Source organism: Camellia sinensis, chromosome 9, assembly GCF_055761805.1.
Source record: "Camellia sinensis isolate YWXY chromosome 9, ASM5576180v1, whole genome shotgun sequence".
Lineage (NCBI taxonomy): Eukaryota > Viridiplantae > Streptophyta > Magnoliopsida > Ericales > Theaceae > Camellia > Camellia sinensis.
Genome location: NC_138969.1, coordinates 43,649,451 through 43,721,539, shown reverse-complemented (window position 1 = coordinate 43,721,539; position 72,089 = coordinate 43,649,451). Strand labels below are relative to the sequence as shown.

General features: G+C 32.8%; 3 protein-coding genes, 1 long non-coding RNA gene and 2 pseudogenes across 45 annotated transcripts; 1 reads left to right on the top strand and 5 right to left on the bottom strand.

Moving 5' to 3' along the window:
- Positions 1-121: 121 nt before the first annotated feature.
- LOC114257080 (uncharacterized protein At4g28440) lies at positions 122-5,671 on the top strand. Its single transcript, XM_028196796.2, has 2 exons — positions 122-629; positions 5,175-5,671. Exons 1-2 carry the CDS (start codon positions 335-337, stop codon positions 5,363-5,365), a joined length of 486 nt encoding a protein of 161 aa, XP_028052597.2. The 5' UTR covers positions 122-334; the 3' UTR covers positions 5,366-5,671.
- Positions 5,672-6,359: 688 nt separating this feature from the next.
- On the bottom strand, positions 6,360-13,403 carry LOC114257081 (protein NUCLEAR FUSION DEFECTIVE 6, mitochondrial). Of its 6 annotated transcripts, none has more exons than XR_014339619.1 (4): positions 13,131-13,383; positions 12,863-12,987; positions 8,576-8,722; positions 6,360-6,789 (listed from the first exon to the last, which is right to left on the bottom strand). XR_014339619.1 is itself a non-coding variant. In XM_028196798.2 (3 exons), the coding sequence occupies exons 1-3, from the start codon at positions 13,274-13,276 to the stop codon at positions 6,782-6,784; spliced, it is 279 nt and encodes a 92-aa protein (XP_028052599.2). In that variant the 5' UTR covers positions 13,277-13,403; the 3' UTR covers positions 6,360-6,781. The 6 variants fall into 6 exon arrangements, 3 of the variants coding, with proteins under 3 accessions (XP_028052599.2, XP_082742862.1, XP_082742863.1); XR_014339621.1 differs by having other exon boundaries at positions 8,621-8,722; XR_014339622.1 differs by having other exon boundaries at positions 8,639-8,722.
- A 20,129-nt stretch (positions 13,404-33,532) lies between these two features.
- Positions 33,533-35,110, bottom strand: LOC114257057 (berberine bridge enzyme-like 4 pseudogene; annotated as a pseudogene).
- An 8,885-nt stretch (positions 35,111-43,995) lies between these two features.
- On the bottom strand, positions 43,996-50,369 carry LOC114303663 (polyadenylate-binding protein 4-like). Of its 36 annotated transcripts, none has more exons than XM_082886709.1 (9): positions 50,021-50,369; positions 49,832-49,909; positions 49,640-49,729; positions 47,029-47,124; positions 45,422-45,497; positions 45,296-45,319; positions 45,123-45,200; positions 44,549-44,620; positions 43,996-44,468 (listed from the first exon to the last, which is right to left on the bottom strand). In XM_082886709.1, the coding sequence occupies exons 2-6, from the start codon at positions 49,904-49,906 to the stop codon at positions 45,312-45,314; spliced, it is 345 nt and encodes a 114-aa protein (XP_082742835.1). In that variant the 5' UTR covers positions 49,907-49,909; positions 50,021-50,369; the 3' UTR covers positions 43,996-44,468; positions 44,549-44,620; positions 45,123-45,200; positions 45,296-45,311. The 36 variants fall into 36 exon arrangements, 25 of the variants coding, with proteins under 25 accessions (XP_082742835.1, XP_082742839.1, XP_082742833.1 ...); XM_082886713.1 differs by having other exon boundaries at positions 43,998-44,468; positions 45,417-45,497; XM_082886706.1 differs by having other exon boundaries at positions 44,001-44,468; positions 44,987-45,200.
- A 1,094-nt stretch (positions 50,370-51,463) lies between these two features.
- LOC114299155 (berberine bridge enzyme-like 4 pseudogene) lies at positions 51,464-53,029 on the bottom strand (annotated as a pseudogene).
- Positions 53,030-55,414: 2,385 nt separating this feature from the next.
- On the bottom strand, positions 55,415-58,023 carry LOC114299153 (uncharacterized). 2 transcript variants are annotated; one of them, XR_003642231.2, is made up of 3 exons: positions 57,724-58,023; positions 56,650-56,853; positions 55,415-55,836 (listed from the first exon to the last, which is right to left on the bottom strand). It is a non-coding gene; the product is annotated as an uncharacterized LOC114299153 (long non-coding RNA). The 2 variants fall into 2 exon arrangements; XR_003642232.2 differs by having other exon boundaries at positions 56,650-56,808; positions 57,724-58,004.
- Positions 58,024-72,089: the final 14,066 nt, after the last annotated feature.

Sequence of the window (72,089 nt, the reverse complement as noted above, 5' to 3'; positions counted from 1 at the left end):
AATCCTTAACTTTTTAATATAAATTATTAATTTTTTAATTATTTTAATAAGTTTTTGATTTTTTAACTAACATCACCACTTGCCAAATGAGAATTAAATCAAATAATTATTCAATAATTTTATTTAAACACTTTTTTTTTTCCTTTTTTCTTTCTTTCTCAGCGAGTACTAATGCATCGTCGTAGGTGTAGTGTCGTTCCTTTTTAAATTCCAAGAAATCCCCAAAATTTGTCTCAGTGAACTAGGGTTAGGGTTTTAGTTTTGAGAGAAAAGCATCCCTCTTTCTCTCTCTCTCTCTCTCTCTCTCTCTCTCTCTTTCTTCAGTTCCATTTCCATGGCGTCGACGGCACCAACACCACCACAGCAGCAGCAACAAGCAAGCGGCGGCGGCGGTTCGGTTGCGAAGCCAGGAATGAGGAAGCCGGTGTTCGTGAGGGTGGATCAGCTGAAACCAGGAACCAACGGTCACACTCTCATCGTGAAGGTAGTCACTGCTAACACCGTCTTGCAGAAGAAAGGCCGCAACTCTCAGCTCCTCAGCCGCGGCTCCGCCGGCCAAACTCGTATCTCTGAGTGCCTCGTTGGTGACGATACCGGCTCCATTCTCTTCACTGCCCGTAACGATCAAGGTCCTCTCTCTCTCTCTCTCTCTCTGTATTCTGTTTGTTTGATCACCGAGCAGACACTGAGAATTCATAAAAATTTGTTTTTTTTTTTTTTGTATGAAAATTAATCGGTTATTTTTTATGGTAAACTACCAATAGGTTTGTATTGAAAATAAAACTTAATAAAATTGTCGCTAAAAATAATTTTTTGTGATGATTTTTTACCTGTCCTTAAAAATTGACAAGGACAATTAGTGACTTTTTGTTTAACGTTTTTTTTTTTTTTGTGTAAATTATCGCTAAAACTTACAATTAGTTTTCTGTTGTCAATTTTTCAAACTGTCTCTGAAAGTAGAAAATTAGTGACTTTTTTTGTAACGATTTTTTAAACTGTTGTTAAAACTTGTAATTAGTGACATTTTTTTGTAACATTTTTCAAACGGTGTTGAAAGTTAACAATTAGTGTCTTTTGTGATAGAAAAATGCCATTAATTCTCACACGACCTATAGAATAATAAGGCCATCTATGAGGACCTATACCTAGTCCCCTATTTTTGACCCCAAAAAATGTAGATGAAGAGAAGAAAATGTAAGAATTTATAAAAAATTGAAATGTGAAATAAAAAAAGTGAGGCATTTGCAAGGGAATTTGGGAATGAAAAAGCAAGGAAGCTTCAGTGTTGTAGGCTTTATATAATATACTTGAATGAAAGACAGTTGTAACCATCATTTGATATATATAGAGGCTGAATGTAAATGGAAAGAAAATAGCTGAAAAAGAAAATTTTGAAATTGCATTTATATATGTAAGGGTAATTTGGGCATACAAAGTGCGTGACGTAGCTTTGTTAATTGAGTTGTGTCTTTATTAGATATTAGAATACTAGATATGGTGGTGCATATGATCGTTTTCTTTCATAGAAATAAGATTGTGAAGTGTATCATTGAATTCAAGATCTAAAAATTAAAACATTTTATGAATCTAAAATGACCAAAAATTGAGAGATTTGAAAAATAGAAGGAAAAAAAGAAGAAGGAAAAACCTGAATTTAGGGCATAATTATCCACATTATTGCTGTTGGGGTATTTTTGGAAAAACCCAAAAATTGGGACATCAATAGCGACTCAAGAGTTTGGCTTTATATAATACTATAGATAGTATAGCTAGTATATATATATATATATATGTATGTATTTGAATTGGGTAATTACAAAAGAAGGAAGAAGGGTAGTTTAGTAATTAAAAAAGAATATGACATTCATACCGACTCAAGTGTTTGTATTATATAATAGAACTAGCGTATGCTCGTGCCTGAAGGCATGGTATAAATAATATAAAGATTATAATATAATTATAATCCCAACACTATTTAAATTTATTTTTTAATTAGATAAAATTATAAATTTATTATAAAATTTTGGAGTTCTCACAAAACTACTCACGAAAACTCGCTTTTGCTTACATAATATATAGCTAGATAGATAGATGTGCCTAGCATACATACAATTTCTACGAGCATACATACAATACTACTTTTACTTATATAATTATATGAAAATTGTATGTATGTCTGCAATGCCCTAGTATATTACGGGCATACATACATTGTATGAAAATATGTGAAAAATATATTGAACAAAAATGAGAAAAAAAATAGAGAGAAAAATAAAAACGGGAGAAAATAAAAAAATAAAAAGAAAAGAGAGAGGAAGGCGGGATTATGGGAGGGGTGTGAGAAAAGAAAAAAGTAAGAGAGAAAGAGAAACAGGAAAGTATACATTTGTAGAACATTTTTTGGAAAATATATCTCAGCTATTGTTGTATAATTTGAATAGATCTGAGCCGTCCAAATGTTCTAGTAGGACAAATATGTGTAGGACAAATTCAAAAATCATCTTGCTTTATTATATAGATGTTGAAGATTTATATGAAGTCTAAATTTACGAAGTCTATCAGGTATTCAATATATTTAAAAATAATAATTAATTGTTCAAATTCATTTAATTTGTGGACTAAAAAATTCATTAATATAATCTCCACTACACATGGTAAAATCTGGCTTCTAATTCTGAGATCGCAGACTTTTCTATATAATATGAATAAAAATAAGTGAACAAAAAGGAGAAAATAAAAAAAAAAAAAATAGAGAGAAAAAAAAAATAGGAGAAAATAAAAAAATAAAAAGAAAAGGGTGAGGAAGGCGGGATCATGGGATCATAGAAGGATGGATGAGAAAAGGAAAAAGTAAGAGAGAAGCGGGAAAATAGAAAATGTACATGTAAGATATTTTTTGAAAAATATATCTCAGCCGTTGTTTTATAATTTGAATAGATCTGAGCCGTCCAAATGTCCTAGTAGGACAAATGTGTGTAGGACAAATTCAAAAATCATCCTGCTTTATTTTATAGATAGGTGGATAAATGGTGTTTTATTGACCAACAACATAGCGTAATCGTGGTTATGTCTTTGATCCATAGTTTACATCCACATTTCGATATTGATTGATTTTTAGGTACAAATTGAAGTTATCAAGAAAAAGTGATTTTGAATAATGTTGTGTTCAGTTTTGTTTTGGAGGTTCAATGTGTCCGGTAATGTAAATTGTGGTGGCGACATAACCCTTTGATGAAGTTGAAAATTTACTATACTAATATTTAGTTACCAAAATGAGCACTACGTGTTTAAATGCAATTTGCATATACGGTGCTCAATCGATCATCACATTTGATTTGCTTTTGCGTGTAATTATGACTTATCAATGTTTTTGCAGCATTGACAACAATGTTAACAGCCCTTTTGTTCTTGAAATAACTAAACCAAACCAAAACAAACTAAAACTCTTCTCTCAATCAAGTAGAGTCGGTTACATGAAATATTTTTTGCCTTTCTATTCTGTCGAGGGCTACATGAATGCTTTAATCGAGTAAAACCATTTCTGTTATTTCCTCATTTCTACTAGCAATTGATATGGATTTTGTAAATCATAGGCTTGTGCTAATCATAGATTTCGTAAATCATTTTGTCATTTCGTAAACTCGTGTCCAATCAAGTAGGCTTTCCTCAACTGTAAATCATGATTTTGTAAACCATTTCCGTGCTTTGCTATCGATGCTCTTGACCATGCTAGAACCAACATTACAATAGTTTCATCAGTGCACGACCTACAACTCTCTCTCTCTCTCTCTCGCTCTCGATAAATTCACTAAGTGCTTCTGTCGTCACCCTCTTCAATTACCCCACCTTTTTTTTTTTCCCCCTCTCTCTTTAATCTTCTATCTACACCCTTAATTTTAACTCCCCATCAGCCCAATTGGTCTGCATTTTCTCATAGTTGAACCTCAAATTTGGGAGCAGTTAACTTTTTGATCAAATCAACCGCTCTTTGCCTTCAAAGAGACGTATGTATATTGCAATATATATACAATGGTTATAGGAGTCTCAGTAATTGTGTAGAATTCAGAGGTGGGAGGTGGGTTTGGGCAGTGGGCCTAAGTTGTAAGTTGGTTGTGATGATTGGTGGTCATGCTGCAATAGTGGTTTAAAGGGATTGGAAGCAGATTTGGTCCACAGTCGCTAAGGTTCTCGATTTGACAATGTCCGTTTATCTGGTTTGTGTGCTTCTGCAGATGATGAGGTGGTGGTGAAGGGAAGTTTTGGTAATTGTTATCTATGGGGTGAGTTAAGAGTGCGTTGACTCAATAACCTAATGGTTGGGATTGATTGAGGATAAGACATATGAATTGTCACGTCCATTAACCAATGTCCCTGACAGGGGGAAGTGTTATTTTGTAAATTGAGGGGGTGTTTTGGTAATTGTTGGAAACTTGAGGATGTCAATATAATTTTCCCCTGCACAAAGATGGTAGGCAAATATGCATAGTGTGCTGCAGTGTGTGAGTGGCAATGTGAGATTCTTGTTGTTCAACCCTTTGATATGTTTTATTCTTTGTGATTGAGCTTGTCATCATTAATTCAATTCGTGATAATTGTGTTGAAAACATTTGTAAGTTCCGTTATGTTTAACTACTTAGATTTGATGCCCCATGAACTAAAATTGGCTCCCAAATTCTTTTTGGAGCTTCTGTTATGAGTAGTATTCTGTGGTTATAAATTTTTGTTTTACATTATTCTCCCAAAAATTTCCTTTGGAAGTTCTGTTATCTGTAGCATTCTGTGGTTGGTTGTGAACAACTTTTGCATCGTTCGTAGCATTTTGAACCACATCTTATGTCAAATTTGCATATTGATCTTTGGTTTTCTTAGTTTGCTACGAGCCTTCTACACCAGAATTATCCAATGATTCTTGTTTTTTTGGTTGCATGTGATATATATATATTTGTCACAAGTGCGTGAGTAGTGTGGAAATATTGTCTGACACATAAGTTCTCTATTGATTGGGATGTTTGCATAGTTTCCGGCATTTCTCTTACATGTTTGCTGAATATCTAGTTTCCTTTTCAAGAAAAATTGGAAAAGCCTCCATTGGAAGTCATTTGCTTTTTACTATTTTGTTGTATGGTGATGATGGGCTCTTCCTCCCCTTGACATTGGCTTTGTCTTCTTTGCAGTCGACCTGATGAAACCAGGCGCCACCGTCATTCTTCGCAATGCAAAGATTGACATGTTTAAAGGATCTATGAGGCTAGCTGTTGACAAATGGGGCCGCATTGAGGTTACTGAGCCAGCAAAGTTTGTGGTTAAAGAGGATAATAACCTGTCTCTAGTTGAGTATGAATTGGTCAATGTTGTTGAAGAATGATTCTTGGAAGTTGGTGTTTTTGGTATCTAAGTATTTTATGAAGTTTGGCCATTGTTTTTACAGTCTTCCATCACCATGGGATGCAACTTAGGTACATTTTTCTTTTTTCTGACAGATGGTTTTGGTATACAGATATCTGTAGAATCATAGTTGCTCTGCCTTTTGTGTGACGATCTTAGCATGTAGTAGGAACCAATGTCGGTTTCTGTAGTTGGTGTGCAAAAAGGATTGTGCATTTTGCTAAAAAAAACCTGTCTTTATGTGCTATGAATCGTTAAAATATATGTTAAAGCTTTTGGGTCTAAATGTTTGCAAATGATGGTATGTGCTATCTTTTATTTTGGCCTTATTTTTTTCTTTTTTTTTTTTTTCAATATGCAATTTGCCTTAAAATTTGAGTAGAGTGGATGATGGCTCTTTTTGTTTCACTGGTATCCAAATTCAAAATTTCACTAGTATCCAAATTCAAATGTACTGAAATTTTCTTTGGTGGCAACCAAAGTGACCGGGATGACCATTGACCATTTTATAGCCAATTTATTGAGCTGGTGGTGCTTTTGAGTTTGGGTCTTGTTAACATGTAAGAAACTAATAAATGATGTTTAATTTCCTCCACTTGTATAAAAAATATAAATGTAGAAGAGAAATTAATTATGATGTTTTTGAAGAGTTATTTATTTATTTATTTTCATATGGACACAAGTATCCCTATTTTTACAAGATAAAATTTCTTTAACTATTATTGCATATGATAAATTTTTTTTTAAAAAAATATCCTATATATTTTTTTTTACACGGTCCTAACATGGTGAGAATTCCACCAACATTTATGAAGATAGTCTTGAAAAATTTTTAGTTTTAAAATATTTTTGTGCATTCCAATAATGGAATGTTCACTGCATTAAACAAAGTAATGCACAAGGACACAAAGCCATCTGTGCGTGTTCCTTCACAAACAACACTGAAAGCCAGGAAAAACAATCAAGAGCGACAATTTTAACCAAACTTGGACTATTAACTAGAACCAAAACCTCCCTTGCACTATCTACCCTTGTTCGGGTTACAAACTCATCCAACCAACCTAACCCTGCTTAAAGCATGCATGGCAGCACAACCAGAACCAATTTTAGGGAGTGGGAAAGAAATATTGCAAAGCTAAACAAGAGTTCCATGAAGCAAAACTACGAATACTTGATTTTTAGAGAAGAGAGAGAGAGAGAGAGAGAGAGAGAGAGAGAGAGAGAGAGAGAGAGAAATATTATCCTTCTACATTATGGCACTACTTTCAGTTGATCAGAGCTTAAACCTTTGGATTTCAAATGAATCAAGCAGAATAACGCCTGGAGCAGAGCCTTGCAATGCCCATTGATATCCATGAAAACTACGATCAAATGCAGCATCCCAACAAACTAACATTCATCCATCTACAATACAAGAACAAAAGAATATATACTTATGGAGGCTTTTAGAAATGAACAACTAAATAACACACAGCCACAATTAGAAGTCAGAAAGCGGTGTGATAAAAATAAGAAATAAATTCCATTGTACGATGCTATATGTGTCATTAACATTTAAAAATAAATAAACTTCTACTGCAAAGTAATCAATAACGGAAGCAAGATGAAATTAGAATCCCCAACCCAAAGTCAGGCAACTAGTGATTTGATTGACCAACAAAGAAAAACTCATTTAGCCTAATTTTAATGAGACCTAACAATCTTGTATCATGTCCCCAACCCAAACTCAATGAGACGTAACAGATCTTATGTAGATGACTTGATCTACCTTACTTATCAATTCTTGGTGTACCCTACCTTTCTATTAGAACCTCATCTTAGAATGACAAAATGCTAATCCTATGACATAAGCGTTCCACGTCAACCTTAGTTACAACAGCGTAATTTTCTACAGTAGACTAATCCTATAATCTTAGGATGGACAAATACGGCCATTTTATTATTTTCTTTTCCTTCAAGCGATTGGGTGGGCATTTAACCATTCTCTTTTCCTTTTCAGGCAATTGCGTCAAAGGACATTTGACTTTATCACCCAGCATTCTATACAAAATAGTGTAATTAGCCCATAAAACACAGCCACAGATTTAAATTTCACATCCAGGAGGAAGAACTACAGAGTTTCACATTCTCAATACTGTAATACCACGATTGTAACTAAGTATAGCCTCTTCTTACAGAAAATTATATTACGAAGCACACCAAATTGCAGAAAGTAGAAGCAAGATGGTTACAACTGTCAGACCCTATCATACATCCCAGTTCCACCATCAGTCAGAACATCTTAAGAGGTAACGGTGAATTTCAGTAAATGACACAAGCAGGATACAATTGACTTAAGGCTAGATTTGATGTCTCCAATTATATGGCATTCACAAGTTAAGAGCTCAAAGTTTGGAGTTCCCACACAAACCATAGCCTACATTGTAAATTGGTTATCAGGGTTATGCTTGGGTTTTAGTTTCTCTCTGGTTGCCAAAGAGATCATCGTTATTTGTTCCATAATTGGATATATTAGTATTATATAATTTTCCTGCTGCCTCCACTTTAGTTCATGGTGTTACATTAGTTATCCACCAGAGTTCCATTTAAATAAACATCATTATGGGCATAATGCCATTACATTGTCCAAACAACCTACGCAATAAATGGCCATAAACAAAATTCATTCTCTATTGCTGCAAGAAAGACAATAAATCATAACAAAACTAGAAATAAGTGAAACCAGAACAATCAAAATACATATGCGCTTTAATAAAGGGTAGGCATATTTAGAGAGTAGCAGCTATTTGATGAGGGAAGATCATGATTATCATATTTGATGGAAAATATATATATATATATATATATTAATAATAACTTCCATTATCTTACTATCTGAAAGAAGAAGATCAAGTCAATTATGGCACAAAACAAGACATTGAATGTTCATACGAGGGTACTTGTTTTACAGTTTATATATGTGCCACAGAGATATAGGATTTTCATTGCAACGATTATGCCTTTTGGAAAAGGATAGCACTTTGAACTATGATGATTAGCAGAACATCAGACAGTTTTAATTGCAATAACTGTTAAACAGTAATATAATCATAGAAATGACATAAGTAATACCACATAATGAAGTCCACATCATGAAGTTTTGAACATCAAACTCATCAAGCTGAATCGATCTCAGCATTTGCTAATTTACCTAAGTTAAAAAGTTCAAAAAACAAATATGGCAAAGGAATATTGCTTTTCTGAAGCTCATTACTCATAATCAGGCATTCTCTTAGAGCGCATGCACACAAAACTTTGCCCGAACCCTCCAACATCCATCATACATCATCTTTGCAATCTGATTAAGTACATCGTATCAGTATGATCCTTGTATGGTTATATTAACATGAATGTCAACAGAAAAAGAAAAAGGAAATTCTTGTTCATCTAGTCATTGTCCGTCAAGCGAACTAATTTTCATATCGTATGCCTTTCTAATGAATGTAAACCCATCAAGATTTAATAACCGCAGGATTCACACAGATATGCAAGTTATATGTTAGTAACGCAGGCAGAAATACTAACATCCATGCATCACACCCCGCTCCATAGTGGTGCAAACAAAAAAACAAAAAAAGTATCAACTGGGATTTTGATAATTTCCCAATTTTAAATTATTAATTGTATATAGAATACATGGTGCAATATTTCGAGTTACTTCTGTGATGATCACCCACTCAGAGAAATAGTATTCAAATTAAATCAAACAATAGAGAACCATTTAACAGAAACTGCCATGTATCTCATTTCTAGACAAGAATAAAAGAGATACATGTAGGGGTGGGCGTCAATGTCATGTTGGTTTGTATTCATGTCATGTCTTTTCGGTAACCCAACCCATTTATTATTTCATGTTATCATGTCATGCCAAGTCCGTGTCCGGTTCTGGTTCGTCTTGTGTTAATGTGTCATGTCAAAAAATTTCACCATTGGTTAAAAATATCAACTATATAAAAGAATTAAATTTTTCTCCTCAAGTTAAATTTAATGAAACTAATCTCTATTGAATAAAATTATTTATAAAAATATTTGAATTTAACTCAATTTTATTTTCCTAATTTAAAAAATCTATATCCTATTATTATATTTTTTTTACTAGATTAATTCAAATAGTATACAAAAAATACATTATCTTCAATTGCCCTTAAAATCCTATTTTACATACTTTTTAATAAATTAGATGGAATTACTTAAGAGATTTGAGTAGAAATAATATTAAAAGGTGCACCTAATTCTTTATTAAACGGGTTATCCATGTCAACTTCACGTTGTGTAGGTTTGACACTAAACTAACTTATTTAATATTCATGTTATCGAGTCGTGTCATATACGTGTTCAAGTCGGAAAATAGTCAACCCTAACCCGCTAACTTTGCATATGGTTCGAGTTGTGTTATTGTGTCGTGTCAAAAATTCCCACGCTTAGATACATGATTCAAAATAACAAGGCATAGAAACAATTTGAAGGTAAGTGAATACAAAGGTTCAACATTTGCAAGGTGGTCAATGATAGGCAGATTGAAAAGTCATGGTAACTAGTTTTTCTTATTCATGTATATATATATCTGCAATCACATACAAGTACCTATGCATTGAAAGAGAAAATATCATGTTCATTGGCACATGCTATCGCAATGATAAAAGATTAAACCCTTCGGAAATAAGTACACATTAGTTCCCGTTAAGCCTTATGCCTAGAACTATTATGGTTAGGATCACTCACATAAATCTAGAAAAAGCTATTTTTCTATGCCACACCATAGTGGAAAACTATGTTACAATGAGTTACTTGATAGTATGAACTCCATAAATTTTAAATATATATATATATATATATATATTGGGGGAAGGGAATTACACAAGTATGATGCTTAGCAAGTATCTTTGACAAAAGTAATGTGAAGGCCTTCATGCTTTCTAGATCTCAAAGAAAAGGAACAGGGTAATTAAAATGCTATACCCTCTTAGCAACACTCTTATGAGTTACACATGCATCATGCATCTTTGCACTTGCACACAAGGAAACAATTAAACAAAGAGAACATGATACATAATTTACAAATATATAAAGAAGAAGAAAAGAAGACGTCCATCTAGAAATTACAATGGATAAAAAGTCTGCTCCAAGTGGCGTATATATATATATATATATATATTTTAAAAAACTAATCCCAAATCAAGCAGCTAATGCATGTCATAACCAGCATATCTTCTCATAGTCTCCATCAATTGTTTGAACATGCAAAGAAAAGAAGAATGAAGAGCAAGACGACACCATAATTTGAGTAGACAGAGGGGATTAAAAAAAACCAGCAGGTAATAAATTATTGTTTTAACAAGTATGAGGTTCAAAGCCCAATGAATGATATAAAGGGAATGAGCCTAATGGGTCTTTCATGGTAAATGGTTTGAGTCCAAACGCTATGTTGAATGTGCAACCCACCCTGCACTTCATAGGTATCTATGCAAGTGAGGCGTTGATCGGTCCTAGAAGCAGTGGTGTGAGGAGTTAACGACCAGATGTGTTGCAACCTAGGGATCACCAGGTAATGCTATGTTGGTTTGCTTGGATGACTGATCCTGCCATAATGTGACCTATAGCACCGGTAACCAAAGTCGAGCATACATATGACAATCTCTGTGCTTGAATAGCCAGGACGAAAGAAGCAGAAGTAGATGATAATGAGAGCGGGCGCTGCCACATCTGGACGTGCAAGCAGCATGGATGAGCGAAAGGTTCTATTCCATGCCATGAAGTGGGGAGTATTCTGAGTCTACTGTAAGAAAACTAAATGGACTTCGAGGTTCCCCCCCAAGAACTGAATGGTGTAGTTTCTGGCCGTTACAAGTAACACAACACCTCCAGGCTCCAACTAATACACAAGCATTTTAAAATCCAAACAATTAATATCATCTAGCACTAATATTAGGGAACACTAACAGATGTTACCAATAGAACTTTATTTATTTATTTTTAAAATAATGCAAGTACTACATGAAATAACATTGGGGGATTGTTTGATAAGTATACCATAAAATTTTACTGTCCATCATCAACATCATGAAATTATTTAAGAGTCTTGTTCCTCATCTGTTCTACAAACACAGTTTTCTCACTTAATCTAAGGCAGTGAACATTCACCAATACTCTCTCCATATTTGGTTGCATCAACTTCATCTAGTCTTGTCTTGCCCTACAAGTAGAAAAAGAATGCATAAGAATATGCATCCTTTATATATATATATATAGAGAGAGAGAGAGAGAGAGAGAGACACGGAGGGAGATGGGACACCTAGGAAAGAATACACATAGTGGGACTGGAGAAAATAAAAATTACGGGATATTAGCTTCAGAACCAACATTTCAGACCAGGGAATATGACAACCCCCACCCCTAAAAATAATCAAACAAATAGAGAGAACGAAAAAAAATAACGGCCAAAAAATGACATAAGCTACTAGCCTTAATTTCTTACTGACAGTCTGTATTTTTTTTGATCAGCTTACTGACAGTCTGCATGATTAAACAAGTTGGAGAACATTAAGAAAAAAATGCCAATTTTTTTGAAGAGTTGAAATACTTAAATTGGTAGTAAGATTCACTTTGTGTCTAATAGCATAGAAAGATTCACCACCAACCTATCCCATCCAAGGTGGGTTTTCCTCGACTCCATGCTATTTCCTTGAATAACCAACCTTATGAAGTGTGTATTTTTTTAACCAGTAAGAAGCTAGGACCATTCATGTTTTGTGCCTTAAAATGCTTAAATTAAACAAGCTAAATGGAGGAACTGAAGCGCAATGACACACTAGACAAGGAGTCATATGTTCAAGTTGAAAGCACTCTAAAGATAATAAAAAGTTGGGATGGAATCTAAGGTGAGGCATAAGAAAACTACACAAGGCCCAAGATTTGACAAGAGATGAGTTTTGTTGTATTCAGTTAATTACAATAACACGTCCATTCTAGAAATTTCATGTCAATACCAAATATATATTATGTCCTCATAAATTAGTCTTCAAATTTCTACATGTATTAGGCTATCCAAATATGAAAGTAAATGAAGCTATGATAGGATTAAACAAAATCTTTGTACTTGGGTATACATGCCTCTTAAACTTCTTCAAATGTGTTCTCTGGAGAATCTCAATTTCATAAAACTGCTATAAACTGCTCAATTTCATAGAACCTTTCCACCTAATCTACCAATCTATCAGATACCAATTAATTCATAAAAATAAAATTAAAAAAAAAAGAAAAGAAAAAAAGCAAGATCACCGTAGTTCGTATACAAACCAAACCCAATCAGATAAAAATTCTAATAATTAAAATAAATCACGAAAACTTCATCGGCAAAATCATTGAATATTGTGCAATGCAATCAAAGCTAATACACCTAAACACATACATACATACATAAACAAGGTGAAAAAAATACCTTCAGGAGTCCAACCGTAGCAGCGAGGAGTGGCGGAGAGCATTGAAGTGAGCAATGCAGAGGCAGTGGCGGTGTGAAACGGAAGCAACGAATCGACGCAGACGAACCTCATCTCTACAGGAGACCTATTCAATAAATACAACATTTGATCGATTCAATTCAACAATTAATTTTTTTTTTTCAATTATCATATATATATATAGATAGACAGACAGACAGATAGACAGATATAGTATATGCAAGATTTGAAATTGATAAATAGAGAAACCTGAAAATGCGAGAAGAGAGTGGTTTCTGCGTCGGGATGCGAATGGGGGACCTCGCCGCCTTGGGCTTAGCTCCGCCGGCAAGTCTCGCCACCGCGTTTCTGGTGGCGGAGGTGGAGCGGAAGACGGACCTGGCGGCGGCGGACATTGGTGGTTGTGGGTCTTTGAGAGCTGGGGGGGCGGGGTTTTGGAAGAGTTTGGGGACTTTGGGTGGGTATAATAAATTGAGACCCACCCACAAACCCACCCACAAGATCTCCACAAGGTTCTCGTAAATTTGGATTATTTAGACGTGGACTCTGCGGGTCTATTTGGTAGCACTTATACTTTCAGTTTATATTTATAAAGATTTTATAAATTGATTTTTGTTTAATTTTTGTTTATTTTAAAAAAAATATAAACTACAAACGCGTTTGGTAATTGATAAAATGTTTAAAAAAATTTAAAAATATAAAAAGAATGAGAAATGGCAAGTGATGGTAAGTGGCGGCGGAAGACGGTGGTAGAAAGTGGTGATGGTGGGTGATGGGTAGTGGGTGGTGGTGAGTGGGTGGGTGGGTGACGGTGGTGGGTGGTGGGTGGTAGCGAGTGGGTGGTGGTGGTGGAGGTAGCGGGTGGGTGGTGGTGGTGGCAGGTGGGTGGCGGGTGGTGGCGGGTGGGTGGTGGTGGCAGGTAGGTGGCGGGTGGTGGTGGTAGTGGTGGGTGGGTGGGTGACGGTGGCGAGTGGTAGCGGGTGGTGGCGGCAGGTGGATGGCGGATGGCGGGTGAGTGGGTGACGGTGGCAGGTGGTGGGTGATAGCGAGTGGGTGGTGGTGGTGTGGCGGTGGCAGGTGGTGGGTGGTGGTGGTAGGTGAGTGGCGGATGACAGGTTGTGGTGGGTGGTGGCGAGTGGTAGTGGTGGGTGGTAGCGAGTGGGTGGTGGTGGCGGGTGGGTGGCAGGTGGGTGGTGGGTAGTGGTGGTGGTGGTGGGTGGTGGCGGGTGGTGGTGGCGGGTGGGTAGCAGGTCGGTGGTGGTGGTGGGTGGTGCGTGGTAGTAGCGGGTAGATGACGGGTGGTGGTGGCGGGCGGTGGATGGTAGTGGCGGGTGGATGGCAGGTGGGTGGTGGGTAGTGGTGGCGGCCGGTGGATGGTAGTGGTGGGTGGATGACAGGTGGGTGGTGGGTGGTGGTGGTGGTGGTGGTGGTGACATCGACGATGGGTAAGTGGTGGTGGCGAGTGTGTGGCGGGTGGTGGTGGCGGGTGGTGGTGGCAGGTGGTGGTGGTGGCGGCGAAAGACGGTGGTGGAAAATGATGGCTGGTGGTGGCTAGTGTTGGGTGGTAAAAAAAAAAAAATTCAAAACTCAAAACGGAAACACATTTTTTGAGTTTACATTTTTTGACCAAATTTATAAACTGAGACCACTGATTTATAAATCAAAAATTTACCAAACAAGTTTTTATTTGAGTTTTTAAATTTTTTGTAAATATAAACAGAAAACTAAAAACGTAAGTGTTACCAAACGGCACCTACACATATATAAATGGTCAGGATCACTTTGAATGTATAGGGTTCATCCTTAAATGGGGTCTTAAATATTTTTCAAAATAAATACTGATTTTTAATACTATTTTAATTCAATTTCCCAACAGACTCTGACAGAAATCCAACCTCCACCATCTCACTGATGTGGCAACTATTCCTGGGCATGTGAGTAAGAATTGTAGTGGAAGAAGGTGTGATACACGTACTTGTGAAAAAGAAAAAGAAAAAGAAAAAGAAAAAAACCAAAAATATAGCGGAAACCCAAATCCAAAATCCCATCTATCCCTCTTCTCTCATCCGTCTTCCCTTGTCGCCGCCATAGCTCTCCTCCGTTGATGGCCATAGCTTTTCGATAACTCTATCCATAGCTCTTCTCCGTCTCTGTCTCTCGGTCTCCTCAATCTTCGGTTACTTCTCTTTCTCACGCGTGCTCTCAATCGTAGTTTCTCAGATAAACTTTTTCCCCCAAACTCTCTATTCATATCAGTTAGGGATTTATCAGTATAATCCATTACAAGTAAATCAAAATCTAGGCAATGACACTTGTATATATGATGATTTGGGCTTTTTGATGCTTTTGAAATTAATTTTAAAAAGATTTTGATGCTTTTGAATAAATTTTTGATGTGTTTGGGCATTGTGTTATAGCTTGTATATATGATGTGCTTTGTTTTTTGACTTTATAGAATATGCCATGAAAAATCAAAGTCCTATCTCTTGGATTGAATTTGGATGAATCTAAGAGTCCTATCTCTTGAGTTTTGCAGTTAAAATTCTACTTGGTTTGTTGGGCTACATATTATTATTTTTTTATTTGTTTCCAGTTTGCATTTACTTGTTTCTAGTTTGACACATTGTACATTGGTTTATAGTTTTTGAGTTTTCTGTTTAAAATTCTACTTGGTTTCCAATTAAAATTCTATTTGACATATTATTTGTTTTCCAATTAATAGTTGCTCATCATGGTTTTATTCCATCCTCCAACATTTTGAAATCAAGTAGTATATAATAATCATTCTGAAATCATTCTATTTTAATTTCAATATTGAAAGTGGAAGAATGGAGGTTGATTCAAATGGTAGTGACAATCCTTCAGTAAATTAAGGTGAAGAAGTTGAAGAACCTAATAAGGGTATATGTTTTAGCTTAAGGAAAGAACTGTACATTTTATGGCAAATATGCTAAGCATGTTGGATTTTCTATAGCTTATAGAGCATAACATTTTGGAGATGATGGGTAAGTAAAATACTTTGCAATTGAATGTTCTTGAGTGTGGGAGAGAAAAAAGAAAAAAGAAGTCAACCCTCTAAAGCAATCTTTGTCCACAAAAATTGGTTGTAAAGCAAGGGTACGACCTAGTTTACAAAAGGATGTGAGATATATGTTAACTACAGTTAACCTTGAGCATAATCATGATTTGATTCCCACCGGCTCACGTTATTTTGCAATGAATGAGAAAATTCTTACTCCTGTGAAGAAAAGATTAGACATTAATGATCAAGCAGGGATTAGGGTGTCTAGGAACTATCATTCAATGGTTGTTAAAGCGGGGGATACAAGTCATTGGCATTTGATGAGCAAGATGCAATGAATTACATTGAGAGAGCTAGAATATTGAGGCTTCAATACCGAATCACTTCAAAGTTATTTTATGAGGATGCAAGCACATAGTGAGAGATTCTTTTATATGATTGATGTTGATGGGGAGTTTCACATTAGAAACTTGTTTTGGGCTGATGCAAGGAGTCGGGCAACTTATGAAACATTTGGAGATGTTGTTTCATTTGACACAACTTATCTCACAAACAAAATGGCATGCCATTTGCTTTATTTGTAGGAGTTAATCACCATGAACAGTCCATTTTGCTTGGTTGTGAATTGTTATCTAGTGAAGACACTAACACATTTGTTTGGCTATTCAAGTCGTGGTTAAGTTGCATGCTAGATCATCTCTAAAAACTATCATAACTGATCAGTGCAGAGCTATGCAAAATGCTATAGAAATTTTCTTTCCACAGGCTTGACATCGATGATGCTTATGGCATATAATGAATAAAATTTCGGAGAAGTTGAAAGGATATTCTCAATATGAACCCATAAAGTTGGCTATGCAAATACAGTTTATGACTGTTTGACAATAGATGAATTTGAGAATAAATGGGAAGAGATGCTTGCAAAATTCAATCTTCATGATAATGACTGGTTGGGGGTGCTATATGATAAGCAACATCGATGTGTTCTTGTCTATGTTAAAGATATTTTTTGGGTTGGCATGTCAGTTACACAACGAAGTGAAATCATAAATGCATTTTTTGATGGATATGTCAACCCAAAAATTTCATTAAAGCAATTTGTTGAACAATATGACAATACCTTGAGAAGTAAGGTAGAGAAAGAGAAGAAAGTAGACTTCAAGTCTTGACACAAAGTGTTTAATTGCCTAACTGTATATGGTTTTGAGAAACAATTTCAGCAAACCTATACCAATGCAAAATTCAAAGAAGTTCGAAGAGAGTTGGAGAGATTAGTTTAATGTCAAGCCTTGATTGTCAAAGAGGAGGGATCAATTTGTACATATAATGTCCAAGAAGCAATGGTAGTTTCTGAGAAGATGAAGCATGTGGACTTTGTTGCCTATTTTAATTCAATTGAATGTGAAGTTAAATATATGTGTCAATCGTTTGAGTTTAGAGGCATTATGTGTGCTCACTCACTCGCTGTGCTTGTAAGAATGTGCATAAACGAGGTTCCAAATAAATACATTCTGTCACGATGGAGAAAAGATTTGGATAGAGAGTACATATGCATCAAAACAACATACGTTGGCTTTGGGGATGATTTCAATGCAAGTTGCTATGAGAGGATGAACAAGAAATTGATTGGCATTGTACAAGTTACTGACAACTCTGAAGGCAAAATTAAAATTATAGACCTTGGCTTGGATGCAATCAAGGATAGAGTCATGAAAGATGAATCGGGTGATAAGAGTAATTTACCAATTTCTACTAATCATATACCATCTTCCCCAATTGCTTGTTCGATTGCCACCGATTCTACAAAAGGAGCTAGTACTAGAAAAGTGATTAGTCCTTTGGTTGCTCGACGAAGAGGCCGTCTATAGCTATCAAACGAAATATTGCCAAAGTAGATCAAACAGTGAATCAGTTCAAGGCAATAACAAAAAAAAAAAAAAAAAAAAAAATACAAAAGCAAAGGTAAATTGTCTATTCAGCTTCTTTTTTTTTTTTAACAAACACTATTCAACTATATTAAAGTAATTCATAAATTTCAATCATTGATCATTCTTGATTATTATAGGTTGCTAAGGTGCTTCGATTTGAAGCTCAAGCTAGTGCATATATACCGTATTATCCTTATATGGTTGGCATGCAAAATAGTTTGTATGTGCCAGTACATGTTCATAAGATGACTTTATATCAATTACTTGTTTTCATTTAGAAATAATTTTTTTTAACATGTACTTTTAATTGAAGTATCACAGGTGGTAAATACTATTGGAGGCACATCTCTTACCCCATTGGACTTTATATGAGGCACACCAGGAAGTTTGATGAGTGCTCCAACTCAAACTTTTGATCTGGATCTCTAACCCCATTGGGTTCTAACGCATGCACATCGGGAGTGATGGACATTATGGACCTAATGTCCTAGTTAATTGAACTTTTACAGTTTGTGTTTGAGATTGGAACTTATTATGAAGAAACTTTTACGTTATGTCCTAGATTGGAACTTTTACTAATTATGTAATGAAGTTATGTTATTATTGGTTTTTTATATATATTATTATTCTATGGTGATTGTGGAAATTAAATCTTGACTATTAAGAGTTTCAAAACTTGTAACAGTAATGATTGGTTTATTAGAAAATGGCATCTTCAGACCACGTCTTGAGATGGTGGCATTACTAGCTGTTTTGAGCTGCTAGTTGCCTTGTGGCTCTTTCTCTTATATTTGAGTTGTGGTTGACTGAAGTGAGATCCCAGGTGTTCCTAAGGTGGCTGATCTGCTTGCTGTCCAGATTTTGCATAGAATGGATTGAAATGTTGGGTACATGGGTTGCTTGCTGCTGTTGCTGCTAGGTACCAATTGATACTCATGGAGACGTTTGTTTTACTTCTTATTTCTTTGTTTTGGATACTGCTGAGAGGTGCCGGTGTTGTTTGGCAGCTGGTGGTTGCTGTTTGGTGGTTGAAGCTAAGTTGTTGCTAGAACAATGTTGTTGTCCCTGGTGGCTGTTGCCTGCTGTTGTTATAAGTTTGTGGCAATTTCTAGGTTGCAACTGGGTTTGCTAGTTGTTTATTTTATTTTATTTTTTGATTTCTCCTCTGTGGATTGGTTAGGGATTGCTTCTCTACAGTTTTGTTGTAGTTATGTTCAATGATTGGGTTCTGTTTGTTTGGTTGTTGTTTGTTGGTGATGTAAGGCCTAGTCTGGTTAGAAGCCCAAAGAACGCAGGATCAACTATTGTAGACAACAGTTTAGAGGAACTAATATTCTTATTAACAAAGTATGCAAAAGTTTATGTCATTAATGCACTTAAAAAGGGACTCCACAGCAATTTCCATGTATGTTATAGACAAGTATGAGTCCTATTCATGGGAGTCTTGAGATAAATATTTTGTTTGAACAGCAGTTACAATGTGTATGCAAATATTAAACAAATTCTACAAGTTTAAACAAGTCATGTTTCATTCCAGTCACAACAAAACATGTACAATAATTGGGTTTCAATACACAACAAAACATGGGTTGCTCTCAAACATCACAGTACCATACAAGAGTATTCAATCAATTTTTACTTCTACTTCTAACTTACATGTATATATTATTACATTTTCATAAGTGATAAGGCACCAATTATAAGCAACACGAACAACACATATTCCATTTTTTGCATTTTTGTGCTTTGAATTCGAAGTTAATCCCTCATAGATCTTTGTTGTTCGATCATAGATCGAAATTGTTCACCGATAGTTGGTATTTCTCCTTCTACTTGTCTTGGAATTTCATCATCTTTACATTGTGAATTCGTAGGCAAGCATCATCCAATAAAATCACCACAATCATTATAAGAGTAAAATAATTTGTTTTTGTTTTGATTGGTCTCAAAAATCCGAATAGTGGCCTTTTTATTACATCTAAGGCAATTTTTGTTGAAGTATGTCAACCAATCTGAGCTAATGCCATTCACACTTGAAGTTGACATCTACAAAAATATAAACCCAAAAAGTGTAATGATTATATTTTCATAAAGTCCAATGTGAGTTTTTAAAATTATTATATAATACAAATCCTCATTAAACTGTGAATGCACCTATATTCAAGTTAGATTAACGGATGGTAATAGGACTACTATGTTTTGGGCTCACCTGGCCTTTTATTCATATAATTCACACACATAACACATTTATTAAGACCAAGAATCAAAAGAATCCTAAATCCATCACATAAAATATACATGTGCATACAATACATAAGATATATATATATATATATAATGTGTCTATACATAAATACATGAAGAGAGAGCATAAAAACAGAGACAACCAAAGCAGGCAAAGCAGAGTTATATATAGTACAGAGGCAAATTTTGTTTGTTTGTTTGTTTGTATGAAACAGAATAGAACAATATAATGAGAACCCATATGGATTCTTAATTCAATGTAAATGTTCAAGAAGCTTAAGATGCAATATTAAGAACCAAACTCATAAAAGACTGACATTTTATGAAAAAATTTCAATTTTCTCAATTTTCTGTAGTCTCGGTAATTCACAACCAGCAGCATATCTCCTAGGGGTGAGCAGCGGATATATCGATCCGCCAAAACCGACCAAACCGATCCGCCGCATTTTGGATGGATGCGTGATGATGAACGGACAGTTGCAGATTGATTTTCTCCAATTTGCCAATCTGGCAGGCGGATGACGGATTTGAGATTCCTTTGGCCGCAACCGAACCGCCGAGCACCTCTAGTAATTTATAAGACTTTGTGTTTTCAGTTTGTTTAAATATTTCTGTTTATGTTTTCAATTAAAAAAGAGTTTAAATATTCTGTTGAAATTTTTTTTTCAACTTGAGTATCTTTTTTGAATTGAAAAAAATAAACGTATTATTTATCTATGTTTTTTGGTTTTTAAATCTATCTCCAAAAATAATAAATAGAAAATATGATATATGCTGGTTGGTTTTTGTTTTCAAAAACAAATATAGATGTAACAATACAGAGATATACAATCTCTACTACTGCTATGTTCATGGTTTTGGTGGTTTGAATTGCTTTTATATTTTAAGAATTACATATTGTAATACTTTATGTAGATGATGCATGCAGTGATTGCAGTATTTAGATGAGACATGCAGTGATTGTGATATTCTAAAGTTTCAAACTTTCTTGCTTTGGATGAGGCATGCAGTGATTGTAATATTTTTTTTAAGTCATTGACTGTAATATATATATATTTTTTTAGGAAGTACACAAGTTGAATTATGTTGAAAATTTATAAAATTTTAAACTGTCAAACCGATTCACATCTATTCGCCAAACCACCAATCCGCTCAATCTACATCCACCGGATTGGCGGACGGATGTGGATTGATTTTCTCTAATCTACCAATCTGGCGGACAGATGACGGATTGGAGGTTTCGTGGCCGCAATCGATCCGTGCCCACCCCTAATATCTCCTTGTACAATACAGGTCCAACACAAGGCCAAAAAAAAAAAAAAACCTATAAGTTATAAAAAATAATTATAGTCGGGATCAATGATCAAAATGTGGGAGAAAAAGAGATTTGCAGAAACACTTGGGTTAGGTTTGGAAGATTTGGTTGATGAATTTTGTTAATCATATTATTTAATTTTGATGATGTCTAAAATATTATTTGTATTATTTACTTTTGATGATGTCTAAAATATTATTTGTAACAATTTGGATTTTTTTTAATGTACATATTTATTTGACACAAAATATTATCTTTTTAAAATATATATATTTGTTAAATATTAGTTAAATAAAAATATTTTTGAAAACTTTACTATTCACTTTTTGAAAATTTAGGCTGATCACTATTTATTTTTTGATTGATTAATTATATTATTTTGACAAAAATGATTGATTGGTTGTATTATCTTGACAAATATGATATTAATGAGTTGTCTTCTTTTGACAAAAGTGATATATCCAAATGTAGTGGTATGATATATTTAGTTTAAAATCTCTATATCATATACAATATTTTAAAGAGGACATATATTTTCAGATCCATCATAAATATTATTAAAGAGATTTTTTCTATGTATGCAAATATTTGATTAGAACTTTATATATATAACATTATATATACAATGCATATAATGGCATACATCACGGAAGCAATCATATATATTAGTGTGTGGAAACATTAATTATGAGCATGTGAAAAATCATACATGATATAATATACAAAGAAATGGTTGCAAAATTGCAGCATATTGAATTTTAATTCACATGTTGAAGTTTAAATTTAAATGTTAAAGTTATATCTTTATAATGTGGAATTTGCAGGATTTTTTTTTTCCATATATATATATATTTATACTATATTTATTAATCAAAACCCACATGTTTGTGAGTTTTGTTCAAATTCGGCCACTATGTTTAACGAAAAGAAAAGATGCCTCATGATGAAAAGTTGAAACAAAGGATGCCTCATAATGAAAAGTTGAAACAAATAGATGTCATCCATGACGTCAGCAAAGAGCGTCCAACGGGTATATTTTTGTGTATAAATAGAAGTGTTGTGTGTGGAGAAAAATCAAGAGCTTGAAGAGAAAATTTTCTGTGAGCTCCAAATTGTATTCTGCTCTTTCACTTTCAGATCTAAGTCTAGCTTTTGTTCTTACACTTTTATATCTACTCTTTGTGAGAGAATTATTGTAAAAGTGGGTTCAAGTATCACTTATTCTTATTTCTTATTTTTGTGAGAAATTCTGTAAGGGTAAGGCATTTATTGTTGAGTGAGGCTCAATAGATAAGAGTAAGTCTTGTGCCAAATCCACAAGCTTGGTGGTGTATTTATTCAATTGATAGTAAAGAAATTCTCAAGGAGGTTCCTTGGGGAGTGGACGTAGGCCTGGCGTGCCGAACCACTATAAATCGCAGTGTTTGATTTTCTCTCTCTATCTCTTCTACTTTTATATTGATAATTATTATTCTATTTTTTTATTTATTAAAATTCTAAATATTGTGTTATTTTTAATATTGTGAAATTTTTAATAACCCAATTCACCCCCTCTCTTGGGTTGCCTATCTGGGATAACAATTGGTATCAGAGCCTAAACTCTAGTTTGTGTGACCTAACCGTTTTAGAGTAGATCATGGCAACCCCTAGTTATGCTTTACTCGAGGGACAAGCACCCAATAGGCCACCACTATTTAGCGGTACAAATTTTAGTTATTGGAAAACTAGGATGACCATACATGTTCAATCTAATGATTATGAATGCTGGAAAATTATTTGCAATGATCCAAAAATTCCTACCAAAATCATAGATGGACTTAGGGTACCAAAACCTGAAGATGAGTGGGATGAATCAGATACTAGAATGGCCCAAATTAATGTCAAAGCCACAAACATGTTGTACTGTGCCTTAGATGCCAATGAGTTCAACAGAATTTTCACATGTAAAATCGCAAAAGAAATTTGGGACAAGCTTATAGTGACTCATGAGGGAACCGAACAAGTTAAAGAATCTAGAGTTAGTTTGCTAGTCCATAATTATGAATTCTTTAAAATGAAGCCTGATGAGACTATTCCTCAAATGTTTACTCGCTTTACTGATATTATTAATGGTTTAACTTCTCTTGGAAAAACATATACTAATACTGAAATTGTAAGAAAAGTGCTTAGGTCATTGCCAAAAAGTTGGGAGACAAAAGTCATTGCCATTACCGAGGCCAAGGATTTATCAAAGTTAAGTCTAGATGAGTTAATGGGATCTCTCTTAACTCATGAGCTCATAATGCAAGAAGGAAAGGAAGAGGAGGACAACAACAAGAAAAAAGGAATAACCTTCAAATCCACCTTGAAATATCAAGAGGATAAGGAAGATGATTCAGATGAGGATGAGGAAATGGCATTCATCATTAGAAAGTTCCAAAGGTTTGTGAGAAAGAAACAAGGCGTACGAAATTTTTTCAAAAAAGACTTCAACAACAGGGATTTTCAAAGAGGAGAAAATTACAAAAAATCTGAAGTAACTTGCTACGAATGCAACAAGCCTGGACATTACAAATCAGAATGTCCAGAACTTAAGAAAAAATTCAAGAAGGATAAGAAGAAAGCTATGATTGCAGCATGGGGAGAAGATAGTGATGAAAGCGACACAGAAACCGAAGTTTGCAAAAATGAGGTTGCTAACCTATGCTTAATGGCACTTGGAAATGAAAATGAGGTAAATGACGGATCCTTTACATTTGATGAATTACAATTAGCTTTTGATGAATACATGCTGAATTTAAGAAACTTTGTTTGAAAAGTAATTGTCAAAAGAAAGCAATTTCAAGTTTATTAAAAGAAAATGAATCATTGACTTCCAAGATAAATGTTCTAGAAAATGAAGCCATGAAAATGAAAAATGAAAAAGGAAAATGAGATTTTAACTCGAAAAGAGTCTTCAATTTCTGAAAAATATTTAGTTGTATTGCAAAAAGAAAATGAGTCTTTAAAAAAGGAGCAAATTATTTTGAAAGAAAATATTGAAGACTTGAAAAATACTCTTTCAAAATTCACTCAAGGTAGAGAAACTTTAGATAAAATTCTTAAAAATCAAAATCGTACTTTTGGTAGGGCCGGAATTGGATATAAACTTTTTTCCAAAGTAAAAACTGTCAAAAATGGCTTTGTGTATGCATCTTCTAATCACTCTCATCTCACATGTCATTTTTGTGGTACAAAAGGTCATATTTCACCTTCATGTCCCGTTAAAAGAAATTCTTTTGCTAAAATAAAAAAGATGTGGGTCCCTAAGGACAGTTCAAGTGTATCAAATTCTAACTTTTATGGACCCAAGAAAAAATGGGTACCAATAGAAAAATCAAATTTTTGTAGATATGTTTCAAGACAAAATCCAGTAACGATAGATGGTAACTCGACAGTGCATGTTCGAGGCACATGACTAGAAATAAAGCTATGTTCGCCACACTTCAACCAAAGGATGGCGGATATGTGACTTTTGGCGACAATAGCAAGGGAAAATCATTGGTGTAGGAAGTATTGGTAAAAATCTCTTTCCTATTATTGAAAATGTTTTATTTGTTGAAAGTTTAAAACATAACTTGCTTAGTATTAGTCAATTATGTGATAAAGGTTATAGAGTTATTTTTGAGAAAACTCATTGCACTATTGAAAATTCCCTAGAAAACAAAACTTTATTTGTAGGTTATAGACATGAGAATGTATATGTGTTTGATTTACATGATTTATCTTCTCATTTTAACATTAAATGTTTATCTCCTATAAATGATAATGGTTGGCTTTGGCATAGAAGATTAGGACATGCTCATTTTGATTTAATTTTCAAACTTTCAAAAAATGAGTTAGTCATAGGTTTACCAAAAATTATTTTTGAAAAAGATAAACTTTGTGATGCATGTCAATTTGGAAAACAAACTAAAATTTCTTTTAAATCAAAAAATATCGTTTCAACTACTAGACCGCTTCAACTCTTGCATATTGATCTATTCGGACCATCTAGAACATTAAGTTTAGGAGGAAAATCTTATGCCCTTGTTTATGTTGATGATGATACTAAATATACATGGGTATTATTTTTAGCACACAAAAATGAAGCTTTTTATAATTTCTCAAAACTTTGTAAAAGAATTCAAAATGAGAAAAATCTTAATATTTGTAGTATTAGAAGTGACCATGGTAGAGAATTTGAAAATGATGATTTTATTAAGTTTTGTGATGACTTAGGAATAGATCATAATTTTTCAGCCCCTAGGACTCCTCAACAAAACGGTGTGGTTGAAAGAAAAAATAGAACTCTTGAAGAAATGGCTCGTATTATACTTTGTGAAAATAATTTGCCTAAATATTTTTGGGCGGAAGCTGTAAACACTGCATGCTATGTTATAAATCGTGCCATGATTAGACTTATTCTTAAGAAAACTCCTTACGAACTTTGGAAAGGTAGAAACCCTAATATTAGTCACTTGCGTGCTTTTGGTTGTAAATGCTTTGTATTAAATAACAATAAAGATAACTTAGGAAAATTTGATACTAAATCGGATGAAGCTATATTTCTTGGTTATTCTATGTCTAGTAAAGCTTATAGAGTATTCAATAAAAGAACTCTACTTGTTGAAGAATCTGTGCATGTTGTTTTTGATGAATCTAACGATATTATTTTCAAGAATCTTGTAAGTAATGATATTGTAGAAAATCAACCAAGCATGGAGAGCATTTGCAAAAAGGAAAATGAAGAAAATCCATTACGCGAACATGACGAAGAAATGACAATAGAGAAACTTCAAGAAATATATGCTCTTCTAGAAAAAGACTCAAATCTACCAAAAGAATGGAAGTATGCTCATGGCCACCCCAAAGACCTCATCATAGGTGATGATGTGGAAGGTATAAAAACTTGTTCATCTGTTAGAAATATTTGTGGTAACTTAGCATTTGTTTCACAAATTGAACCAAAATCATTTTTAGAAGCTGAAAATGATGAAAACTGAATTTTAGCAATGCAAGAAGAATTAAATCAATTTGAAAGAAATGAAGTTTGGTTTTTGACCCCCGACCTAAGGATCATCTCGTTATTGGTACAAAATGGGTTTTTCGAAATAAAATAGACGAATCTGGAGTTGTTACTAGAAATAAAGCTAGATTAGTAGCTCAAGGCTATAATCAAGAAGAGGAAATTGATTTTGATGAAACTTTTGCACCAGTTGCTAGACTTGAAGTTATTAGAATGTTACTTGATTTTGCGTGTTTTAAAGATTTTAAATTATATCAAATGGATGTTAAAAGTGCTTTTTTGAATGTGTATATTTTAGAGGAAGTCTATGTTGAACAACTTCCTGGTTTTGAAAATCATAAATACCCGGATCATGTTTTCAAACTTTCAAAAGCTTTATACGGCTTGAAACAAGCTCCTAGAGCATGGTATGAAAGATTGAGCAATTTTCTACTTGATAAAGGTTTTTGTAGAGGAAAAATTGATACAACACTTTTTATAGAAATCAAAAAAGAAGATATGCTAATTGTTCAAATTTATGTTGATAATATCATTTTTGGTGCTACTAATGAAAATTTGTGCAAAGAGTTTGCTAAAGATATGCAGGGTGAGTTTGAAATGAGTATGATGGGGGAATTAAATTTCTTGGTCTACAAATTAAACAAACTAATGATGGAATTCATTTAAATCAAACGAAATATATCAAAGATCTAGTCAAAAGGTTTGAAATGGAATCTTCAAAGCCTGCAGCAACTCCAATGAGCACATCGATAAAAGTCGACAAAGATGAGCAAGGTAAACCTGTAGATGAAAAGAAATATCGAGGTATAATTGGTTCTTTACTCTATCTTGCTGCAAGTAGGCCCGACATAATGTTTAGTGTTTGTATGTGCGCACGTTTTCAATCTGCACTGAAAGAGTTACACATCACCGCAGTCAAACGCATTTTTAGATATTTTGTTGGCACTCCAAATTTGGGATTATAGTATCCTAAGGGAACTATCTTTGAACTTTTTGGTTACTCAGATGCCGACTTTGCGGGATGTAGACTTGACCGAAAAAGCACTAGTGGCACTTGTCATTTTCTTGGACACTCACTCACTTCTTGGTTTTGCAAAAAACAAAACTCAGTGGCTCTGTCAACTGCTGAAGCAGAATACATTGCCGCCGCTGGGTGTTGTGCACAATTGCTTTGGATGAAACAACAACTTCAAGATTTTGGACTTCACTATGATCATATTCCTATAAAATGTGACAACACAAGTGCCATTAATCTTTCAAAAAATCCTATTCAGTACTCACGCACTAAACACATTGAGATAAGGCATCATTTTCTAAGAGATCATGTACTCAAAGGTGACATTGAACTCAAATTTGTGCTTACAAATTGTCAATTAGCTGACATATTTACCAAGCCTCTAAATGAAGAACAATTTTGTTATATTAGAACAGAACTTGATATAATGAATACTCTAATATAATGTTTATATTAAAAAATGTTTTTTTTTAAATAATTAAATAAAATAAATATTGTAATAATAATTATTATTATAGAAAATAATAACAATAATAATAATATACATATATTTATATATATAATTTTTTTCTCTCTCTCTCTCGTTCCGTCTCTATCTCTCACTCACTCTCTCCCTTACTCTCTCATTTTCTCTTTCTCTTGGTCTCTCGCTTTCCCTTTCTTCCTCACATCCTCAGCTGACTCCATCTCCATTTTCACCATCGTCTACAACCATCGTCACCATCCACAAAATCATTCATCACATTCATCTCTACCATCATCCACCCAAATCCCTCACCAATCCACCGAACTCCATTACTTCTCCACCCGAAATCTGCATCACCATCTTTACCGATTCATCAAGTTCCATCACCGATCCATCAAGATCCGTGACTGATCCATCAAGATCCATTGACGATCTACACAAATTCGTCACCGATCTACCCAATCTTCTCCATTTCTTCAGATTATCAAGGTCATCACCGATCAACATGTTGAAATTCTTGTTGCACTGTGTTATATTTTTTTACTTGTTGTATGTGCTCCAAATTCTCTTGGATTTAATAATGGTTGCTTCTACTTTGTTTGAAGAAATTGTTTTTATTTTTATATTCTCCTTTTATGCTAGTGCACTTGGTGTAATTGTTTATGGTCGGATCTTAATGGCCCTTGGTATTATAGATTGGTAATTTGTTTCTTCAAATTTATGTAATTTTTTGTGTATTAATTCAGGGGGAGACTCATATATTTTGAGATTAACAATCATTATAATATATATATATATATATATATATATATATATATATATATAAAAGGGGGCATGTGTATATTCTGTGCATAATTTTAGGGGGAGCATCAATACATTTTTTTTCTTATCTGCCATACTCCTTATCTGCACCAGCAAACAATTTTTTTTTGTGTAACGACAAAATTAAAATAATAATAATAATAATAATAAATAAATAAATAAATAAATAAAATAACATAAATAAATAAATAAAGGAAGAAATGCTTGCAATTTTATTTCAGAAAAAGAAAATATTACTTGATTACATGTAAATTTTCAGAAGGCTTCACAGATTTTTTCTTTTTCACTTCTCTCAACAATTTTTCATGAGCCTCTTTTACATGCCTCTCTCTATTTTCGATTTCTATGAGTCTTGGTATTATCATCGTTGCATAATAATGCACTGCATTTTCCAATTGTGCATTTTTCCTTTTTAACTCTTTCTTCTCTTTACACATATTAACTACTTGTTGTTTTAACAAGCACACCTCATCTCTCCATTGCTGATTTTCTTGTACTCTTGCTTGTAATCGTCGCGCCATATTGGAAATTGCAGTCATGGCCTGTGTACTAAGAGCCATGGTGTTATTAATAGTATCGAAATCATTTCGATTACCAATAACACTAGAACCCTCATTTACAGGCATAGCATGTGCCTACGTCACTGGTACTCTCTCATTTGCCTGCATTACAGGCACCTCATGCAGATCCGACTCATTGATAGACAAGGTAAGGAATGACATGATTACACAAGAAGCTGAAACAAATTTTTCTCTCCCACACTTGATGATTTCGTATCTTTGCCTATGATCTGTATCACTTTTTATATACTCCATCGATCCATTACTCGATGCATATCTGCTCAAATCATTTGTTTGTCAATATTTTCTGCGCTCGAGATGCTCCAAAATCTCCACAATGATTCCGACAAGACAGAAGGCCAATTATTTTATTTTTGGCCGCTTAGATTATTTTATCAAATGTGTTTATTTCATCTCTTCATATTTTATTTTGATGATGTTAAAGGGGGAGATGATAAAAAAAAAATATGATTTTTGCTTTGCAGGGTTTTGTCAATTTTATTGTGTCAAATCCATACAAATATTGCCATCATCAAAAAGGGGGAGATTGTTAATCATATTATTTAATTTTGATGATGTCTAAAATATTATTTGTATTATTTACTTTTGATGATGTCTAAAATATTATTTGTAACAATTTGAATTTTTTTTAATGTACATATTTATTTGACACAAAATATTATCTTTTTAAAAAATATATATTTGTTAAATATTAGTTAAATAAAAATATTTTTGAAAACTTTACTATTCACTTTTTGAAAATTTAGGCTGATCACTATTCATTTTTTGACAAAATTAAAAATTGATTAATTATATTATTTTGACAAAAATAATTGATTGGTCGTATTATCTTGACAAATATGATATTAATGAGTTGTCTTCTTTTGACAAAAGTGATATATCCAAATGTAGTGGTAGGATATATTTAGTTTAAAATCTCTATATCATATACAATATTTTAAAAAGGGTATATATTTTCAGATCCATCATAAATATTATTAAAGAGATTTTTTCTATGTATGCAAATATTTGATTAGAACTTTATATATATAACATTATATATACAATGCATATAATAGCATACATCACGGAAGCAATCATATATATTAGTGTGTGGAAACATTAATTATGAGCATGTGAAAAATCATACACAAAGAAATGGTTGCAAAATTGCAGCATATTGAATTTTAATTCACATGTTGAAGTTTGAATTTAAATGTTAAAGTTATATCTTTATAATGTGGACTTTGTAGGATTTTTTTTTTCATATATATATATATATATATATTTATACTATATATATTAATCAAAACCCACATGTTTGTGAGTTTTGTTTAAATTCGGCCACTATGTTTGACAAAAAGAAAAGATGCCTCATGATGAAAAGTTGAAACAAATAGATGTCATCCATGACGTCAGCAAGGAGCGTCCAACGGGTATATTGTTGTGTATAAATAGAAGTGTTGTGTGTGGAGAAAAATCAAGAGCTTGAAGAGAAAATTTTCTGTGAGCTCCAAATTGTATTCTGCTCTTTCACTTTCAGATCTAAGTCTAACTTTTGTTCTTATACTTTCATATCTATTCTTTGTGAGAGAATTATTGTAAAAGTGGGTTCAAGTACCACTTATTCTTATTCCTTATTTTTGTGAGAAATTTTGTAAGGGTAAGGCATTTATTGTTGAGTGAGGCTCAATAGATAAGAATAAGTCCTGTGCCAAATCCACAAGCTTTGTGGTGTATTTATTCAATTGATAGTAAAGAAATTCTCAAGGAGGTTCCTTGGAGAGTGAACGTAGGTTTGGCGTGCCGAACCACTATAAATCGCAGTGTTTGATTTTCTTTCTCTATCTCTCCTATTTTTATATTGATAATTATTATTCTGTTTTTTTTTTATTTATTAAAATTCTGAATATTGTGTTATTTTTAATATTGTGAAATTTTTAATAATCCAATTCACCCCCTCTTGGGTTGCCTATCTAGGATAACAAATTTCATTGAGCAGGTAGTAGGTAAGGTAAAGATTACTCAATTCCCAAATCAAAAGGCCAAAATCCAAACATTTAAATTGTTCATCAGATTGTGAAATTCCCTAAATCCAAACATTGAAATTAATTATCAAATTGTCAAAAGCCCTAAATCTAAACATTCAACACAAGTGTTTATCCCAAGCCCTAATACATATACAAGATACATATATACTCAATACACACACACACACACACACACATATACGCAGATAGAGATATAAGTCGAAGTCGGAGTTACCTCTTTGTCATTCTTCATCGGGTCTTTATCGGAGAGAGTCGGGAGATGGGCGCCGGAGTCAAGGGAAGGAGGGAGACGGGTGTCGAAGACAAGGAAAGGAGCTTGTCAGGCTCTTTCTTGTTGGAGTCAAGGTAAAGAGGTAGAGGGAGCCATAGATATGAGAGATCTGTATTGTAGGGAGATTTTGATCTGTATTGCAGTGGGAGAATTTGAATTCTGAATGAGGGGAAAGAAAGAAAAGGTGCGTGGGCTGTGATACACGTGAAAGATCACATGAGTCATCCACATCAGTTGAGGGTCGTGGGGGTTAGCATTTTTGGGGGTTGGAAGCATTTTTTATTTGAATTTAAGTATTAAAAAGAAGTATATATATATACTTTTTTTATTTTTTATATTTTTTTTTAGTTTATTTTACTATTAAAATAATATAAAATTTTTATTAATATTTTATAAATGGGTAGGCTGAGCCGAGTTAGGCTGGATTAGAACTATTTATCCAAAATCCAGCCCGACCTTACGAACAAAATAATTTTTTCAAAATCTAAAAATGTCAGGCTAAGCTGGGTGGATCAACAAGCCAATAGTCCCTTCTAATTCTATCTCAAGAAAGAAACCTCCCTAGGACTATGCGGGGCTTATATTTTATTTAAAAAAATTATATATATAATATTAATATAGTAAAATTATTTAGTTATAATTATTTATTTATTATAAATAATTTGTAACAAAAAAGAACGTTTAAACTATTAAAATAGAATTCGTAGAAAAAGGAGAATTAGAAGGAAGTCAAGTTCATTTTTGAAATTTGGATACCAAATTTAATCCCCATAGTATATTTTGGCTGTGGCTAGAATTTAAATCACAATTTAGAAATATTAAATTTAAGTTCATTATGTTGAAATGTGCATTTAAAAAAATATTAAAAATTATGATGTGATTAAGTGTATGTAAATTTATTCCTTTTATTTATTATTTATTTTAGATTTAGACATTATTTGACATCCCTTATATTAGTATACTTTTTTACCTTTTTATCTTTTTTGAGTTACATCATCTCTTTATTTTTTTATACATCTTTTTGTAAAAGATTCAAAATTATACTTATTTAGATCATTCCAAATACGTTCTTAGTAGTTAGGTGCTTTTAGAGATGGCAATGCGAATCCGAACCCGTCAATCCATCCATACCTGTCCATAATTTTTGAGTTTAAACTCCCTTATTTACTTAATGGGTTATAAGCAGGTAATAGTATTAAGCCCACCTCATTACATGGGTGAATGCAAAAAAATACTAACAAAACATGCCATGCTCAAGTTTCGTACTCAATCGACTTTCTTAGACAAGCAACCACCGACCATTTAATGATCAATTACTCATCAACAAATTGTACATATATGTATTTTTTATGAGTCTTATTCATCACAACTCTAAGAGTTATTAATAGGAATCACGTAAAGTCAATATTTATTGTCTCAATACACATTTTATATATCTCAAAATACTTCTATATATTTTAATTCAATTTTTACATATTTCAATATATTTTATTCACATTTCTCAATCTTAAGGAGAAGATTGTTGTTAGCAATTTATTTATTTATTTATAATAATAGTACAACAATAGAAAAAGTATTGAACTGAATTAAAATATTATGCACTATCAATATATATATATATATATTATGACATTGATACTAATATTTTAGTATATTTAATATTTGTTATAAATATTAAACACAAATGTTTTCACCTTTTATATCTCTCTCTCTCTCTCAAACTTGAATTTTTGAAGAAAAAAATTAAAGAAAATTTGAATCTATTAAAAAATGAATTCATTAAAGTACATGAATTGGGTTGTCCAACCCGTACCCAAATTAACCCAACCCACAGTTTAGTAAATGGAAGGGTTTTAATTAAGTTATTTAACACCAAACCCGTTTAGACCCGTTCGTTGGCCACCTTTAGGTAGTATGTATGCGATGTTCCTCTATTTTGGAAGAGGCGGAATGCTTTGCTCATTTCTGAAGAAATTATCAGGATCAACTTTTGTCTTCACACGCACCAATCTTTCAAAATTGCCCTTGAAATATTTAGCTCTAAAAATGCTTGAATTCGCACCATTTTGATTAGTGCCAATGTCAAGATCTCTATAGTTGAGGAAAGCCTCGCGTGGCGATTGTGAGACATGTGGTGCCAAGAAATCATAGAGTTTTCGCAATGACTCTACCTTACTGTCATCTTGAGTGCAGTACCAGTACTGGATTAGAAATTTGTATCCTGATCTATGAGGAAATGGGGTTTCGGATTCAGAAATCTGATTCATTCTTCCTCCGTATGGGTTCCACTGCATTATCATTCCCATACCCATTTTGATCATCTGCTTCCACAATTCTTCCAAAACTGCCTTTGGAATAGGTGTTATCACATAGTCCGATTTCACCTTAAAGGGGAATGATTCATTTAACATCCTATAGAGTAGGCTATCCAAGGAAATTCCCTTTGGTTTATTATCCCAGTAAAGAGTGGTTTCAATCCAACTTGACTTGATACAATCCTTTTGTTGCAAACCCAATTCGGGAAATTGCTGATTCATTGTTGAAAGAAGTGTATGTGATTGCCCTAGGTATTGACCAAAGAATTGAAATTGAATGCTCTCATTCTTCTCAACACTCATTTCAAGTCTTATGAAAATGTCTTCTGGTAGTGTGTCTGCAACTTGTTGCCACCGATAGACAAGGTCTGTTATACTTCTTGTTGCACCTTGCTTTATGAGCTTTTTCACCAGAAAAAAAGTAACAATTTCAGGAACTGACACCAATTTAATTTTCCAAGAAAGAATGACTCCAAAGCTAGCTCCACCACCTCTAATAGCCCAGAAATGATCTTCTCCCATGGATTTTCTATTGAGGATTTTTCCATTAACATCAACTAGTTGTGCATCAATAATGTTATCCACAGATAAGCCATACTTTCTCATCAAGTTTCCATACCCAGCCCCGATGAAATGCCCACCAACTCCAACAGAAGGGCAGACACCGCCTGGAAAAGCATGAGTCTTACTTTTTTGGGAAATGTTGAGATATAGTTCACCGAGACTAGCCCCTGACTGTACCCATGCAGTTTCTGTTGCGACATCAATGTTGATGGATCGAAAATCGGACATGTCAAGGAGAACAAATGGTTCATTTGATATGTAAGAAAGGCCTTCATAGTCATGACCTCCACTTCGGATTCTAAGATGATAGTTATGATTCTTGGTACAAATGACAGCTGCTTGGACATGGGATTCATGAATGGCTGCTACGATGGCCACCGGATATCGGGTTTTGGTTGTATTTAGTCTCTTATTTCTAAAATATGCATAGAAAATATTCGAGAATTTAGAGTTTTCAGGGATGTAAATGGCTTCCGAGATTGGTTTTATAGACTTACCAACTTGTTTTTTGAGGCATTGAACAAATGCGTCCGTAGCCAAGTCTGAAGTTGCATATGGAATTGAGAACAAAAGGGTTGAAACTAGCACTAATAACATTGCAATGCTTGAAAGCTTCATTTTCTATAACTTATTTTCCTATCTAAATTCTCAATTTTTTAAGCTTTTGTTAATTTCATAGTGTATTTATACTCTTATAGAGACAACATAATAAGCTTAATTTGTAATATAATATTATATTTTTGGCATTTTATTGTTCAAAGTCAACAAAATCTTTCCAGAGACAACTGTACAATAAGAAACTTTTTCATCCATTGAAAAAGTTTAAAATCTTACATAAAACAACTGTGCAATGCCAACCTTTTTTTATGAATGTACAAAATTTATTAGATTATTGTACAAACATAAGGTTTCAATTTCCCATAAAAAAATCAAGGACAACCTCATTCTAATACACCACAAAACCTTTTTCATTTTATGATTGAGTGAAAATGTATTTGTTTTGCACCTCTCTCTCTCTCTCTCTCTCCATAGCTTGGCAAATATTCATTTTTTTATGAATATACAAAATTTATTAGATTATTTAACAAACATAAGCTTTCAATTTCCCTTAAAAAATCACGGACAACCTCATTCTAATACACCACAAAACCTTTTTCATTTTAAAATCATTGATTGACTGAAAGTGTATTTATCTTGCTCTTCTCTCTTTTATTTTTATTTTTATATATATGCTTGGCGAACATCAATATTCAATTTTGTTGTGTGTTGGGTCCTGGAAAAAGTCAACTACACCAAAATAGCTAAAGGTTTTCCAAAAGAAAACAACATTAAAGCATATCAACGGAAATCTTCTCGGCATCCTAGAAGCCATGATCATGATGATACCTTTCCATCACCACGAAAACAGAGGAAGTGGATTTTACGTTAAATAGTTGATTACCAAAACATAATAAAAAAAACAGGCTAATGTTGTTAACAAGAAGTCAAATCAAGTTTTAAGAAATTTAAGTTGTGCTCAAGTCAAGCTTAAAAAATTGTGTCTTAAGCTCAACTAGTATTTGAGAAGCTTGAACTTAACTCAAGTCTCAACTCTATTATATATATGAGATGAGCTCGACTTTGAAAAATATTTGATAAATCGAACTTAATTTAACATATTAAGAGGAAAAAAAGAAGAAGAAGAAAGATTATGAGCAAAACATGAATAATGATCATATTTTTGATAAGTTTCGTCAATCAAATATTAATTTATATTATCCTTACGTTCATGAAGAATCTATTCAAAGAGAGCTTTGGTCTACTTGAGCTTGGTTTGATTACTAAACAAGACTCAAAACCTGACTTGAACACATTCATTTAACAAACAAATGAGTTAAGCTTAAACAAATTTTAAACTAGTTGAGCTGAAACTGTTCATAAAAAATTCGGTTCGTTTACAGCTCTAACTTAACCAGAGGTTTGCTTTAACTCTATATTGTCATCTAGACTTCCTTTAGTCTCCTTGTTTAGATGCAAAAGAGGTTTATATGTTCTTATTTTTGTCACAGGCTGGAATAGCAAAGGCAAAAAGGTGTGTTTATTTATATCTATTGTTATGCAACCCGTGCACTATATAGTTGTTTATTCATAGCTAAACTTTAGTTCAGCTGGCTTCTGTTCAGACATTGCTTTCATTCCTCATAAAATAAAATGGAAATGAAAATGAAAATTAAAAATTGAAGTATTGAGTTGATTCTATTGGATAGAATAGTACATCGAGTCATGTTTCTCTCACAGTCTAAGATTGTGTTTGAATTATGAATTTGGATAGAAATTTGAAATAGAAAATGAAAATGTGAATAAAATATAACTATGTTTTATTCACATTTCACTTAAATATTTTTTTTTTCTTCAAATACCTATCCAAATTCATGATCCAACACAACCTAAGGCTAGTTTAATATTTTTCTCATATTTGTAACTTGTAATATACGCCTGGTGCAATGGTAGAAGCACTTAACCTTTGGTCAAGCCACGCTGATCAACTCGAGATTGAGTCCCAGTAACTCCTTCCTCCATCTCTCCTCCTTTCCAAAAAAAAAATGAGAGACGTATACCTATATTTAATAGGTAGATTTATTATTCAATAGGTCTTACGATAATTAATTACATTTTTTATCAAACATTATTAAAAAAAGTCACAAATTGTTAATTTTCAACGACAGTTTGAAAATTATCACAAAAAATGTCGCTAATTATAAGTTTTAGCGATAGTTTAAAATAATTGTCATAAAAAGTCATTAATTGTTAACTTTCAGTGACAGTTTGAAAATTATCACATTGTAAGTTTTAGTGATAGTTTATAAAAATCGTGACAAAAAAATCACTAATTGTTAATTTTTAGCGACATGCAAAAAATCGTCACAAAAAATTATTTTTAATGACGATTTTACTAGGACTTATTTTTATAATAAGACTTTATGGGAATTAAATTCAACTATTAGGATCCATTGGTAATTTACCAAAAAAAAAAAAAAACCAAAAAAACAAAAGAAAAAACTTGTTTTGATGAAACCCCCAAGTCTGGTGTTTTTGTTTGAGTACTCTTTGATTCCTTTTTTTTTTTTTTCCTTCTACATTTCCGTATCTGCCAGATCCGGTGTTAAGGTTTCACAATTCCTAACATATTCAACAATTGAAGATGATGAGTTAGAGAAGTAGATTAACAACTTACCTTTTGACTTGTCATTTTGGATCAATTTTTTTAATGTAAAAATCCATAAAAACTAACAACAATTGAAACATTCATTTAAAACACAAGTATGCAACAGAACTGATACATGATACAACAGTCAATTCTTTTGGTAAAAAATGAACAAACATGTAATTTTCCGAGTTGTTGAGTTCACCGCCTTGAGTTGCTTCTACTTCGGCTCATCTTCACCAAGATGGTAACCAATAGCGGAACACAAATTCCCTGACACATTTCTTCTCCATGTTCCCTGGGGACATCCAAGCACGATCTTCTCTCTGATAGACTCTCGTGTTGTTCAAACCGGCTTGCATTTGGGAAGTACACGGATCCTCTTTCCCTTGACCTAATTCCAATTAGCCGGCCCAGTGACACGCTATGGTCTTGGAAGAAAGATGCTGTAGACTGGTCGATCTCACACAGAACAAACTATTACTAGTGAGTGTCAAGGTGTCTAAGCCTGCAGCCAGGGCCACATTTCAAAGCAAATTCAAGGATGAAATGGATTTTAAATTTTCACCGCCATTGTAATGTTTTCTCCATGGTTTATTGCCAATAATTTATAGACTAGAGGTCGTGGCACGCACTTTGCGCGTGAGTGAAATACATCAAAATGTAACTGAAGTAGTTACAGCATAAATGGGTGAATTTACAATAGAACTTCCACTTCTATATTATCTATATAGAACTTCCACTAATTGCAATAATGTCCATCAACACATTACAATTAAACCCCTAAAAGTAGAGAATTACAAGTGAGGCCCTTTCTTACCATTAATCACAAATTTCCTTCCACCAAACTATATTCCACATGAGCTATTAGGTATGGACAAATTTATCACTATCAAAAGCCCTAACTCATGTAACCGAATTCTAAATTTTTCCTTCTTCTAATTGGACCCTAAAAGCATTTTCCAAAAATAGTATTTTTACAATTATATATGTATAAAATATTTTTATGAAAAAGTAACCGGCCGGTTTTCTTTTGGGTCCAACATTAATAGGAAAAATTGCTTGAATATACTTTCTCACTTTGAGAATGGTGGATTCCATGTTAAGCACCTATATAAATCAATTACTACTCACATAACCCAACATGTCCGTGTATAGCCTTTGGTTCGGCGTCACCGATTGACAATGTCAAAGTTAAATGAATAGTTAATTAATTTATACAAGCCTCTCAAGTCAAAGGAAAATAAGTGTATTGTAATAGAACTACCTTTTAAACTGACAGTGATCATTCCATAGGTGTTCTTAAAACCGATCCTGTTCAGTGTATGTACTTATTGCATAACACCCACCTATTTGCTTAAGGTCACTACCTCAATGATGGAGTTAATCATTCTATCATATAGCAGCAAAACAGGTGCAGGCCATAGTAGTGCGACGCCCAATCAACACCCATAGCCTAGAACATTAATTGGGTCTACAAGGCACCGAAAAATCATAACTCCCAAGTTTTGGTTCATTAACCATTAGCATGTTTTTCTACAATGTTACCCAAGGGACCTTATGTTCACATCATATGTAACATTAAATATAACATTACCCATAATAATAATATACAAAGTGCAAAATAAAATGCCAAGCAATTTATTTAATCAGTCGATAAAGTCAACAAATTGGTTTTTGAGGGCACAAATGCTAACATTCTCCCACTTGCACTCAAAACCAATTACACATGTATTTAATACCCATTATCTCTAAGTGCTTTTCAAAAACCTTCTGAGTTAAGGCTTTTGTGAAAGGATCTGCAACATTTTCAGCTGATGCAATCTTTGCTATTGACATATCTCCTCTATGAATGATATCACGTATCAGGTGAAATCTACGCTCAATGTGCTTTATCCTCCGATGAGCCCTAGGCTCAATAGCATGTGCAATAGCGCCGAAATTGTCACAATGAACAATTATAGGAGATTCAATTGTTGGGACAACACCTAGTTCTTGAATGAACTTGCGAATCCAAACAGCTTCCTTTGCAGCTTCACTTGCAGCTACATACTCTGCTTCAGTTGTAGAATCTGCAGTAGTATCTTGCTTGCAACTTCTCCAACTTATTGCTCCTTTTCCAAGAGTGAAAACAAAACCAGAAGTTGATTTTCTATCATCGATATCAGATTGAAAATCTGAATCGGTGTAACCTTCAACAACCAAATTTTCACTACCAAACACTAGAAAATAGTGTTTAGTCCTTTTCAAATATTTCAAAATGTGTTTCACTGCTGTCCAATGCTCTGGACCTGGATTGGATTGGTATCTACTCACAACGCTTACTGCGTAACAAATGTCAGGCCTAGTACAAAGCATTGCATACATGAGGCTTCCCACTGCCGAAGCATAAGGAATATTTCTCATTTTCTCTCTCTCCTCTTGTGTTTTTGGTGCCATTCCCTTAGAGAGATGAATTCCATGCCTAAAGGGTAGGAACCCTTTCTTGGAATCTTGCATGCTAAATCTTGCTAGGACTTTGTCAATATAATTGACTTGTGAGAGTCCAAGTAATTTTTTCTTTCGGTCTCTAAACAATTTGATCCTGAGTATATAACTAGCTTCACCAAGGTCTTTCATTGCGAAGTGATTAGATAACCATACTTTGACTGATGACATTACTCCTACATCATTCCCAATGAGTAGTATGTCATCAACATAGAGAACCAAAAATACTTTGGCACTCCCACTGACCTTCTTGTAAACACAAGGTTCATCCATATTTTGCGAGAAACCAAACGATTTGATTGCCTCGTCAAAACGAATATTCCAACTCTGAGATGCTTGCTTGAGACCATAAATGGACCTCATTAATTTGCACACTTTATTTTCTGCACCATGAGATATAAAACCTTCTGGTTGGTGCATATAAATTTCTTCTTGAATATAACCATTCAAAAATGCGGTTTTAACATCCATTTGCCAAATTTCAAAATCATAGTGTGCAGCAATTGACAAAAGAATCCTTATGGACTTTAGCATGGCTATTGGCGAAAAAGTTTCTTCATAATCGATACCAGCCTTTTGGTTATACCCTTTCGCCACTAGTCTTGTTTTGTAGGTCTCTACCTTTCCATTGGGTCCTAATTTTCTTTTATATACCCATTTGCAACCTATGGGTTTAATACCCTCAGGTTATTTACTAAGGTCCAAACCTTATTAGAATACATTGAGTCCATTTCAGATTCCATGGCTTTTTGCCAATGCCTAGCATCTTTGTCATTAATTGCCTCTTCGTATGTAAATGGATCATCATCAGACAATTCTGATTCCATCTGATAAATCTCATTTAACAGTGATAACTTAACTGGAGGTCTAATGATCCTTTTACCACGCCGAGGTTCTTGTGCAACAATTGGTTCAGTGGGCTTACTTATTTGTCTTTCACTTTGACTACTTGCCCTATCCATTGAAATGTCAGTTACTTCTTCAAGAACAATTCTTGTTCTATTTTCATTGAAAATATAATCCTCTTCTAAAAAAATAGCATTTCTGCTAACAATAATTTTTTGTTCTTTAGGATTATAAAAATAGTAACCAAATGCCGTCTTAGGATATCCAAGGAAAATGCATCTATCAGTTCTCAATTCCAATTTATCAACATTTTGCTTTTTTACATGTGCTGGACAGCCCCATATCCTAATATGCTTTAGACTAGGCTTTTTTCCAGTCCATAATTCATATGGAGTTTTAGGAATTGATTTAGTAGGAAATCTATTCAACAAATAAATAGCAATTTCTAATGCAAATCCCCCAAAGGAAATTGGTAGTTCTGACATGCTCATCATTGAACGAACCATATCTAATAAGGTTCTATTTCTTCTTTCTACCACCCCATTATTTTGTGGTGTGCCCGTGGGGATTAATTGAGATATGATGCCATTCTCTTTTAAATAATTTCGAAAATCATCTAAAAGGTATTCTCCCCCACGATCTGATCGGAGAGCTTTGATGCTTTTTCCAAGTTGCTTTTCTACTTCATTACGAAATTCCTTGAACTTTTCAAAGGATTCAGACTTATGTTTTATTAGGTACAAATAACCATACATAGAATAATCATCGGTGAATGTAATGAAATAGTAAAAACCACCTCTTGCCATGTGATTTATTGGACCACAAACGTCTGTGTGTATTAGTCCCAAAACTTCTGTGGCTCTAATTCCTTTTCCCAAAAACGGAATTTTAGACATTTTTCCTTGCAAGCAGGGCTCACAAATTGGATAGGGCTCAATTTTCAAAAAATCTAAAGGCCCATCCTTGACCAATCTATTTAGACGCTCTAAATTGATATGACCAAGTTTCAAGTGCCATATATAAGTTTGATTAACATCCCTTTTTCTTTTAAGGGGTAACATACCAGTGGATGTATCATTCTCAACACAATTAATAGAATTATCAATAGGACTAATAAAGTAAAGACCAACTATTATAATGCCAGAAACCACAAATTTATTATTGTGCTTAATAACAACTTTTGAAGAAAAGGAAAAACAATATCCCAACGAAATTAACTTTGAAACAGAAATTAAATTTCTACGGATGTCTGGCACAAATAGACAATCTTCTAAAACTAGAGTTCTATTAAATGATAATTCCAAATAAAAAATTCCTATGGAAACTGCAGCAACTGTTGCACTTGTTCCTAACTTTATTAGCATCTCCCCTTCATTAAGCTTTCTGGGCTTTGGGTGGGTAAAATAAATATGATTTTTTTATAAATATTTTAATTCAAGTCTTAAAAAGAAGTATATATATAAATATATATATTTTTTGTTTTTTATATTTTTTTCTAGTTTATTTTATTATTAAAATAATATGAAATTATTATTAATATTTTATAAATGGATAGGCCTAGTCGAGTTAGGCTGGATTAAAACTATTTATTTGAAACCCAACCTAGTCTTACAAACAAAATAATTTTTTCAAAATTTTAAAATATTAGGCTAAGTTAGATGGATTAACCAGTAAATAGTCCCTCTTAATTCTGTGCCAAGAAAGAAACTTCTCTAGGACCATGGCAGGCTTATATTTTATTTTTAAAAAATTATATATATATAATAAAATTATTCAGTTATAATTTTTTATTTATTATAAATAATTTATAATAAAAAAGAACGTTTAAATTATTAAAATAAAAGTGGTAATAGAAAAAGGAGAATTAGAAAGAAGGCAAGTTCATTTTTGAAATTTGGATACCAAATTTAATCGCCATAGTAAATAGGGGGTTTGTTTGAGATGTGGGTTAACTCTTTAGTTTTTTGGCTATTTTAATCTGAGGCTAAAAAGTCTCGTATGAGATAGGTTTTTTGATTTTTTTGACTTTTGTAAAAGAAAAAATAAAATGATTATGATTTAGATGTGATATTTTGTCTTATTAACCATTTAGTTTATTTTATTTTTTGTGACTAAAATAGCCTTTTTACCCCAAAAATTTGGCTTGCCAAACGAGTGTATATATTCTGTTTTGGCTGCGGCTAGAATTTAAATCACAATTTAGAAATATTAAATTTAAGTTCATTATGTTGAAATGTGCATTTAAAAAAAAATTAAAATTATGATGTGATTAAGTGTATGTAAATTTATTCCTTTTTATTTATTATTTATTTTAGATTTAGGAATTATTTGGCATCCCTTATATTAGTACTAGGGATAACCCGTGCCTGAAGGCACTGCGAGCAATTTTTTTTTGATACCACATATGCTACGAAATTCAATTATAATAAATCAATTCAAAATAATAATATCACTCTAATTTAAAACTTCACATAGAAAGAGGAACAAAATATATAAAGAAAACTGAAATAAATAATAATAAATTTCAAATCTTTTATGGGTGGTGCCTTCAAGAGTTCCCACCTCATTCTCTAGCATATTTTCAAAATTAGCCCTGTTTAAGGAATAGTTCAAATTAGTCTACTAAAACATCAAATATCAATAGAAATAATTCAAATCCTCCCAACTTCTTCACAGTTTCAACTAACTATTTATAAATAAATGAAATAAAAATAACCCAAGTTATTTTGAAGACTAACCTTATTGTTAATACCAAAATATCAGGGATGACACAACAAACCGAAACTACTTTCACAACCAGTTGTGTTGGAATGTCAGAGGTCCTGAAAAGATAAATGAATTCAGAAACAAACCATGAAAATAGTGCATCAAAAATACACTGGTCTTTCTTAATGAAGAAACATAAAATTCATAACCATGATCAAATTAAGAGGCAACAATATTATTAACATTCTCCTCCTTCAACCCACTAATAAATTATTCTTTTTCAATGTGACTCTAACATCTTACACAATAGACACTAAAATTATACAAAAATTCATGTCAAGGATATGTGACTTCCACCAAAATATGTAAAGATACTATAAATTAAATTGTTGCACTTAAGTTTAGTGAATTTTCAAGGGCACTTGATAGTCCACACTCAATAACCATCCATAAGGTCCAATCTTTTACATTGATAATAGACTTTACAAAAATATTAGAAATCCATTGAAGTATATATCAATATGAAGCTTTACAAAATTGGTTAACGTCAAGCTTTACAAAATGTATGCCATATAATGTCTTCCAACTTGGACGCCTCAACAAAAAGTACTTGGGCGCCTCTACAAAAACTTGGACGCCTATAGAAAAAGTACTTGGACGCATCTAAAGTGCTTGGGCGCCTTCAAACTTGTTCTCCATCACATTTTGAAATGTCCATGTATCAACTTCTGTGTACTTTTTCCAGTGAGGAGCATGCAAAACAATCTAATATTTAAAAAACATTAACATTAGCATATTGAAACAATACGAAAAATAGATATTGAAACAATATGAACTAAGAATACCTTGTTACTATTCCATCAGAGTAATGTAGTCTTATTTATCCTCTTGAGCTCCATAGCTTTTTCAACCCAATCCTACAAAAGTTTGACTTGATTATAATTTAAACAAAATTTTAATTAAAATACACTTTCAATTTGTTTCCTTCTTTTATCATTTGTATTCTTTTTTAAACTTTAATTACTTCCCTATTCTATTTGGAAAATTTTATATATCTTTGTAAAAGATCCTTTATAATTTTTTCTAGTGTATTGTTTTTTAAGGATGCATAATTTAGTTTGGAAATTAGAAATATTACGGATTAAAAGCACCATGCCCATCTTCACAAACTTTACAGTAAAAAAAAAAAAAAAATTACACAAATTATGCATGCTTCAACATATCATATTCCCCCATGATTTTCTTTACACATGCCTCCAAAACAAACTTGAAAAGAATCATACCACTTGTGTATTTTTTTAGTCCCTTTATTGAGTAGTTTTCCTTTCTTTTTCCTTTAAGCTTCTCATTTTCCTTTGCCCTTACCATTGCCTTTGAGAAAAAATATGAGAAACAAATAAATTTGATTAGTGGGCTTACCCCACAAACACAAAGGACATTGAAGTCACGTTCATTATAGAGCACAGCACTGACATTTCTATTTTGAAGAAACTGAATCTGTGTATATATAGAAATGCATTTGAAAGGTAAAAGAAAAATTATATTAAGGAATGTAGATTAAATAAAAAATGAGTATAGAGATTTAATATTACTGTTTCCTCTAACATATCATCCACCTGTAAAGAATAATACAAAAACATTTAATTATGAGAAAAATTATAAATAATAAGCAAGAAATTAAGCCTCGATTCATAAACTATAAACTAAACATACTTAACCAAAACTATAAATGTTGTCCATGATTTGAATTAAAATAAAATCTAAGGTTGTTGAAGAGGTTGAAACACCACAGACCTGCAGTGAAGAAATAACTCATTTAATAGTGCTATAAATAGATTGGATTTAAATAACAATGGGTTGTACAATGACTATTTGATTACTTAATTGTGCCATACGTTAAGTACAATCAAATAAAATGAAACCCAATTCTAATTTTTAACAATAAAATAAAAACAAAAGATTACAAAACATTACTTTTCATGTTAAAAATGAAACCCAATTCACACATTTATCAAAATCACCTAAATCATTTATCAGAACACTAATCATTTTTGAAACACTTAATTCTCATTTACGCTATCCAAGCCTATTGAAAGTTTCTTTAGCAAAGTTGAGAGCTCCATCCACTAAACAGCAAGTTTTAGACGGTAGAAGATAACTCGTTTATATAAAACACATTATCAGGAACTTAAATCTCATTATGTTTGAGACCCATTATCATACACATTAAACACATTATATTTGAAACACATTATCATAAACTGAAATCCCATTATATCTCATAAACTTCAATCTCATCCGATTTAGACTGTAAATCCATATAAATATAACAAATTGCTGATATAAATCTATATCAATAGATACTTAACATATCGATGGCTCCTACATTATTGTTAGGAATCAAACATATCGATGGCTTAAGCTTTCTTAAATTTTATTGAATTAAAAGAGGTTTAAATGGGGCTACAAACTAATAACCTACCAATCATTTTCTATGAATCAAATATCTCATTCAATAAATTAATAAAAAATCACATAGATATGCAGACGCCAAACTAATAACCTACCAATCATGTTCCGCCACCAAATTTTACTAAAATTAAACAATTTATCAAAATGAATTGTGTTTCCAATGGAAACTACCAATAAAACACATCAATCACTTAGTACTTTGCTTCCAAGAATCTATTTATTAAAATTAACATATAACAAAAGATTTGCACATCTACACTGTTTTAAAATAATAATTTGACTCCAAACATTAAATAAAAATAATGAATCAATCTAATATGAGGACATTTTCAGGTATTGGTGACACAATCTAACTCCAAACAACATGAAAAGAAAACATTAATGAATCTTACCATTGTTCTTACAAATTAATAAATCCTAAAATTTTTAAATATGCCACATTACCCCAACCTAGCAAAGGGTGTAAATGAGTAGAAATATATGTAGTAGTAAAGTCAACCAATATATACTTCTGCACATAAAGTGGACAAATAGATAGAAAAGCAAACAAAAAATATATATAGAGAAAATGTTTAAGTAAGAACACAAATCAAATTCTTACCACAATGTTTCGATATGAAAGGTCTTAAGGAAGTCCACAATGCTTCAGACACAATGTTTCAATTACAAATTGTAAACATCAATAAAGCAATTAAATTGGACAACCTGTTATCAATATTATTGAGTAACAAACCTGCTGGAATTAAAGATTATTGAAACAAAAGATATTCACAAATTAGAGTAAAGATTATTGAAACAAAAGATGTTGAAATAGATGAGGTTTGAAGAGAGAGCAAGAGAGAAGTGGCATTACCTTGATGGTGGTCCGTTGAAGAGAGAGCGAGAGAGAAACGGGAAGAGATGATGTTGCAAAGCCGCTGAAATGGATTTCAAATGGGATGAGCTGCAACTTTGAACAGTGCAGTTTCGTTATTAAATTGAATTATAAACTAAATCAAACGTCTTGTCAAAGCTATCTAAGCCAAAATCATCACCATCGAAAATGATATAGACAAATGTCCCTTCAAAATTAAAAAACAGAGCTTTAAATAATCAAACTCCTCCAAAAATGCTAATAAGATGTGGGTGTTTCGCAAAAGAAACCAAAACTCAACATTTGAAACCAAAACTCCACTGCCATAATCACATTGTTGAAATAAAAGCTCCAAACATGTCATGATCAATTTAAAAAAGGCAACACCCAACTCACAACAAAAATAAATAGAAAGATCTGATTCTAAGGTTTGAAAAATGTGTTTTAGGAGAACAAATAAATAGAGGTATTTTAGGAGAACAAAAAAAACTATGTGATCATCGAATACCCACTTCACTAAATGATGATGAGATATTCATTCTATTTAAATACCCACTGCTTTGACATCCGCCAAAACCACTCACAGTAAAGCTACTGAGACTTCCACAGTACACTTTGGACAAAAAAAGATAAAGAAAACCAATAAAATAAAGCAAAACTTATGGAAAAAAGTGACCAAACTTATGGAAGAAAAGTGACCCGATGATTGAAGCAAATCATAAAAAATAAAAATAAAAAGTTCTAGCAGTACTATTTTTTATCAGGAGCTACATTATTGGCCACTGCTCCAAAGTTCCTTCCACTCCCAATTTTTCCACTACTTACCAATCCTATTTTGCTTCATTGCTCATATTCTCTTTTATGCAAATAGAAAGGGGGAATTTTTTTTTAATAAAAAATCAAGTGGCTAAAATAAAAATGAAATGAAGATAAAAATACAACAATGAATATATAAAACATGAGAGCAAAATAAAGAAAACATTTACTATATGAGCAATGAATAATTCTTCATGAGATGCAAAGCATGTTCACCTTAATTTATCGGTAACTTGATTACCAACAAAAATAGAAAAGAAACAAAAGAAATGTTAAACTTACATTCAGAACTATAGGTTTAATGTTGAATGCCCTATCAAAAGACTCTGTTTTCCAAGCTGAAAACTTACTATATCACAAATAATTTTTAAGAGTTAATTAAAACAAACGTTGAAAAATTCTTTGATACACATGGTAGTTTTGGTTATAAAATAAACATTGAAAAATGTGTACCATGCACCATAATTCTAACGATTTGTGGCATTTAGTTATAAGATTTTGTGATGATCAAAATTATGATGAACTTGGTTATTAGACATTTTGTAGTGTTTCTGGTTATAACCCATGGTGGTTTAGGTTACGAAATTTTGTGATGTTTAATTATAAATTTAAGTGGCCTTAGTTATGAGGATTTATGATATTTTTTTTTAAGATTATGAACTACTGTGATTAAAACTTTGGATGCATATCGTTAAAAAGCTTTTGGGGAGTATATAAATTTAATATGACTTATTGGGTCATTCTATCAAACACTTCCAATACATGACTTATTGGGTCATTTTATCAAACATGTGTAATGATCGTAATTGATTCGAGTCCAGCAAACTCACACCAAAAAATAAAAAAATAAAACAAAAAAACATGATTGGTTTATTTTGTGAATATCTTTTGTTTCAATAATCTTTAATTCCAGCAGGTTTGTTACTCAATAATATTGACAACAGGTTGTCCAATTTAATTGCTTTATTAATGTTTACAGTTTGTGATTGAAACATTGTGTCTGAAGCATTGTGGACTTCCTTAAAACCTTTCATATCAAAACATTGTGGTAAAAATTTGATTTGTGTTCTTACTTAAACATTTTCTATTGGGTCATTCTATCAAATACTTGCAATACATGACTTATTGGGTCATTCTATAAGATGAAAAAGATGAACAAAAAATAAGATGAAAAAAAAATGACAACAAATTAAGGGTTTAAAAACTATCTAACCTAGATTAGAAATTAAAAAAAAAAAAAAACAAAGCTGTCTAGATTAATATGGTAAAAAAGAAATTAAAAAAAAAAGAATGGAAAAATAGGCAACCCAAAACAAACCTTCCCTACCACAACAAAAAACTGTCTAGATTAATCCCCAAAAAACTGTTTAGATTAATCCCCAAAAATGTCCAATTTGTTGATCATTCTATCAAACACACGTGTAATGATCATAATTGATTTGAGTCCAATAACATACCAAAAAATAAAAAAACAAAACAAAAAAACATGATTGGTTTATTTCCTGAACATGTGTTTAGGAAATAGGTTCTAGTTGTGTGCCTATATAAAGAAAACTTATTGGGTCATTCTATCAAACACTTGCAATACATGACTTATCGGGTCATTCTATAAGATGAAAAAGATGAACAAAAATAAGATGAAAAAAAAATATGACAACAAATTAAGGGTTTAAAAACTGTCTCTGAAGTTCAATCAATATATATCCATAATCATATATAAAATCAGAGAGAGAGAGAGAGAGACTATATTAAATTACATTACATTACTAAGAAATGATGCAATGAAGAAAATCACCTGCAATTGTGCCCTCCTTTCATCTTTGCGCTGGGCCACGGCAACATATAAAGGTTTATGTCCAATCATCTTGCCATTCATCGCATTCAACTGAAGAACATGGATAACAATCAACACAATGAATTAGACAAACTCTGTGGTTGAATGATAGGAAAGAGAGATCTGAAGTTCAAAAAGAGAAGGCAGTCTTACAGCTCTTGTAGCTTCCACGGAGGTTGAGAAGGCCACAAAACCAGAACCCTTACTCACCCCTTGTGGATCAAGCATGATCTGATTCACAAATCACAAATTAAATAAATAATAAATAAAATAGGGAAAAAAAAAATAAAGAGAATAATACACCAAACAAACCAACATGAATTTCACTTGAACCAAATATACCTTGCACGATGTTATGGTTCAAAACTCGGAGAATAAGATATGACAACAAATGCATTTATATACATACATTCGGTCCCATCTCTGAATCTCTGAATCTCCTATCTCTGAGTCATATATATAGTTGATCCATTCGGTCGGAAGAGAGAAGATGACGATTATGAAGAGAGAAGGGAGGAAGAGAGAAGATGAAGAGACTAATAAGGGTTTTGGGTTTGGTTGCCTGCAAGGGATGATGGGGAGAGAGAGAGAGAGAGAGAGAGAGAGAGAGAAGGTGGGTCAGATTTCAAAATTTGAAATCAGAAACAAAGAGATGAGATTGTGTGTCTGAGAGACAGGGGCTGTGGGTTGAAAATGATCTTGGACCAAATAGAGAGTGAGACACTGTAAGCCTTTGGATTGAATTCAATCCAATGGTTCATATTTTGACAAAGAGACAAAAGTCCCATCAAGAAAAAAAAACAGAGTTGTTTTGTTATATAGATATTTTTTTATTTTTTTATCTTTTCTGAGTTATATCATCTCTCTATTTTTTTATATATTTTTTCATAAAAAATTAAAAATTATACTTATTTAAATAATTTCAAACACTCTCTTAGTAGTTAGGTGCTTTTAGAGATGGCGATGCTAATCCAAACCCGTCAATCCATCTATACCTGCCCACAATTTTTGAGTTTAAACTCCCTTATTTACTAAACGAGTCATAATTAGGTAATAGTATTAAACCCACCTCATAATATGGATGAATGCAAAAAAATACTAACAAAACATGCGATACTCAAGTTTCAAGCTCAATCGACTTTCCTAAACAAGCAACCACCAACCATTCAACAATTAATTATGCATCAACAAATTGTATATATATGTATTTTTTATGACTCTTATTATTGACAACTCTAAGAATTATTAATAAGAATCACGTAAAATCAATATTTATTATCTCAATATATATTTTATATATCTCAAAATATTTTTATATATTTTAATTTAATTATTACATATTTTAATATATTTTATTCACATTTTTCAATTCTAGCTAACAGCGAGGTTGTTGTTAGCAATTTATTTATTTATTTATAATAATAGTACAACAATAGAAAAAGCATTGAACGGAATTAAAATATTATGCACTATCAAAAAACATATATATTATGACATTGACACTAATATTTTAGTATATTTAATATTTGTAATTAATATTAAACACAAATGTTTTCACCTTTTAAATCTCTCTCTCTTTCGAACTTGAATTTTTGAAGAAAAAAAAAATGAATCTATTAAAAAATGAGTTCATTAAAGTAAATGAATTGGGTTGTCCAACTCGTACCCGAATTAAACCAACCCACAGTTTAGTAAATGGAAGGGTTTGAATTAAGTTATTTTAACACCAAATCCATTTTGACCCGCTCGTTTGCCACCGTTAGGTAGTATGTATGCGATGTTCCTCTATTTTGGAAGAGGCGAAATGCTTTGTTCATTTCGGAAGAAATTATCAGGGTCAACTTTTGTCTTCACACGCACCAATCTTTCAAAATTGCCCTTGAAATATTTAGCCCCAAAAATGCTTGAATTCGCACCATTTTGATTAGTGCCAATGTCAAGATCTCTATAGTTCAGGAAAGCCTCGCGTGGCGATTTTGAGACATATGGTGCCATGAAATCATAGAGTTTTCGCAATAACTCTACCTTACTGTTATCTTGAGTGTAGTACCAGTACTGGATTAGAAATTTGTATCCTGATCTATGGGGAAATGGAGTTTCAAATTCAGAAATCTGATTCATTCTTCCTCCATATGGGTTCCACTGCATTATCATTCCCATACCCATTTTGATCATCTTCCTCCACAATTCTTCCAAAACTGCTTTTGGAATAGGTGTTATCACATAGTCCGATTTCACCTTAAAGGGGAATGATTGATTTGGCATCCTATAGAGTAGGCTACCCAAGGAAGTTCCCTTTGGTTTACTATCCCAGTAAAGAGTGGTTTCAATCCAACTTGACTTGATACAATCCTTTTGTTGCAAACCCAATTCGGGAAATTGTTGATTCATTATTGAAAGAAGTGTATGTGATTGCCCTAGGTATTGACCAAAGAATTGAAATTGAATGCTCTCATTCTTCTCAACACTCATTTCAAGTCTTATGAAAATGTCTTCTGGTAGTGTGTCTGCAACTTGTTGCCACCGATAGACGAGGTCTGTTATACTTGTTGTTGCACCTTGTTTTATGAGCTTTTTCACTAGGAAAAAAGTAACAACTTCAGGAATTGATACCAATTTAATTTTCCAAGAAAGAATGACTCCAAAGCTAGCTCCACCACCTCTAATAGCCCAGAAATGATCTTCTCCCATGGATTTTCTATTGAGGATTTTTCCATTAACATCAACTAGTTGTGCATCAATAATGTTATCCACAGATAAGCCATGCTTTCTCATCAAGTTTCCATACCCAGCCCCGATGAAATGCCCACCAACTCCAACAGAAGGGCAGACACCGCCTGGAAAAGCATGAGTCTTACTTTTCTGGGAAATGTTGAGATATAGTTCACCGAGACTAGCCCCTGACTGTACCCATGCAGTTTCTGTTGCGACGTCAATGTTGATGGATCGAAAATCGTACATGTCAAGGAGAACAAATGGTTCATTTGATACGTAAGAAAGGCCTTCATAGTCATGACCTCCACTTCGGATTCTAAGATGATAGTTATGATTCTTGGTACAAATGACAGCTGCTTGGACATGGGATTCATGCATGGCTACTACGATGGCCACCGGATATCGGGTTTTGGATGTATTTAGTCTCTTATTTCTAAAATATGCATAGAAAATATTCGAGAATTTAGAGTTTTCAGGGATGTAAATGGCTTCCGAGATTGGTTTTATAGACTCACCAACTTGTTTTTTGAGGCATTGGACAAATGTGTCCGTAGCCAAGTCTGAAGTTGCAAATGGAATTGAGAACAAAAGGGTTGAAACTAGCACTAATAACATTGCAATGCTTGAAAGCTTCATTTTCTATAACTTATTTTCCTATTGAAATTCTCAATTTTTTAAGCTTTTGTTAATTTCATAGCGTATTTATGCTTTTATAAAGACAATCGAATAAGCTTAATATGTAATATAATATTATATTTTTGGCATTTTATTGTTCAAAGTCAACAAAATTTTTCAAGAAACATATAATAGGAAACTTTTTCATCCATTGAAAAAGTTTAAAATCTTACATGAAACAACTGTACAATGCCAACCTTTTTTATGAAGGTACAAAATTTATTAGATTATTGTACAAACATAAGGTTTCAATTTTTCATTTAACGTCATTGATTGACTGAAAATGTATTTGTTGTGTTCCTTGAAAAAGTCAACTGCACCAAAATAGCTTAAGTTTTTCCAAAAGAAAACAACATTAAAGCATATCAACGGAAATCTTCTCGGCATCCTGGAAGCCATGATCATGATGATACCTTTCGTTCACCAAGAAAACAGAGAAAGTGGATTTTACGTTAAATAGTTAATCATCAAAACATAATTAAAAAAAAAAAAAAACAGGTTAAGGTTGCTAATAAGTTGTACTAAAGTCAAGTTTAAAAAATTGTGCCTAAGCTCAACTAGTATTTGAGAAACTTGAGTCTCAAGTCTATTATATATATGAGATTAGCTTGAGTTTGACAAAAATTTGATAAATTCGAACTTAAATTATCATATTAAGAGGAAAAGAAGAAGAAGGAGAAAGATTATGAGCAAAATATGAATAATGATCATATTATTGATAAGTTTCATCAATCAAATAGTAATTTATATTATCCTTATCTTCATGAAGAATCTATTCAAAGAGAGCTTCGGTCTACTTGAGCTTGGTTTGATTAGTAAACAAGACTAAAAATTTGGCTCCAACACATTCATTTAACAAACAAATGAGTCAAGCTTAAACAAATTTAAACTAATTGAGCTAAAACTGTTCATAAAAAATTCGGTTCGTTTACAACTCTAACTTAACCAGAGGTTTGCTTTAACTCTATATTGTCATCTAGACTTCCTTTATTCTCCTTGTTTAGATGCAAAAGAGGTTTATATGTTCTTATTTTTGTCACAGGTTGGAATAGCAAAGGCAAAAAGGTGTGTTTATTTATATCTATTGTTATGTAACCCGTGCACTGTATAGTTGTTTATTTATAGCTAAACTTTAGTTCAGCTGGTTTCTGTTCAGACATTGCTTTCATTCCTCATAAAACAAAATAGAAATGAAAATGAAAATTAAAAATTGAAGTATAGAGTTGTTTCTATTCGATAGAATAGTACATCGAGTCATGTGTCTCTCACAGTAAAGATTGTGTTTGGATTATGAATTTGAATAGAAATTTAAAAGAGAAAATGAAAATGTGAGTAAAATGTAATTATATTTTATTTATTTTTCACTCACATTTCCCTTTTTCTTTTTAAATTTTTATTCAAATTCATAATCCAACACAGCCTAAGGCTAGTTTAGTATTTTTCTCATATTTGTAAGTTCTAATATACGAGTGGCGCAGTGATAGAAACACTTAACCTTTGGTCAAGCCATGCTGATCAACTCGAGATTGAGTCCTAGGAACCCCTTCCTCCATCTCTCCTCCTCTCCAAAATAAAATTAAAAAAAAAAGAAAAAAGATTTATGTGTAGGTCGTAAACTCATTGTTCAATAGGTCTTATAATAATTAATGACATTTTCATCAAACACTAATAAAAAAATCACTACTTGTTAATTTTCAGCAATAGTCTGAAAATTTTGTCACAAAAAATATTACTAATTATAAGTTTTACCGACAGTTTAAAAAATTATTACAAAAAAGTCACTAATTCTTAACGTTCAGTGACAGTTTGAAAATTGTCATAGAAAAATATTACTAATTGTATGTTGTAGCGACAATTTATAAAAATCGTGACAAAAAAAAAATCACTAACTGTCAGTTTTTAGTAACATGCAAAAAATCATCACAAAAAATTATTTTTAGTGAATATTTTACTAGGACTTATTTTTAATAGAACTTTATGGGAATTAAGTCAAACTATTAGAACTTATTGATAGTTTATCGAGAAAAAAAAAAAGCAAAAAAACAAAATAACAAAAACAAAAACAAAAGAAAAAAATTGTAACCCTAGGTATTAGGTCACTCTATTGCATCTTGTAACTCGTTCTTCTACATATATAGTGAAACAATCACAAGTAAGTGAAACAATCACAACTATTATTGTGGACGTAGTCTAATGTTTTGATGGTGTTCTTGTTTGAGTACTCTGACTCCTTTTTTTTTTCTTCTACAACTCCGTACCCGCCAGATCCGGTGCTAAGGTTTCACAATTCCTAACATATTCAACAATTGAAGATGATGGGTTAGAGAAGTAGGTTAACAACTTACCTTTTGACTTGTCATCTTGGGTCAATTTTTTTAATGTAAAAATCCATACAAACTAACAACAATTGAATCATTCATTTAAAACACAAGCATGCAACAGAACTTATACAAGATACAACAGTCAATTCTTTTGGTAAAATATGAACAAACATGTAATTTTCCGAGTTGTTGAGTTCACCGCCTTGAGTTGCTTCTACTTCGGCTCATCTTCACCAAGATGGTAACCAATAGCGGAACACAAACTCCCTGACACATTTCTTCTCCGTGTTCCCCGGGGACATCCAGGCACGATCTTCTCTCTGATAGACTCTCGCGTTGTTCAAACCGGCTTGCATTTGGGAAGTACACGGATCCTCTTTCCCTTGACCTAATTCCAATTAGCCGGCCCAGTGACACGCTATGGTCTTGGAAGAAAGATGCTGTAGACTGGTCGATCTCACACAGAACAAACTATTACTAGTGAGTGTCAAGGTGTCTAAGCCTGCAGCCAGGGCCCCATTTCAAAGCAAATTCAAGGATGAAATGGATTTTAAATTTTCACTGCCATTGTAATGTTTTCTCCATGGTTTATTGCCAATAATTTATAGACTAGAGGTCGTGGCACACACTTTGCGCGTGAGTGAAATACATCAAAATGTAACTGAAGTAGTTACAGCATGAATGGGTGAATTTACAATTTTACTGACAGTCAGAAAAAATAAAAGTTTTTCAAACAGTAAAAAAGGGTTTTTGTTGGATGATTTGGAATTGAAAAGAGCATTACACAGCTTTAATTGGGTGTTCACACCAAATTCATCACCTGTTCAGTAAAATCTGTCATTTGAAATAAAAAAAAATTGAATGTCTATGGCAGGAATAAAATCAAAATTTAAAATAAAAAATCTAGACAGTTGTATAGGAGTAATCTGGGATAAGAGAATGTGTGACAAAATTTCAAAACATGTTCTGAGTTGTGTACTTAGATTACAATGAAAAAGGTCTGTGTAAATTGAGCAAAATTTGAACCCTTTAATCCGCACATGTCTAACTCTGTAGCATCTCTCAAACAATGAATTAAAATTGGGTCTGGAATAGTCATTTAAGCAGGAGACTTAGCTTAGTCTGAACTTGGCAGAAAAAATAACAAGTGAATGTCATTCTTTCTTGAAGTAGCTATAGATCCACACATGATGTATGTGAAGGAGAAAATGAAAGAGATGTAAAGAAACAAATGGGGTAAGGAAGAAGAAGAATTACTACCTCTGTATCAAGGTTAGAGGATGAAAATGAGGAGCAACTGGACGAAGGTGCGTGTAAAGGATGTGGTTCTGTTTCAGCAGGATGTAAGCTCTCTGTCACTCGAAGTCTCATGTTCAAGTTTCCCAGTCCAAGTGGCCATCCATTAGGCATTTCACGGTCCTGATGAAAAATTATTAGCACGTAGCATCAAAATCGGATCAACCCCTAAAAATAAAAGAGTCAAACATTACAATCTTTTGATTAAATAGACACTGAACAAAATAGACACCGAACAAAAGCAAGCTCTCCACGATTCTCGTGAGGATTTTCTTTCTTGTTCTTTTTCTTTCGTCCTCTTTTAAGTTATGATCTTTCCATGAGATTCCTAGAGGTGGGGTGTTTCTTCACTTTGGATAGGATAGTTTTGGTAAAAATTTGGACATCTATATTTTAAAGATTTGCCTGCATTAACAAATTAAATGTACAATAGAGCTATTTTTTTTTTTTTTTCCCGTTTCTTTTCTTTTCATCAAGGCTTTTTATCAAACATGTTTAATTCTAGCACCATCAAAATTCTTTCCAAAAACTTCCCATGAGGATTCAAAGTGAAGTTTGCAACTTATCAAATTAGCTCACTCTCTCTCTCTCTCTCTCACTTAGAAGCTATGATCTCACAATTAAAAAAAAATCTAAAATTAAGACATCTTCATTCTTCTTTCAATGGGTTTCCATTTAAAATGAATCCAAATAAAAACCATGAACCACCAAAGAACACATTTTTAGAAACTTATCAAATTTGAAACTTCTGTGACTCTCCCTCTAAATATGAATTTTCCTTAACATAGATCCCATTAAAATTGAATTCAAGGAATACCCACAAACCATCAAGCAACAAAATCTTAAAACCAACACAAATTATTGGAAACTAAAAACAATTAATCAAATGATCATGAGTTGGTCCTTAAAGGCAAGCATAACCAGAGACATATCGCTTAAGATTCTAAACCAAATGAAACAACATGAGTTGGAGACAATTAATCAAATTGCATTTAATAGAAAAACCCAAATGAACAAGGATGAGTTATATTATATTACCTCTAAAACCATGGTGTGTGAGGTGGGACTCTTCAGAGAAAGAAATGGATGATAATGATAATGATGATCACTGAATGAATTTCCAAAAGTGGGAATCAATTGAGATTTGCAAAGACAAATTGAAGAATGGGAAGACTCCAAATTCTTAAAACAAAATGAAATGGCTGAGGGTTCCCACCAATGAGTTCAGTCTTTAAAATCACCATGGTCTCTACCTTGTACTTTTCTGTTTTTCTAAACAACTTATGATTACAAATGTTGAAGTAGTTTAACAGTCAACTCATCCGCCGAAACCAACTACTTTTTTTTTTTTTTGAGGGAAAAAAGTTTGAGAAATTCCACTTTAGTGTAGATTTTCTTTTAAAAAAATTATACATAAATGTTAAACTTTATACACATTAATAATTAAAGTTATAAATTTTTTCATAAATCTGTAATAATTTTCAAAAATCTACATTGATTCGTAATTTTCCCAAAAAAATTGCTAAAATGTCTATTGGATGATCTGATGGGTAACGAAAAAATCTAGGTCGACCATCAATGACTTTCTTAATTTTATTTTATTTTTTAAATATCGAAATTAGGGTGGCTAGAAATTTTATTATTCAATTTTATTAACTAATTCTCAAATTCAACTTGTTTGCAATAATCAAATTATTATTATTATTTTATTTTTTATTTTTTATTTTTATTTTTTATGATCAAGTATCCTGCTCAGCTTACGCATCAACTAGTCAAATTTTAACTTGACTATCATGTTCGGCTTGTCAAGGCTCACTATGAGTCATGTTTTGATAATTCAAAACATTTATTTTATAGGACGTTTCGTGTGCATCAGCCATCAAAAAAATTAGGTGAATCTAATAATTGTAATATTTTTATTTTATCACATTTGTCTAAAAAAAATAAATAGTCTATTTTCAACGGTACATTTGTCATCTATTTTTTCATAATCAAGCGTAATAAAATGGAAATATTACTATTGTTGGATTGATCTATTTTTTTTTTTTTTTCCATGAATGATATATACTGAGGGCCCTATAAAATGGATAGTTTGGATTATTGAAACAGAACTAGTAATAAGTTCCACAAACCCGAACATGAATTCAATCAGTTTGTATTTTAGGCCATTGTTTGTAGATTATTCACTAAAAAAGTAGATTGATTTAACTATTGGAACAATCTTTTGTGCAAAATAAATAAGTTGAAATCAAATCAAACAAATAAAATAAATTACTCACAGAATTTATTTACCGAACCAAATAAATATTTAAAAGATCAAGTCGAGTGTGTGACACTCTGTCCTTAAGACAGATTCGCCCTGCTACGGTGTTTACGGATAAATGGCGTCTATCTCCCAGGATACAATGATCTTCACAAATTATAGTAGCACTCCAAACAATTTATACGGCAAACCAAACCTGTCTTCTAGACTCTTAAATATTTCTCTAAAAAACTAGAATGAAGAATAATGCAAAGAGAGAGCAAAATTGGAAAGACAAATGAAATTTTTTAGATGTGAAAATCTGCTGGAAATGATATCTATTTATAGGCAAGAAGATGACCACTTAGATCTATCCGAATAGGTGCAGTTTTGAACCGAACATGTATGAAAATTGAATGAACAGATATAGTTCAAATTTGAACAGATCTGCAGCAGTTTTGAACGGCAGTTTTAAAACTGTAAAAACAGTTTGAATCTGTTATAGAATTCGGACTCGAAAGAGGCACAATTTTTGGACAAAAAATTTGAATTAAATACATTTTGAAATTTAAATAATTTCTTGCAAGAATTTTAAAAAATTCAAATAAATTTTGTCCAAAAAATTAATGTTAGAACCGACCCGACCCACAACCCACACCCGGTACGGCCGGACAGACAGCGGCGGCGCGCGTGTGGTGGTTTGAGCCAAGGTTCAATTTGTCTATAACTCCTCCCTTCTACAAACTTAGGGTGTCCCTTGGGGCCCAACCCAAGTGTTGCCACCTAGAACTTATATACACACATAAGTTCTCTTAAGTTTCCAATGTGGGACAAGCCTTACAAGTTAGGAAGCACGGATACTGATATGGGATACGGGTACGATACGATACGGATACGGTGATACGGCAAAATTTGAAAAAGTAGGATACGGATACGGATACGGCGGGGATACATTCATAAAAAAATATTATTTTTACAATTTTTAGTAATGTAGCGTACATAAAAATAAAATTTCAACAATTTTTAGTAATGTAGCATACATAAAAATAAAACTTCAAAAAATTCATCAATTCAATTAATTAAATTTCAACAATTTCAACAATATAGCATCACCCATAACAACCATAATGCAATTCAAATTAAGGGGGAAAAAATTTACAAAGTTCATTTATTTATCAATAAGTTTATTTATTTATTTATCCAGACAGAGTTTATAATTTTATAAGTTTACAAAGTTCATTAATAAGTTTATTTATTAATAAGTTTTTTACCTTATTTGATTTATTTTGTTTTATAAGGTAATACGGAATGGTTCATACAAAGTTTTTTTTTTTTTTTAATATCTTATTTGATTTATTTTATTTTATTTACAGAGTATACATACAAAAATAATAATAATAAACAAAATAAATATGTGACTGCAACATAGAGCGACGGACGATATAGATAAAAGGGAGAGAAAGAGAGAGATTGACTGAGAGGGGGGAGATAGATCGAGATCTGTTCGTCTCCACCCAGACCAGACAGATCGAGTGAGAGTGAGAGTGAGAGCGAGAGGGAGAGAGGGAGAGAGTGAGATCGAGCGAGAGGGAGATAGAGAGGGAGCGAAAGGGAGAGAGAGATGGACGAACCTGATCGACGGCCGTGGAGCTGCTGTTCGAGACGAGAGACGACGATGACGACGAACTCCTCCTTCGCGGCTGGGTGCTGTTCAACCTAGGTAAGTTTGGTTGATTAATTTTTTTTTTTGTTTTATTTTACCTTATTTTCATATTTGATACTTTGACCCCATTTTAAGTTTTTGAAATTATTTTTTTGCCCCGCCGTATCCCGAAAGTATCCCAACCGTATCCTTGCGTATCCCAGACGTATCCGAAATTCAAAATTTTTTTTAAAAAAAATCGGATACTTTTTTCCCGTATCTGATACGTATCTCACCGTATCGGGCGCGTATCCGTATCCGATACGCGTATAGAGGCCATTTCGGAGTATCCGTGCTTCATAGCTTACAAGGAAACCCACATTTTATTTTTTATTTGTCCATTCCACGAACCCGAAAACAGCGTCAACTGCAAATTCACTCATAAATGGTTTTGATGAACTGTTTTCACCGTGTAACTTGCCACGTGGCAAGGAACACGTCACCTCTTTGGACTCACCTTAAAAGATGTGTGGGCCCCATTCAAATTTGGGCTCAAAGTTAGCCCAAAATAAACCTATAAAACCATATTTTTCCAACAATCCCTCACATGAATAAAATTTGACGGAGAGAAAATGCAACATGATCTAATTACAGAGAGTACAAAAATTGGAATTATTCTGAAAATGATAGGTAACTTTAGGCTTTGAACTTTCCTTCGTGAGACACTATTGGATTTACTAGCTAACCAGTGAACATGATGTCTTGAACTGTTTAGCCATTTGTGTAAGAAAAGACAATAGAACTCACACAGTATATTACCAGACACAGTTTAGTTCTCACTATTGTGTTCATTTTGGCTCTGAACAACCTGGTCTTTCATGAGTGCTCTAGAGAATTGTACCCCTCCACAAATCTCATAGAACCCGCCCAGTTCACACTCATATATGTGATTCTTTTTCGAGTCTCTTAAATACTCCTTTTGAAAGATACCCCTCTAGGTTTTTTTTAGATATAAGTGATCATTAAAAGCATAACTTACCCTAAGTCCCCTGCATACAACACATGTTGCAGATATCACTCTCATCATAGGAATGGATAGGAGATAGACTCCTTTAGTAATTTCTGGCGAGCCACACATAACTTAATTGTCCCTTTGAACTTAGTTCTTGAGATCTCCAGTCATTTAAGTAGGGTTACCATTATGATGACTCTGATGTAATAGGCTTTAATCATATTCCCCTCGATGAACTTTTCCTCATTTGCTCTCTGGTCAAACTTTTTGTTTAACAGCCACTATTTTTCGTTTGACCTTCTCAATTAGATAACATTGAGTAGTTAACGGATCCATTATATTATCCTTCGACAATATTCATAACTGAAAGCAAATGTCCTACGATGTTAAGTCTTTAATTACTTCGAGACTTACCGTTACTCTATGTTACTCCCATTTTAAAATGTAAATAAAAACATAGAGTTGTTCCTTAGGAGTTAATAAAATCATTTTTTTTTTCTACTCCAACTTTGTCCTATAGAAAGAATTGAGATTCTTTGTAGACCTGTTATCGGAACCGTTACTTTGGTAAAAACCTTCAAGCACCCCCACATTTGAAGCATTCTAAGGAAACTTAATTTCTGTTGTTGATATATAATTACACAAAAATATTAATACACCCCCACAATTCTGAGGTAAACCAGAATATATTAATTGGCATGCTTGAACTAAATAACAAGGTGTAAATTGCTTTGTGAATATGATCTCAATACTAATTTGTCAAAAATATAATTAGACTTCATAACTTTCTTTTGCAGTACAAAGGAAAAATGGCTAATACCGGTTGTGGCCACGACACTTTCAAATAATATTTCTTTAGCCATGCATTATTTCTCTTTGGTTTACTGCAACCCTTAATTCCAATTTCAACATAGAATAAAAATATCACTATGTAATGACATTTACATCTTATTTGTCTTATCTAGTATTGGTGACTACGTCGACAATTACCAAAGTGTCTTTCACCCATGAAATATTTTAACTCATATAATATTTCATTATAGAGTTATCAGTCACTACACCAATACTTGTTTGAGCATTGGTTTCTATAGCCATCAATTCTAAATTATAAAACAAAATTAGAATTAGAATTTTATACTACACAAAAAATTAAACTATAAACACATAATTTAATTCTGTAAAAAATAAAAGAAAAAAGAATTGTAAAAATTAATTTGAAAATAAAAAATTTATTTAAACAAATTAATTCCACATTCAAAAATTAAAATACTGAAAACAAAATTTTAATTAATGAAAACTCAGAAATTATTTTTGAAAACCAAAATTAATTTCTGACCGACTTCACAAATAAACATTCTGAATTGTGTCAAAGAAAATAAACAGTATATTACTATTATTTTTCAAATAATATATTACTACTATTTGTTTCTCCAACCAGAATATTATTTTGTAAAACTACAGAAAATAATTTCTGTAAGAAGAAGAAAGAGAAAAGGAAACAAATGAAAAATTCAGTATAAATAGAATAAGTCAAATCTGTCTTAAGATTGTTGGAACAATCTTCTATGTAAAATAAATAAGTTGAAACCAAATCAAACAAATAAAATAAATTACTTACATAATTTATTTACCGAATCGAATAAATATTTAAAAAATCAAATCGAATGTGTGACACTCTATCCTTAAGACAGATTCGCCGCGCTACGGTGTTTATGGATAAATGACGTCTATCTCTCAGGATATAATGATCTTCACAAATTGTAGTAGCACTCCAAACAATTTGTACGGCGAATCAAACTTGTGTTCTATACTCTCAAATATTTCTCTAAAAAACTAAAATGAAGAATAATGCAAAGAGAGCAAAAACGGGAAGACAAATGAAATTTTTTGGATGTGAAAATCTTCTGGAAATGATCTCCATTTATAGGTAAGAAGGTGACCCTTCAGATCTGTCCAAATAGGTGCAGTTTTGAACCGAACAGGTATGAAAATTAAATGAACAGATACAATTCAAATTTGAACCTGTAATTGTTGGGCAGTTTTAAAACTGTAAAAACAGTTTGAATCTGTTGGAAATTTTAATCTGTTGTAAAATTTAGACTTGGAAGAGGCACAATTTTTGGACAAAAAAAATTGAATTAAATTTTGAATTAAATATATTTTGAAATTCAAATAATTTCCTACAAGAATTTGAAAAAATTTTGTCCAAAAAATTAATGTTAGAACCGACTTAACCCATAACCCACACCATGCACGGCGGCGGCGCGTGTGGTGATTTGAGCCAATATTCAATTTGTTCATAACTCTTCCCTTCTACAAAGTTAGGGTGCCCCTTGGGGCCCAACCAAAGTGTTGCCACCTAGAACTTATATATATACAGAAGTTCTCTTAAGTTTCCAATGTGGGAGAAGCCTTATAAGGAAACTCACATTTTATTCTTTATTTGTCCATTTCACGAACTCGAAAACGACGTCAACTTCCTATTCACTCATAAATGGTTTTGACGAACCGTTTTCATCGTGTGACTTGTCACGCAGTAAGGAACACGTCACCTCTTTGAACTCACCTTCAAAGACGTGTGGCCCCCATCCAAATTTGGGCTCAAAGTTAGCTCAAAATAAGTTTATAAAACCATATTTTTTCAACACTAACAATTATAGACTCATGATTTTATTATATTTATTTTTAAATAAATAAACAATCTATTTTTCAAAATTATGCTCAAAAAAAGAGTAATGATACATAAATAAAAGATGTAAATAGAATTTGTATATAAAATAATTAGCTTGTATTGTGACTTATCATTTTAAAACATGATGACTATTTAACTGACATTTTTAATTACAAAAAATACAATCACCATATTGGTAGTAAATTTTGTATAAAACTTATCCATGAATAATATTTTCCCTAAAAAAAATTATTCTCTATCAATAATATTTTTTCAAAAAAATACTCTTGAACGTTTTATCTATATTGTTGCATGAAAATTACACTTGAATTAATATAAATATGTCATTTTTTAAAAATGTCCACAAAAGCAGTTACATAAAAATATAAAAATAAAAGTAATTATACTGTAATTTTATTTTATTTTTAAAATAAAAATCCCTCCACCACCTCGATTATAAATTTGATAAAATATATAGTTTTTTCAAGTGCACACATTAATGTGTCTTACCTTTATAGCTTGCAAGTTACTAACCGAATGACGTCAGCATTAAATAGAAATTGAATCGGCTGATGTTGGGTTTGGTGGGTCAACAACTAAGGGAATTATTTGAAATTAACGTCTGGTTCATCAATTATATATTTTAATTAAAAAATTATTATAAATTATTATATTATTATTTTTATTTATTTTTATAAAAAATTAAAAAGTTACTAACATGTTTCTAAACGAGGTCTAAGCATAATTAAGGATTATTCTTTAAATCATGTTTGATTGTGTAATTAAATTGAGTCAGATTATGAATTTGATATAATTGAGTAATTAAATTTGATATGGTAGTTGAAAATAGATAGCTAAATTGTATGAGTGTGGTAATATTATTTTATTATAATTAAATTTATAAAATTATACGAAAATTGTAATTATATAAAATGTGATTTTATTATTTTTATAAAGCAGAGAATAAAATAATCTTTAGCTATCTAATATCATGAGATTGGATTGTAAATTAAATCGATTTGATAGTTATATCTTTTTTTTTATCACATTTATCTTTAAAAAAATAGATATCAAGTATGTTTTTTAAATAGATTATTATTTTTTTAGAAATAAATGCAATAAAATGAAAATGCTATGATTATATGGGATAGCCAAAAAAAAATTTCATGGATGATATTCACAGACGATCCTATAAAATGAACAGTTCAAATAATCAAAACATGATCTGTTGTGAGACTCACAATCCTCTAACTTTTTCAAATTCCTATTTCGATCATGCTACGTAGCTCGAATGCCGCGGCTCGAATCGCGGCTCGACACCAAAACGACGTCGTTTTGGTGTCGATTTTGTATTTTTTTTTTTTTTTTTTTTCCTGGTTTTGCAGAAGAAGAAGAAGAAGAAGAAGAAGAAGAAGAAGGGAGGAGGAAGGGGAGGAGGAGGAGGAGGAGGAGGAGGGAGGGGAGGGGAGGGGGCCATAAAAACCCGGTTTGAGGAGGAGGGGAGGCTGGGCTGCGACGGAGGCGGGGCTGCGACGGAGGAGGAAGCAGCAGCAGCGGCCGGAGCTGCGACGATGGCGGGGCGAGGCTGCGACGACGGCGGGGCGGGGGGGCTGCGACGACGCCGACCTTCCTCTCCCTCCCTTCTCTTTCTCCTCTCCCTCTCTTTCTCTCCCTCTCCCTCTCGAGCCATTTCGAGCCTGGTAGCTTCGAGCTACCAGGCATTTCCGTTCCTATTTAAACCAGAGAAAAAACCAAATTCTTAATTTAATTTTATGTCATTTTATCTGAATTAAAATATTATTTAATCAAATACACATTACCAATCTATAAACAAACATGATAATAAAGGTTGATAATTGATTGGTGAAAAATTTGTGAACTTAGAACATCTTTGAATGGTTATTGCTATAATACCATTGTTATTGCTATAATTTGACAATGAATAGTGTTATTTTGCCAAATTATAGTAATGGTGTTTTAATAATCACTTGCTATTTTGACAATTCTCAGCTAACTTTCCCTCCAAGTTTGTAGGCGTTGTTTGAATATAGATTTTTTTGTGATTTTATTTTTGTTTATTTTTTGTCTTTTATGACCTTTTTTTAACTGTTTGTAAAAAAAATTATATATTTATATTATTTCCAACAAGATAAATATAAAAAAAAAAAAAAAAATTGAAAAATTAGAAGAAAAAAAATATAATTCAATTTGAAAAATTAAATTTGAAAAATTACTTAGTTTTCTACTGTTTCGATTCTTTTTTTTCAATTGAATTTGGAGTCACAAATATATTCATATTTGCTGATGTGGCATGTTTGGCAATTGCTATTTTACTTGCCAAATTTGAGAACAGATATGGCATACGCCATCTTTGACAAGTAAAATAGCAAGTTATTGGAGACTCATTTTTTTATCACTATTACTATATTATAGCTTTGACAAATGTTTTGAGAGCTCCATTGGAGATGCACTTATGATTATGTAATATATGATGTGCCCTAAAGTGGTTGAATGATAATGGTAAGGTGGTGGTTTATTATTATCACCGTGCATTGAACGTAACTTTGATACTTCTTTAATTATTATCAATATCCAGCTAGTAAATAAATAATGTTGGTGCTCACATCATTTTTTAGCTAATTGTTTAGCCAAACTATATTAGTCTAGAGCATTAAAAATTATCCAGTGATTTTAAAGTGAGATCATTGCACGTGTATATGCCTTCGATAACAAGATTTATGAAAAGAGATGAATTAAATCGACATTGTCTCACACTTAGTTTAGAGTATTTTTATCAAATCAGTAAAACTTTTAACTAAAATGTGTTGGAAATTGTTATAAAATTCTAAATAAAATCAGAATTTTTTTCTTAAGTTTGGTCTATTTTTTAGGTGGGCCTTCTGCGTCAATTTTCACGGGTCAAAATGGTAACGCGTTCTATGCCGCGTTGTGATTCACGTGGTATATTTGGTTGCTCAAAACCATTACCGAGTGAATGGGAAATTGAAGTCAAAGTATGCTCCATGAAAATAGAGTTTTGGTGAAAATTTCTTAAGGTTGTAAAATGGCTTGTTCCACATTGATTTGGTGGAAAGTTTTGAATGGGTTTATAAGGCTTGGGTTTGGTACTTGGGATGTGCCCCAAGGGGTACCCAAGTGTTTTAGAGGGAGAGGTTATGGGCAAAATGGGCTAGACCCATTGGACCCAAAAATCACCACACGCGCGCGCACTGCCTCCGCCCTGGCTTGGGTGCGTGGTGTGAGGTTGGGTTGGGCTTGTTCATCCCAATACTAATCTTTTTGGGCAAAAAATATTTGAATTTAATTTTATTTTGTATAAAATAAAATCCAGAATTCAAATTAAACTAAAAATAAACTGGTTTGGTTTTACTATACATCCAAACAGGGCCCTTCCCGTTTTTGTATCTGTTTAAATTATGAACCCAACAGATTCAAATATGTTTGAATTCAAAACCAACAGGTTTCATACCTGTTCAATTCAAAACCAGCAGCCACCTTTACATTTATAAATAGACTAGCCTCCCATTTGGATTTTGCTCCAATTTTCGTACTCCATTCTCTGCTATAAATCTCTGCATTTTGCTGCATTTAATTTCTAAAAGAAAGAGTGTAAACATTTAGTGTGTTCGTAAGGCAAACAATTTGTAGTGCTGCTATCGTTTGTAGTAGATCATTTCATCCTTGGAGATAGACGTCCAAATTCTGAAAGCACCGTGGAGAGGACGAATCTGTCTTAAGGACACAGTGTCAAACACTGGACTTGATCAGATTATAATTCGAACAAATTAAATCAAGTAAGTTATTTAATTTATTTTCGGTGTTTTATTATTTATTTAAATCAGATTTTAATTTTGTTTTTGTAACAAAATAAAATCTGTTTTTATTTATTTATTTTTATTTCAAATTTGATTTTTGTAATCAAACAAATTCTCTCATTTCCTTAATTTCTTGTATATTCTGTTTATTGTTAAGTACACAAACTGAATTAATTAATTACAGTGAAGATTGTCCAACAATCTTCAGACAGATTTTTTATTTTTGGTATCTTCATTGTATTTAATTTTCTGTGATTTCATAAAACATATTCTGGTTGGAAAAACAAATAGTGGTTTATGCTATTTGACAGATAGTAGTAATATACTGTCTCTTTTTTTTGACAACTAGTAGTAATATGCTGGTGTCATTAACAATTGCAGATTATTAATTTGTGTTACAGAAAATTATTGTGATATTTTATTTTTCTAGTTTTAGTAACAAGGAAAATAAAATTATTTTGTGTTATAATTTATTTTCTGGTTTTAGTAACTAGAAAATTAAATTGTGTTTTAATTTTTTCTGATTTTTGTAAATCAAAGATTATGGCTACTGCAACTGAAACTGCATCTGGTAGTAGTACTCCTATTGTTACACCAACACCGGTCCAGAACCATGTTCATGTACCAATCAATTATGGAGAAAAATCGGAAAAATTTAACGGTACCGAGTTTAAGAGATGGCAGCAGAAGATGCTGTTCTATCTTACAACTCTTAATTTGGCCCGGTTTCTCCATGAAGAGGCTCCAACACTTAAAGAGGGTGAAAGTGATCAGCAAGTTGTTGCCGCTGTAGATGCTTGGAAACATTCAGATTTCCTGTGCAGAAATTATATCCTTAATGGCCTTGACAACATGCTGTATAATGTATACAGTCCTTTGAAGTCAACAAAAGAATTGTGGGATTCTTTGGAGAAGAAATACAAGACAGAAGATGCCGGCACGAAGAAATTTGTCGTCGGTAAATTTCTGGACTTTGTTATGGTAGACTCCCAAACGGTAATTTCTCAAGTTCAAAGTTTTCAAATAATTTTGCATAATATTCATTCAGAAGGTATATCTCTTAGCGAGTCATTCCAAGTCGCTGCTTTAATGGAAAAGTTACCACCGGCTTGGAAAGATTTCAAAAATTATTTAAAACATAAACGCAAAGAGATGACTATGGATGAATTGATTGTAAGATTAAGAATTGAGGAAGATAATTGAAAGGCTGAAAAGAGGAATGAAAAAAATCCCATTGAGTCCAAGGCTAATGTGGTTGAACAAGTTCATAAACCACATAACAAAAAAAGGAAGTTTACTGGAGATGGTCCTAAACAAGGCGATAGCAACAAGAAGTTCAAAGGAAAATGCTATAACTGTGGCAAGACTGGACATCGAGCTTCTGATTGCTGCCGCCCTAAGAAGGATCATGGAAGTACAAGTAAGAAGACCACTAATCAAGCCAATGTAACTGAATTAGATTATATCTCTGACGGAGTGAATGACATCAACCTCTCTACTGTGGTGTCTGAGGCTAACTTGGTTGGAAATCCCAAAGAGTAGTGGGCTGACACTGGAGCAACTCGTCACATATGTACGGACAAGAAGATATTCGCTACCTACAATGAGGCTGCAAATGGTGAACAACTTTTTATGGGAAATTCTTCTACTTCTACTGTGGCTGGACAAGGGAAAGTGATCTTGAAGATGACATTAGGGAAAGAACTGACCCTCAACAATGTACCGCATGTACTTGACATCCGGAAGAATTTAGTTTCTGGGTCTTTGTTAAGTAAAAATGGTTTTAGGCTTGTATTTGAGTCTGATAAATTTGTATTAATAAAGTGTGGTATGTATGTTGGTAAGGGATACATGAGTGATGGTCTCTTTAAGTTGAATGTAATGACAGTTGTACCGAAAGTTGCTATGAATAAGAATAACACATCTTTTGCTTATATTCTTGAGTCGAATTTATGGCATGATAGATTAGGACATGTAAATTATGATGCTTTACGTAGATTAATTGGTTTGGATTATATACCAAAGTTTGAAATTAATCCTAATCATAAATGTGAAGTTTGTGTAGAAGTGAAACTAAGGTTCCATTTAAATCGGTTGAAAGAAAAACCGAACCTCTAGAATTAATTCATACTGATATATGTGATTTAAAATTTATTCAAACTAGAGGAGGCAAAGAGTATTTCATAACTTTTATCGATGATTGCACAAGATATTATTATGTTTATTTACTTAGAAGTAAAGATGAAGCCTTAGAAATGTTTAAACTCTACAAAACAGAAGTTGAAAATCAACTTGGTAAAACCATTAAAATGGTTAGAAGTAACAGGGGTAGTGAATATGATGCACCATTAAATGAATTTTGTGCACAACATGACATTATTCACCAAACTACAACACTTTATTCTCCACAGCAAAATGGAATTGCTGAAAGGAAGAATAGAACCCTAAAAGAAATGATGAATGCAATGTTACTAAGTTCAGGCTTACCACAGAACTTATAGGGGAAAACAATATTGTCTGCTAATTATGTTCTTAATAAAAAACTCCACAAGAAAACCAAAAGCATTCCTTATGAATTGTGGAAAGGTCGACCACCTTCCTACAAATATTTAAAAGTGTGGGGACGTTTAGCAAAAGTTGAAGTTTCTGTTCCTAAAAAGACTAAGATGGACCAAAAACAGTAGGCTGTGTGTTTATTGGTTATGCTCAGAATAGAAGTGCATATCGGTTTCTGATAGGGCTGGGCACAGAACCCACCCACCCGCACAAACTGCCCGACCCTACCCTACCCGCAGCCTTTTGGGCGGTTTCGATATAGGTAGGTGGGCAGGTGCGGGTCAAGAATTCTGCCAAAAATCGGGTTCGGGTCGGGTTGCGGTTCTGACCCTACCCGAACCGCAACCCGCGACCCGCGTATTATTATAAATTTTTTTTTTATATTTATATATATATATATAATATATTACAAAAAAACCTTTATTTTATTTATTATACTATTGCAGCCTGAACCAACCCAGCCCGTCTATTTCTCTCCTCTCTCCCCCTTTTGTATTTTCCCTTCTTAGCTAGCAGCAGCCGCTAACCCTAGCAGCACAGCAGCAGCAGCGGTGGCGAGGCGAGACGCCGGCGATCGGCAGCAGCAAAGCAACCGGCGATCGGCAGCAGCAAATCAACCGGCGATCGGCAGCAACACAGCCCTATACGGTTCGCTCTCTCTCTCTCTCTCTCTTTTTCATTCGATTTTTGAAATTAGATGTGGATCTGCAGAAACTTGGGTATGCCAGATTTTTGAAATTTGTGGATCTGCAGAAACTTAGATATGGATCTGCAGAAACTTAGATGTGGATCTGCTTTCATTAGATTTTTGAAACTTAGATGTGGATCTGAAACTTGTATTTTATGTTTTTGCAAACAAAAATAAAATAATATGAAAAAGAGATGTGGATGACAATTTTAAAGATGCATCTTCTGAGGCTGTTCCTGGAATCCTTCATGTCCTGAAACAAAAATAAAACCTCACTTCCCTGATCTTTTTTTTTTTTCCATTACCTTTTTTGTTTTCTAATATCATAACTAAGCCCAATTTAAAAAAAGCCCAAACCGCAAACCGAACCGCACCCGCCCGCACAACCAACTGACCCATCCGCACAACCCGCGAACCGCATCGCGGGCGGTTGCGGGTCTGTTTTCTCCAACCCGCATGTGTGCGGGTCGGGTCGGTTTTGACCCGCACCCGGCCAAAACCAACCCGCGATCAGCCCTAGTTTCTGACTTATAAATCAGAAATACCTGATATAAATGTGAACACTATTATAGAGTCAAAGAATGCTGTGTTTTTTGAACATGTCTTTCTTTACAAGAAAGGAAAGGAATTAAGTTCACAGAAAAGAACTTATGATTGTACACAAAGTCAAGAGACTAATGACAATCAAACACAAGACACTAGTAATAGTCTCGACCAACAGGATTTAACTGATGATGAACCAAGACGAAGTAAGAGA

Excerpts from the sequence above, each read along its gene's own strand:
- LOC114257081 (XM_082886736.1), bottom strand. The coding sequence starts at position 13,276 with ATGTCCGCCGCCGCCAGGTCCGTCTTCCGCTCCACCTCCGCCACCAGA. Across the intron at positions 12,988-13,130 it reads CTCTCTTCTCGCATTTTCAG|GTCTCCTGTAGAGATGAGGT; the intron begins GTTTCTCTATTT and ends TTTATTGAATAG. Across the intron at positions 11,297-12,862 it reads CTACGGTTGGACTCCTGAAG|TTGGAGCCTGGAGGTGTTGT; the intron begins GTATTTTTTTCA and ends CTTGTGTATTAG.
- LOC114257080 (XM_028196796.2), top strand. The coding sequence starts at position 335 with ATGGCGTCGACGGCACCAACACCACCACAGCAGCAGCAACAAGCAAGC. Across the intron at positions 630-5,174 it reads CACTGCCCGTAACGATCAAG|TCGACCTGATGAAACCAGGC; the intron begins GTCCTCTCTCTC and ends TCTTCTTTGCAG.
- LOC114303663 (XM_082886709.1), bottom strand. The coding sequence starts at position 49,906 with ATGCTTGATCCACAAGGGGTGAGTAAGGGTTCTGGTTTTGTGGCCTTC. Across the intron at positions 49,730-49,831 it reads CCGTGGAAGCTACAAGAGCT|TTGAATGCGATGAATGGCAA; the intron begins GTAAGACTGCCT and ends CATGTTCTTCAG. Across the intron at positions 47,125-49,639 it reads AAAGGAGGGCACAATTGCAG|TTGCAGCTCATCCCATTTGA; the intron begins GTGATTTTCTTC and ends CACTGTTCAAAG.